The 60,948-nt window shown below is 44.5% G+C and overlaps 1 protein-coding gene across 3 annotated transcripts; it reads left to right on the top strand.

Moving 5' to 3' along the window:
• Nucleotides 1-10,192: 10,192 nt before the first annotated feature.
• SLC36A1 (solute carrier family 36 member 1) lies at nt 10,193-60,173 on the top strand. Of its 3 annotated transcripts, XM_070374654.1 has the most exons (12): nt 10,193-10,324; nt 19,132-19,211; nt 22,366-22,513; nt 29,457-29,547; nt 30,614-30,702; nt 31,399-31,494; nt 33,770-33,854; nt 34,544-34,762; nt 39,297-39,395; nt 42,924-43,090; nt 46,617-46,786; nt 55,731-60,173. In XM_070374654.1, exons 3-12 carry the CDS (start codon nt 22,371-22,373, stop codon nt 56,000-56,002), a joined length of 1,431 nt encoding a protein of 476 aa, XP_070230755.1. In that variant the 5' UTR covers nt 10,193-10,324; nt 19,132-19,211; nt 22,366-22,370; the 3' UTR covers nt 56,003-60,173. The 3 variants fall into 3 exon arrangements, with proteins under 3 accessions (XP_070230755.1, XP_005898277.1, XP_070230757.1); XM_005898215.2 differs by lacking the exon at nt 19,132-19,211; XM_070374656.1 differs by lacking the exons at nt 10,193-10,324; nt 19,132-19,211 and adding an exon at nt 19,224-19,345.
• Nucleotides 60,174-60,948: the final 775 nt, after the last annotated feature.

Consider the following 60,948-nt stretch of genomic DNA (forward strand, 5'->3'; position numbering starts at 1 on the left):
TTACCTGTTTTTAATTTCTCTTTTCTATAGCAATTTCCGATTTCCATTTCCAAACTAAGAATTTCTAAGTTAACTTTTCAGCACTGTGCCACTGAATGAATTCTCAAATTATACTGTTATGGCTTATAGAATATTTTAAATTACACTAACAATAGATGCTTACACTATGGCTAATAAATAACTCAATTCGCCCACAGAAGTTCCATGTGAACAAAGGCATTTTTCTTTGGCTTCTGACAAAATTGGGCAGAGAGCAGCACAGTTTACAGTTAACTCTTTTGAACATCAGTTGTGCTATTACGGGATACCCTGTGAAACTTTAAATTTGAGTGGGATTCTAAGTACCCTAAATTCTGCCTATGAAGTAGAACTTTAACATTTTATACCACATCATCTTAAATTCATGTAATCCAGATATGTATACAGAGACTGCATTGTGCACCCCGGGTGTTTTTCCTCCTTAACCAAATATGCTCATTCTATCTGTGCTATTTGGTAACCTCTGGGCTTGGAAGCAAGAGCCAAGAAACACATGATGTGTGTGACTCTGGGATTACTGCCCCTTATCTCTAGGCCTCCACTGAGAATGACAGGTTGGGCTCACTGACCCAATGGGGCTTTCCAGCTCTGATAATCTAGAATTAAAGGAAGCTCCCTGGAAGAATCCCTCATTCTCTTTATGTCTAGTGGTATAAAAAAGAAGAAAAAGAAAATAAAGCAGAAAGAAAAGAAACAACTACAAGAAAAAAACGAAGGAGCAGAAACATGTTGATAAAAGAAGAGGAAAAAAGCAAAAAGATCCCTCAATTCACAAAGTGTGAGTATGGACTTCATTTATTAACAAGTAGGTTTCAACCCATGATATTTTTTAAGAACACCAGCTGTGGAGTTATGCAGAGCTTGTCTCCTGGCTTCAATACTTAGATTCTTGTGAGACTTTGGGCATAGTTTTTCTGCCTTCTTGCCTCAGTTTGACCTATTAAGTGGAATTAAAAATAACGATCTCATATAAGATTTTAGGTGGGGAGTAAATCAGTTGTAAAGCACATGGCAAGTACCCAGTGCATCTGAGATCTTACTATCAATACCATCACTTTCCTGGGGTCACTCTGAGATACCGGGGACAGGAATTCTTCTTCTTTTAAGGTGTCTGTAAGTCGCTCTGCCCTTTCCCATCCTCATGAGGCTGAACAACTCCAATTCCTGACTGAAGAACCCAAAGAGGCAAAGAAGGCATATTATCCTCATGTTCACCAGGTCTGAGGAGGACACTGAGAAAAATCAGAATCACTTCTTGTGTCGGTGGGCCAAATGCTCTGACACCCATCAGACCCTTTTCTGGCTGATAGGTGAGGAGGCAGAGGCTCAGGGAGGTTAACCCCCAAGAGGTAATGTCACCTAGCCAGAGCTACAGAAGGTAGACAGGCTGTATCTCAACAGTTTTGACATAATAGCCTGCTCACTTTCTCCAAGGAGGCTGGGCTCCTGCATGTTCTCAGCCCTTCAAGGACATTCTCCACTCTCCTGCTTCATTAACTTTGGATGCTGCTGAGTGGTGGGTGTGGTGAGATGATTAAGTATGTGGTCGCTGGAATTCTGGCTTCAGCCCTGATTAGCCATGTGAACATGAGTGAGTGTTTTTAATCTTTCTAAAGTCTACTTTCGGACTTGTGGACACAGTGGGGGAAGGAAAGAGTTGAGTGAACAGAGTAAGTAGCATCGACATATATACAGTACCATGGGTGAAGCAGATAGCTGATGAGAAGCTGCTATATAACCTAGGGAGCCCAGCCTGGTGCTCTGTGATGACTTAGAGGGGTTGGATGCAGGGAGGGGACGGAGGCTCAAGAGAGAGGTGATATATGCATAATTGTGGCTGATTTGTATTGTCATACGGCAGAAACCAATACAACATTATAAAGCAATTTTCCTCCATTTAAAAAATAAAATAAATAAAGTCTACTTTTCCTCATCAGTAAAATGGGGATGATGCTTTATGCCTAGAATGAGAAGCTGAGATAGGGTTTCTTGAGCAAGTGATTTACTGAGGGAGTATTCTCAGGAGAGGAGAAGGCAATGGCAACCCACTCCAGTGTTCTTGCCTGGAGAATCCCAGGGACGGCGGAGCCTAGTGGGCTGCTGTCTATGGGGTTGCACAGAGTCGGACACGACTGAAGCGACTTAGCAGCAGGAGCAGCATTCTCAGGAGAAGGGATGAGAGGGAAGCAGAAGTGAAGAAAAAGGGAAAGGCTAAGTGAGGATGCAGTCTCAGCTGGAGACTCGCTTCAGCCGGATCCCATGGGGAAAGCTGGAGCACAACTTGCATCACTGAGCTGGTCCCACCTAAAGGTCAGGGGACTGACCTTTGGATCCCATCCCCTCTTAAGTAATTGGCTGTGAATGGCACTTTCCCCATCTGTCATAGAGTGTAAAGGAAATGGACTGGGGACTCAAGAAGTCCTGAAAGGAGAGATGGAAAGATAAAGGGGAAACTGAGCAGGACTCATAAGACACACACAATCTCACCATTCTCCTTATTTTTTTCTGTGGGGATATAACTGGAATTTGCTTCAAAATAATTTAGGGTACAGGGGCATTGGGTGTGGTGGTGTTTGGTTGGGATACAGATAAATAATACTGGCCAAGAACTCCCTCCAGAGTTGGGTTCACTCCCAGCACCCAATCAAATCTGTTCTTTTGAGCACCATCAATGGTTATTCTTTTGGGGGGAGGGGTCTGTTCTGGGTCTTTTTTGTTTTGCATTGGCTTTCTCTAGCTGCGGTGAGTGGGGATTACTTTTCATTGCGGGGCACAGGCTCTAGGTATTTGGGCTTCAGTAATTGCAGCTCACAGGCTTAGAGTGCTGGCTCAGTAGTTGTAGTGCACAGGCTTAGTTGCCCCGCAGCATGTGGGATCCTCCTGAACCAGGGATCGAACCCATGTCCCCTACATTGGCAGTGGGACTCTCAACCACTAGAGAAGTCCCCATCAGTGCTTATTCTTTACTAGATACAATGGTCTGTTTTCAGTCCTCTTTCTACATGACCAAGCAGTAGCATTTGACATAGGCAGTCCTTCCCCTTCTAGAATAACTTTCTTCAGTTGGCTTCCAGGACACCACCACTCCTGGTTTTCCTCCTAGCTCAATGACCATGCCTTCATGGTCACTTTTGCTCATTCATAATCATCTTTCTGTCCTCCCCCATACTTGATTTTTAGGTTTTCTCTCATCTTTATTTGCACTCACTTCCTTGATGATCTCATCTAGTCTCTCTGCTTAACTACCATTAATTTGCTGACAATGGTGACATTTTTATCTCTAGGCTGGATTTCTCTCCTCTCCACAATCATTCCAATGCCTACCTAACCTTTTCCCTTGGATGGCTAATAAGAGCTTCACACACAATAATCTCTAATTCCTCCCCACTCAAACCTATTCCTGCCATTGTCTTTCTGATCTAGTTAAAAGCAATTCTCTTTCCTGTTGCTCAGACCAAAATATTTGTCTCCTCTGTCTCATATTCCACTTACAGTCCATCAACATATCCAACCTATTATAAAAATGCTTTCAGAAACTGACCACATTCACCGCTGTCACTCTTGTCAAGTCATCACAATCTTATTCTGACTTACTGTAAACTGCCTCCCAACAGATCTTGCTGTTTGTGTCTTTGCCAATATCAACCCAACAGACAAAGCACCCTTTTAAAACCCAAGTCAGATCATGGCACTCCTCTGCTGAAACGCCTCAAATCTCTTCCCATCTCATTCACACACACACACACACCCCTTAAAGTGGCTCACAGAGCACTATACAATTTCCACCCTCGGTGTTGCTCTGACCTAATCTACTTCTCTTTCACTAACTCTCACTGCTCCAGCCACAGTGACCTCCTTGTCATTCTTCAAACAGGTGAGGCACACTCCCACCCCAGGCCCATATACTATTCCGTCTGCCCAGAATGCTCTCCCTAAAAGAAGTCCACATGGCCTGTTCCTTCACCTACTTCAGGTTTTTGTTTACATTTTGCCTTCTCAGTGAGACCTTTCTTGACTATTTTAAAAGGTTGTGGGGGTGTCCCTGGTGGTCTAGTAGTTAAGACTCCAAGCTTCCACTGCAGAAGGCACAGGTTCGATTGTTGGTAGAGAAACTCAGTAAGATCCCATGTGCTGCGAGGCACAGTCAAAAATAAATAAATAAAAATAAAGAGGTTGCAATCCCTTCCTTCTGCCTCTAAACTCCCTCTTCTACTCTCCACAGCAGATACGCCTGCTGACTTGATACGTATCTTACTTAGCTGTGTGTGTGCATGTGCTCAGTTGCTCAGTCATGTCCGAACCTTTTGTGGCCCCAGTGGACTTTAGTCCACCAGGCTCCTCCATCCATGGGATTTCCCTGGCAAGAATACTGGAGTGGCTTGCCATTTCTTTCTCCAGAGGATCTTCCCAACCCAGAGACCGAATCCTGAGACTGAATTGGAGGCATATTCTTTACTGCTTAGCCACCAGGAAAGTCCACTGTATAAATATTTACTGATAAGAAAATTAACATATTTTCTTATCCTTACTTTCTTACTATTCTATTTGATTCTTGATTTCTCTAATTAACTATATTTAAATTTCCAAGTTTTTACTTAATTAAAAATTTTAAAATATAAAATCTATAGTTTTTCTCAGAGTATTCTTTTTTTTTGATATTTATTTATTTGTTTTTGGTTGTCCTGGGTTTTAAGTGCTGTGTGCAGGCTTTCTCTGACTATGGCAAAAGGAGGCTACTCTCCAGTTTCAGTGTGCAGTCTTCTCATTGGGGTGGCTTCTCTTCTGTGGAGTACAGGCTCTAAGGCATGCAGGCATCAATAGTTGTGGTGCATGGGCTTAGCTGCCCCACGACATGTGGAATCTTCCTAGATCAGGAAGATTCTTGCCTCTGCACTGGCACATGGATTCTTAACCACTGGACCACCAAGGAAGTCCAGAATATTCTTTTTTAAAGCACATTGTTGTTTTTTAATTTTTACTTTTTTAAAATTTTATTATTTTAATTGGAGGCTAATTACTTTACAATAGTATGTCAGTTTTTGCCATACATTCATGAATGTGAATGTATGGCAAAAACCGCCACAATATTCTTTCTGTTGTCTTCATCTTCTTTGTCTTCCCCATCCGAATGAGGTTTAGGAGAGTTTTTATTGTTAGTTTTGCTAAACTGTCCATGCATGTTGTTTCAGACAAAAGGGATATAGCTGTGCAACTCTGAGTGAGCTTTTCACTTTCATGCAGTTTTTACTGATGCTTTCCTAAGATCTACCCCCATCCCCAACCCCTGTCAGTCCCTTCACTCCTGAGTTTCTTTTCCTTTCTCCTACACAGTTTCTGTCTAGTCTCAGATGCTTTACAGGCCCTTACATGTATTTTGGTATCTGTGGATTCTGTTTCTCTTCTGGTTTTGTTGAAAAAGAATTTGCAAAGTTTTTTTCCTTTTTGCTTTTAAAATAGTTTGTAAGAGTCAAAACAGTTATTTACACATCCATTTTGCATTGGAAATCTTTATTTTTTGAGTAAACAGTGGGAGCAGAGGTAGAGAGTTGTATAGATTGGGGAAAATTACCTGGCAAAGATAGGGGTTATCTGGCAAAGATATACAGATATGCTGTTGTGTGCTAGGTTTTCTCTTTCTTTCATTTTATTTTTGGTTGCACTCAGTCTTCTTTGTGGCACACGGGCTCTTCCTTGCTAACCACGGGCTTTATTTATTTGCACTGAGAGGGGGCTACTCTCTAGCTGTGGTGCATGGGTTTTTCATTGTAATGGCTTCTCTTGTTGCAAAGCAGGGGCTTTAGGAAGACCAGGCTCAGTAGTTGTGAGTCATGGGCTTAGCTGCCCGAAGCATGTGGGATCTTAGTCCCTGGTCCAGGGATCAAATCCATATCCCTTGCATTGGCAGGTGGATTCTTATCCACTGGACACCATGGAAGTCTCTAATTATGGCTTCATAATTATGGCTTCATAATAATAAGGTTCAGAGAAGGCAATGGCACTCCACTCCAGTACTCTTGCCTGAAAAATCCCATGGATGGAGGAGCCTGGTAGGCTGCAGTCCATGGGGTTGCTAAGAGTCGGACACGACTGAGCAACTTCACTTTCACTTTTTACTTGCACGCACTGGAGAAGGAAATGGAAACCCACTCCAGTGTTCTTGCCTGGAGAATCCCAGGGACGGGGGAGCCTGGTGGGCTGCCGTCTATGGGATCGCACAGAGTCAGACACGACTGAAGCAACTTAGCAGCAGCAATAATAAGGTTGGGCTTCCCAGGTGGCACTAGTGGTAAAGAACCCGGCTGCCAATGCAGGAGACATAAGTGACGTGGGTTCAATCCTTGGGTCTGGAAGACCCTCTGGAGAAGGAAATGGCACCCCATTCCAGTGTTCTTGCTAGAGAATTCCACTGACAGAGGAGCCTGGTGGGCTATATTCCACAGGCAGAAGACCCAGGTTCGATCCCTGATTCGGGAAGATCCCTTGGAGAAGGAAAGGGCAACACGCTCCAGTATTCTTGCCTAGGCAATCCCATGGACAGAGGAGACTGGCAGGCTATAGTCCATGGGGTCACAAAAGTTGGACAGACTCAGTGACCAAACCACCACCAATGAAAAGGCTGATAGAGTCCTAACAGTATCTGAAAATTGTGCAGCCTTTTTTTAAAAGTCTCTCTAAGAAAGTTATAATAGGGCTTCCCTGGTGGCTCAGAGGTTAAAGTGTCTGCCTGCAATGCGGGAGACCCAGGATCAATCCCTGGGTTGGGAAGATCCCCTGGAGAAGGAAATGGTAACCCACTCCAGGATTCTTGCCTGGAGAATCCCATGGATGGAGAATCCCATGGATGGAGAAGCCTGGTAGGCTACAGTCCACAGGGTCACAAAGAGTTGGACACGACTGAGCGACTTCACTTTCTTTTCACTCTCAGTCATCATGGGAGGAAGAATCCTATCTACAGCCAAGGCCTCCCCGGTGCAGACGGGGAAGGCAAATTCCCACTTGCATCAGTAATTCCAATAAGTTCTGTCTTTTGGGGTAGAATACTAGGAGGAGCCATAGAATAAGTGAAATTTGAGGCCTGGAGGTGACCTAAAAGAGGCACTCTGGACTTGGGCTCAGCAGCACTTCAAGCATAGTTCCTGGCACTGAGCAGTCAATGAACTGGGGAGTTCTACCAGGGATGGGATGAACTCATTCATCCTCTTATTTTGACTGGGCATGAATCTACATTCTTTTTTTTTCCCCCTGGTGAAATGAACCAACCAGAGTAGATTTTTTAAAACATATAAATAGGTTATAGAACACATAGAGATTTTGAACATATATATGTAAAGTAGTACACATTTATGAAATAATTTAAACAATGTAAACAGTGAAGAATAAAAATATTAAGCAAAACAGTAAGTACTAGTATTCATGATTCTAAATTTTAGCACCATGATCTGTACATGCCTATATATAGATATTTCTATAAATACATAGCATAGTGTTTAGAAAACAACAGTAACATGATGGTAACTGTAAATCTTTGGAGAAGATAGCAAATTTGGGAGAAGAGGAATTTTCACTGTTTACAGAGTCATATATTGTCAAACATTTTAAATAAGAACATGTTACTGTATTACTTGTTTTTGCTGACTGTGTAGAGCTTCTCCATCTTTGCAAAGAATATAATCAATCTGATTCCAGTATTGACCATCTGGTGATGTCCATGTGTAGAGTCCTCTCTTGTGTGGTTGGAAGAGGTGTTTGCTATGACCAGTGCATTCTCTAGGCAAAACTCTGTTAGCCTTTGCCCTGCTTCATTTTGTATTTGAAGGCCAAACTTGCCTGGTACTCGAGGTATCTCCTAATTTCCTACTTTTGCATTCCAGTCCTCTATAATGGGGCTTCCCTGGTAGCTCAGATGGTAAAGAATCTGCCTGCAATGCAGGAGACCCAGGTTCAATCCCTGGGTTGAGAAGATTCTGTGGAGAAGGAAACAGCAACCCACTCTAGTATTCTTGCCTGGAAAAATCCCTTGGACAGGAGAGCCTGGTGGGCTACAGTCCATAGAGTCGCAAAGAGTTGGACACGGCTAAGCGACTAACACTTTCTCTTTATGATGAAAAGGACATCTTTTTTGGTGTTAGTTCTAGAAGGTCCTGTAGGTCTTCAAAGAATCATTCAACTTCAGTTTCTTCTACATCAGTGGTTGGATTACTGTGATGCTAAATGGTTTGCCTTGGAAAGGAGCCAAGATCATTCTGTCCTTTTTGAGACTGCACCCAACTACTGCACTTTGGACTCTTTTGTTGACTATGAGAGTTAATCCATTTCTTTTAGGGAATTTTTGCGCACAGTAGTAGATATAATGGTCATCTGAATTAAATTTGTCCATTCCCATCCATTTTAGTTCACTGATTCCTAAAATGTCAATGTTCACTCTTGCCATCTCCTGACCACTTCTAATTTACCTTGATTCATGGACTTAATATTCCAGGTTCCTATGCAATATTGTTCTTTATAGCATCAGACTTTACTTCCATCACCAGTCACATCCACAACTGGGTGTTTTTTTTCACTTTGGCTGTCTCTCTTTATTGTTTCTGGAGTTTCTCCATTGTTCCTCCACTCTTCTCCAGCAGCATATTGGGCACCTACTGACCTGGGGAGTTCATCTCCCGGGGTCCTAACTTTTTGCCTTTTCCTTGTGTTCATGGGGCTCTTGAGGCAAGAATACCTAAGTGGTTTGCCATTCCCTCTTCCAGTGGCCCAGACTAGCACGGACATGCCCTCAGCTACTCCACACAACTGGACAACATGCCCAGCACCTTGGTTGTCCCACTGCTCGTCGTTGTTGAGCCTGTAAACCTTCACTGGCCACCAGGTGTTGGTCAACGTGCTGCCAGGGTCAGGGCAAAGGCCTTGCTGGAATCCACGGGAAAGGGGTCTGGGGAAGCCTGGAGTCGAGGTTGGAGGCAGCCAGGAGCGGAGGGCTGCTGGCCGCAGTGGGGCCCTTTGGCTGTCTGTATGGCCGGCTGCCGGCCAGGCTCTGGTCCCCGCCTTTCCTCTCCTCTGGCTCCTTGTCTTTATTGTCCAGGCCCAGGAAGTGCAGCCACTGAGAGAGGGGCGCGCAGTACTTCCCAGCCTTTCACGGCGCTGCCACAGGAATTTGGGGGCTCCTGCCTCCGCCATGGTGTCTGTGAAGCTGCTTCCCTGCCATAAGTCCCCTCCTCAGGCCCTGCCACTCTACTTATAATTTTTACTGAATATTTTAACAGCTTTATTGTGGTATAATTTACATACAATAAACTGCACACATTTAAAGTGTATAACTTCACCAGTGACACTATTACCACAGTCGAGATAATGGATGTATATGTCACCTGGAAAGTTTCCTTATGTCCCTTATAATCACTTTCTTCTCTCCTGACCTCAACAACCATTCCCAGGCAACCACTGATGTGTTTTCTGTCAGTGTAGATTAAAGTTTCTAGATTACATAAACACAATGTTTTTTTTTTTTTTCTGACTTCTTTCAGTATAATTAAGATTTATCCATTTTGTAGCTGTATCAATAATTTGTGGGTTTGTTTCTCTGAGTAGCTAATCTTTTTAAAGTTAAATCTTTAACTTTTTAAGTTTAAAAATTTAAAAATCTTTAAATTTTTAAAGATATTTTTAAAAGTAAAAGAGAACCGTAGATAAGACATAAACCTCAAACATACTGAAAAGTTGTCATTCAGAAATGTTAAATTTTTTAACCATATTAAAAAGATAGAATTGGCCTTACAGAGTCCCACTTCCGGTCGCCACCACATATGTTTGGTAAAAGTTTAAAAATATGACTAAAGTTTTGAAAAGATGTATTGTTTTTCATTCATAAAAGCAACATATGATCACCGAAACGTCTTAAAGAAAGTTCAGCGCGTGGAAAACTGAGCCACCTTCCACAAGCCCACACCTCAGGTGACCGTGCTCTGAGACGCTGGGCTCTCGGCTGGTGCCCAGATGTTCGACGCCCGGCTCAGTCCCAACTCCGAGAACCGTCGTTCCCGCAGTTTCAGCTCCCCGTCGCCAGGTGGTGCTGCGAAGCCGAGCCCATTAGAGGGGAGGCGTAGCCGCGCGCGGGAGCACGTGACCCGGGCCTAGGGTTTGAGCGCCTGGGTCACGTGACGGGCCCGGAAGCGGCTGCTTGGGCAGCGAAGGGTGGGGATGGCTAGGGCTTCGAGCTGAGGCAGGAACTGGTGGACTGGTGGGCTGCTGCACCGAAGTGGGAGCCAGAGCTGGAGTCGGAACTCGAGCGGTAAGTCCGCGCGCTGATGGGCTGGGGCTGGCTGCCGGTGGTCGCCTTTTGCTGAATCCAAGTCGCCTTCCTCCGGGTTCAGCAGATGCTCCGGGTCTGGCACCGACCGGCCTGGGCTGCGAGTCCTGGTCTCCTCGGCTCCCCGGTGGCAGCTGCGGTGAGTTGTGGGCACCCCTCCCGGATGAGAGGTGTTCTTCGCGCTGTCTCTTTTGACCTCCCCATCCTTTTTGACAGGTGTGGGAACAGGTCCCGAGATGGGAAGGATCACCGAAACGACAAGCTAGGGCTTCTGCTGCGCTTCCTACAGTGGTCCAGACGTCGCGGGGAGGTGACCCGGCAGTTGCGGGAGCCCTGCTGGGAAATTGCTGATAGCCAGTCTTTGGGTCATAGAATGCCGAACTACCAGGACTCTGGGAAATTATCTTTTGCAGTCACTTTCTAGAGCTGTTGAGGAAATCGAGGTCCTAGAAAAAGTAGGGGTTGCCTAAGGTCATCCAGTGAGTTAGTCGCAGCCCTGCGACTAGAATCCAAGTCTCGCTGAACTCCAGCGGCTTTTTGCTTTTCACCAGACTGCCTCCTGCGCAAAATTTGACAGGTGGAAAAAAAAAAAAAAAAAACACCCTTTTCCTTCGTTCGTTTTTCCCTTTTCAGCTTCGCATTCTCAATTGCCGCTAGATCGGCTTGGCTCTGGGTGTGGTTCCCTCATTCACTGTTCCTCGATTTTTCTGCAAACTCATCATGTTTTTAAGCATCCTGCAATTTTGTGTAAGTCATCCCAAAATATGAAATAAGAAGCAGAGTATGATGCTCTTGGGAGGGTAGGCGGCTCCCAGCTGAGGTTGTGGAGAACGCTAGCGTTAACTTGCAGAATGTCAAGACCTTTGCTTTGTTTTTAATGTAGCTTGTCAGATTTGAGGAATGCTGGTTATTCCGATGAATGTTTTGCAGTTATTTGAGGCTTGCTGAAAGAAGATAGCTTGGTGTAATGGAAAGAACCGAGATTAGGGAATTAGGAGATTTTGTTCTAGTTCTGACACTTGATTTGCAACCCGGGATGACTCCCATCCTTGCTTGGGTTTGGATTTCCAGTCTGTACAGTGATGGGGTGGAATCCCTAAGATCTCCTTCTGCCCTGACATTCTCTATCTCACTCTGTTTTCTAACCAGAGAGATCCTACCTCCTCCCTCCATTTGTTTCTTAATACAGTTGTCCAGGAAGCAGTTTCCCTACTTGTTTATAGGTTGCCATGAAATTCACCTCCTTTTTTCTTACTGTTTATATTATATCTAAGCTAAACGCTGACAGCTGAAAATGATTTTGACTTTTATTAAGTATGATCAAGGGCCTCTTTGATTCTTGTTGAGAGCCTATTTTACAGTAATTAACATGATTGTATGTTTAGAATGTGGTTTTTTAAAAGGTGTTCCTGAAGTCAAGAGGACACCAAAGGCTGGATCATTTGCTCTGAGTTTGAGACTGGGGTGGAGGCCTTATGCAACAGAGCCTGCTCTGATGATGATATTAAGTCCCTCTCTCTTTGTTTTCTGATTGTGCCATTTATAATTGTCTGCTCTTGAGTCCTTGTTTTCCCTTTGAAGCATGTATCTGTTCATTTGGCCTCATCCCTGTTGCAGCTTGAAGTGCTCAGAACTTTGTCTATTTTAAAGGCAGTATAAGGAGGTGGATTCCATTCTTTTGTAGTGTTCCAGAGATGACAACTGGGACCAGGGGATGGAAATACCATAATGGAAGTGGTTTTTGGGTGAGAATGCTGCTGCTACTGCTGCTAAGTTGCTTCAGTCGTGTCTGACCCTGTGCAACCCCATAGACGGCAGCCCACTGGGCTTCTCTGTCCCTGGGATTCTCCAGGCGAGAACACTGGAGTGGGTTGCCATTTCCTTCTCCAATACATGCATGCATGCTAAGTCGCTTCAGTCATGTCGTGGACCGCAGCCCACCAGGCTCCTCTGTCACGGGATTCTCCAGGCAAGAATACTGGAGTGGGTTACCGTTTCCTTCCCCGTTGGGTGAGAATAAGAACTTTGAAAGAAGTGGTGCTCTAGCATGTTGCAACACAGCGTGTGGCAGTCCCTGTCACTAGAGGTCATTGTTATTGGGAAATTACTTTTGGGAATGTGGTAGGTAGAGGATCAGACTAGATAAAAATTTAAGTTTTCTTCTAACTCTGAGGTTATGTGAAATTCTAGGACTGGACTTGTTAGCAGGTGGGATGTGAGTTAGAGATAGTGGAGCAGCGGGTCCACTTTTGTGCATGCTTTATTTTTCTCTTTGCTTAGATAACAGTTCTCATGTTAAATGCTTCTACTTTTTCTTTTTTTTCCCTCTCTTGCTTCCCTTCCCCACCGAGTGTCTCAGTTCTTTAAGTTCTTGATACCTCTTCCAGGATCAGATGCTGAGGAGATTACTGTTAATGATATATTCCTTCTTTCCACCCTGACTGGGAGTGAGATCCTAGAACTGGGCTGAGTGAGTGGACTTTGGTTTCTACTTTTGCTGACTAGTCCTCCTAATTTCTTCCAGAAGTATGTGACTACCCCCTAAGTCCTAGGCTAGCATTTCTCTTTTTCCCAAAGAGGAAGTTCACATTGAGTCTTAACTCAGATCTTGGAGGAATCCTTTACCTCCTTCCTTTGGCCAGGCCTAACTGGGTCTGAGCACACAAAGCTAGCTTCTATTTAATGAGTGTGTGGGGTCCGTTGGCTAGGACATTCTGCATATACTAAAAAGAGTAAGCTCCTGATGCTATATTTGGTGCTATCTCTGCTCTTTTCTCCCAGACATTCTCTTGGAATCCTTGACACCCAGGGCCAGTTCTCAATGATTCTATCCAGTAGGAAGGATTCCTCTGTGCTTCCCTTTTCCGTGAAGTTCAGCATTCTGTCTCCGTGGGTTACTGGGATGCTCTCAGCAGATAGATCATTGTTTCTGAGATGGGGACCTGGCTCAGCTCTCCAGAGTGATAGGATGGAGGAAGTTCTGTGGCACTTTATTTGTGTAGTGACTCCCTGCCTTGAACTTCCTTCTCTCTAGTAATAACATAGTTGCTACCATTAATAAGGGTCCATTATGCACCAAGCAGCATATTTAACATCTTTTACTTCTACATTCATAACAATATTGTGATGTAAATGTTATTAATAACATTTTTCAGATAAGGAAAGTAAGACAAAGGGAGATTAGGGTCACATAACTAGGCTCTGAACTCATGCACATTTTGTTATGTGGGATTTCCCCTGTAGACTTAATCCTGCCTGAGTTCTGTTCCCAGGGAGATTTTAGGAAGAGTAGGTGGTGTGTTAGAAAGAACACTGGGCTAGGAATCTGGTATGCTGGGTTCTGATCCCAAACTGTTAACCAGCTGAGGCTTTGGTGTTCTCATCTATAACTGGGAAGCTGGAGCTTGGTCAACTGTCAGTCATGCCTGGTGCTAATGTTTAGAGATTTTTATGATGGTGAGTAAAAAGTCAGTTTGCTCATTCAGCTGCTCCTGTGCAGAGCCTGCTGAGGTCAGCAGCTGTTTCATGGCTGCCCATGCACCTCACTGTCTCAGGCAGGAGTCTCAAGTCAGGGAAGTCATTCTGTGGTAGATCAGATGGAGTACTATCCCATGTCTCCGAAAACAAATCATGTGGATGTCAGACATTTTTACTTCCCTCCTTGTAGACAGCATATAGGAACACAGTCTATGACTTTGTTCGTGTTTCTGGAATTCCAGCAACGGAGAAGAGAGCGTATATCTAGAGAATTCACTGCTTCTCTGGGTTCTAGAAAATGTGATTGTTTTATAATAATAGTAGTACTTATAATATGCATATATCACCAATCCATAAACTTTGGTAGGAGATGAGGCCTGGGGTGTACCTATCATAATAAGAAGCCTGTTAAATGCTGAGGCTGAATCAGATTGGGCCCAGAGATCGGTTTGTTTGTTTTAGCAGTTTTATTGAGATTAAATTCACATAGCATACTATTCAACCATTTAAAGCATACAGTTCAACAGCTTTTCTATTGAATTCACAAAGTTGTGCAACACAGTCATTTTCAGAACATTTCATCACCCCCAAAGAAACTCAACCCTTTAGCTATCACCCCTTAATCCCCCCAGCTCCCAAATGTTCCTCTGTGACTGACTTCTTCCCCTTAGAATAATGTCTTCAAGGTTCATCCATGTTGTAACATCTATCAGTATTTCATATTTTTCTTTTTTTGTTTTTTGCTAAGTAATATTCCATTGTATGGATATATCACATTTCATTTATCCACTCATCAAGTTTTTTTCCCCTCATTTTTTGGCTAATAGGAATAATGCTGCTATGAATATTTGTGTGTACATTTTTCTGTGGACATACATTTTCATTTTGGTGTGTACCTAGGAGTGGAATTGCTGGGTCCTATCCACCACTCATAGGTACACACCAAAATGAAAATGTATGCCTGTAGGTACATACCAAAATGAGAATGTATGCCTGTAGAAAAATATACCCAAAGATGTTCATAGCAGCATTATCCCTAATAGCCAAAATTACTGGGTCATATGGTAACTATGGGCTTCCCTGGTGGCTCGGACAGTAAAGATTCTGCCTGCAATGCAAGAGACCCGGGTTCAGTCCCTGATTCAGGAAGATCCCCTGGAGAAGAAAATGGCAACCCACTCCAGTATTCTTGCCTGGAGAATCCCATGGACGGAGGAGCCTGGCAGGCTACAGTACAGTCCGTGGGGTCACACAGAATCTGACAGGACTGCGTGACTCACACTATCACTGCTCTTCATGGTAACTATGTTTAGCCTTTAGAGGAACTGCCAGACTGTTTTCCAAAGTGACTGCACCATTTCACTTTCTCATCAGCAATGTAAGACACGATTCTCTACAATTTCTCTGCATCTTTGCCAGTACTTGCTGTTACTTGTCAATGGCACCCCACTCCAGTACTCTTGCCTGGAAACTCCCATGGACGGAGGATCTTGGTAGGCTGCAGTCCATGGGGTCGCGAAGAGTCGGACACGACTGAGCGACTTCACTTTCACTTTTCACTTTCATGCATTGGAGAAGGAAATGGCAACCCACTCCAGTGTTCTTGCCTGGAGAATCCCGGGGATGGCAAAGCCTGGTGGGCTGCCGTCTGTGGGGTCGCACAGAGTTGGACACGACTGAAGCTACTTAGCAGCAGCAGCAGCTGTTACTTGTCTTTGATTCTAGCCATCCTGGTGTATGTGAAGTGATACCTCACATGTGATATTTGTTTCTCATTTACCTGATGGCTAAAGATATTGAGTATCTTTTCATATGTTTATTGGCTTTTTTCACATCTTCTATGAAACAGCTCTTTAGGTCCTTTGCCCATTTTTAAATTGGGTTTCATTTTATTATTGAATTACAATAGTTCTTTGTATGTTCTGGGCACAAGTACCTCATCAGAAATATAATTAATAGAAAATTTTTCGTATTCTGTGGGTTGTTTTTCACCTTCTTGGTGGTATCCTTTGAGGCATAAACATTTTAAAGTTTGATTAGGTCTAATTTATCTATTTTTTCTTGTGTTTCTTGCTGTCATATGTGAGAAACTGCTTAATTCATGGTTACAATGGTTTATGCTTATATTTTCTTCTAAGAGTTTTTATAGTTTTAACCTTTACATGTAGGTTTTTGATCTATTTTGAATTTTTTTTTTTTTGGCCATGCTGAGTGGCATATGAAATCTTAGTTCTCTGACCAGGGATTGAACCAGTGACCCCTGCGTTGGAAGCACAGAGTCTTAACCAGTGGACTGCCAGGGAAGTCCTATTTGGAGTTAAGTTTTGTATATGGTGGGAGGTGGAGTTCCGCTTCTTTTTGTGCACGTGTATTTCTAGTTGTCCAGCGTTAATTGTTGAAAAAACTATTTTTTCCTCCATTGAATTGTTTTGGCACCCTTGTCAAAAATCACTTGACCTAGGTATAGAGTTCATTTCTGGACTCTCACTTCTATTCAGTTGATCTGTACGTCTGTCCTTACGCCAATACTGTACTGTCTTGAGGTTACTTACTGTAGCTTTGTATTAAGTTATGCAGTTGGGAAGTCCTCCATCTTTTTTCTTTTTTCCAGATTTGTTTTGGCTGTTTTGGACCTTATGAATTTCCATATGGATTTTAGAATTGGCTTGTCAATTTTTGCAAAAAGGGAGCTGGGATTTTGATAGGGATTCAACTGAATCTGTACCTCAGTTTAGGGAATATTGCCATCTTAATAGTGTTAAATCTTCTAGTTCATGAATATTAGGATGTTTTCTCATTTCCTTAGGTCTTCTTTAATTTCTCTATGGTGTTTTATAGTTTTCGTGTACAAGTTTACACCTACTTGACTAAATTTCTTCCTAAATATTCAATTCTTTTTGTTGCTGTGTAAATGGACCTGTTTTCTCAAGTTTGTTTTCACCTTGTTCACTGAAAGTGTAAAGGAATACAACTGATTTTGGTATGTGCATCTTATATCCTGCAACTCTGCTGCATTTATTAGTTTTAATCGTTTCTAGTGGATAATATTTTTTGTGTTTACAAGTCACCCTTAGGAGCATTGCTTAGCTTTTGGTAATGAAGCGAACTGACGCTTGCAGTGCCTTTCCTGCCCTCTTCTCTTTTCCCCTCCTTGACTTTCCTGTGTGCCCCAAAAGAGACCTACAAATTCATATAAATGGATTCTCCTTGCTGGAAGTCATCATGTTTATTATACTGAAATTTGGAATAGAATTTAATCAGTAAATTAAATTTGGCCAGTCTGCTGTGCAGCATGTGGAATCTTAGCTCCCTGACTAGGGATTGAACTGGCACTGCCTACATTGGAAATTCAAGGAGTCCTAACCACTGGACCACCAGTAAAGTCCCATCACTAAACTCTTAGATAGCTATCTTAAGAACATTTTAGATTTTCAAAAGTGAGTTCAAAAATGAGCTAAGTATTTTCAAAACTATGAGTCTGATAGGTGGAGGAAAGATGCTCTTAAAGTCTTGATTATCAGTTGTCTTTTTTTGGAAGTTAAAGAAATGTAAAATAAAATAAATACAAGGAGCCACTCATTCATCAGAAATACCAGAAATAAAAATGATACTATCCATATATTCCCTGGTTGTCCAGTGGTTAAGACTCAGCACTTTCACTGTGAGGGCCCAGGTTCAGTCCCTGGTTGGGGAGCTAAGATCCCACAAGCCATGTAGCATGGCCAAAAAAAAAAAAAAATAAAATCCAACATTGGGTTGGATTATAAGAGATATAAGGGTTATAAGAGATAGGCATGTCCGTATATTGCTAGTGACACTTTAGGTTAGTTCAGTCATTTCTGTAGTAAAACCATTTAAAAAACCTATGCACCTAACTCTACTCCAAGGATATGACTTGAAAATTAAAAATTACATGTGGGAATTTTTTAGCTATAAGATAGTCATTAAAAGAAGCAGAAGCTCAAAATTTAACTGGGAGCTAGTGAAGCAAATTATTTTATTAATATAATGATAGACCATTATGTTACAACTAAACATCATTTGTGTGTATACTGCATTGATTTAAGGAAGAGTAGATATGAAATAAGTGAGAAAAGACCTTGAAATAGCAATTATTGATTAGTTAAAAATAATTTTTATATAAGGAAAAAGAAGAGCATTTATCAAGGTTATTTAAAGAGTTGACGTTTCAATTTTGGTTCAGATGTACACTTGAATATATATGTTTGTCACCCCACATGCAGACTTTTCTTACTTAGTACTCTCTTGAATCTGAGTATTTTATGGAGATTTTTTACTTTGTGTTGATGGACCACACATGTTATATAAACTCAGTTCATTGTCCTTAAGAACCTGAAGAACAAGCTTGTTTTGAACTCTTAAATATCACATCCCTCATTTGGACAGTTAACAAGGTCTATTAAAACTCCCACAGGGCAGGAATTAGCAATTATAGCAGTAGATGGTGGAAACCAGATTTCATCACAGAGAGCTCAGGGCAGGGTGGCCAAGGAGACTAGCACTAAGTGGGGATAGCTAGAGAAAAGACGTGGAGGCCTTGGTTGCCAGAAGAGCCCTAGAAGGAAGTAACCTCCAGAGAGTGATCACACCCACCCTCTACAGGCTTCATTTCCTGCCTAGCAGTTCTGAGAAGGGCTTCTGCTTGGAACTTTCCAGGAATAAGATACGCTATCTCCTAGAATAAGTGATCCATTTGGACAACTCCTGTTTTGTTTTGTTTTTTTCCTTTTTGGCCGTCGTGCAGCTTGCAGGATCTTAGTTCCCTGACCAGGGATTGAAGCCGGTACCCCTGCAGTGGAAGCATGGAATCTTAACCCCCGAACCAAGGACTCAGGGAAGTTCCTGGATACTGCCTTTAATACACACACACACACACACACACACACACACATATATTTTTAAATATCTTTATTCATTTATATATTTGGCTGCTCCAGGTCTTAGTTGCGGCACACGGGATCTTTAGTTGTGGCATCTGGGACCTAGTTACCAACCAGGGATCAAACCCGGGCCCCAGAATCGGAAGGTCGAGTCTTAGTCACTGGACCACCAGGGAAGTCCTGTGGATAACTTCTTTGAGAGTTGGCTTCCTTATGCCAAAGACCTGCCTCCCTTTACTTTCCACCTAATGATCCCATTTCTGAGTAATCTTTGAGGCTCCAAAGGATGAATCTGATCCCTAGAACAGCTTTGAAAGACAATTTTTGTACCTCCTGAGTTTCCAGTTCTCCAGGTTGAACCTTCTCAGGACTTCCAGCCGTTCTTCATTTACCTGCTTTCTTTCCCCCTAGTGACCTTGGTGCTGACCCCTGGCTATACAGCAGTTGATCATCATCCCCTTTATAGTGTGCTACCTGGAACAGAGTACAAGGTATGGCAAGAAAAAGAACAGTCTGTCATCTCCCTGGGGTTCTTTCTTGTAGTGAAACCAAGAATTGCATTAGCAGAATTGGCATCTACTGTGTTATCATTGATTTCTGTTGAGCTTATCATCAACTAAAACCAGTAAGTAGCATTATTTTCCTTTTTCAACATGCACAGTTGCCAAGCCACATCTTCCACATTCTGCAGTTGTTCACTGGACTTTTGATCTATAGATTTCAGCTTCTTTCTGAGCACTTTTCTTAGTGATAATCTGCTGTGGGTCACTTCAGTTTTTACAGTGACATGAGGAGGCTTCTTAACAGTGTTTGAAGTAAATTGAGTGTCTGTACCAAGAGTGGTTTCTTGGTTGATGGGGAGGGATTGGGGAACTTGTCAGTGCCTGTTTTCTGTTCCTCTCCCTTGGTAATATGCAGGGTTCACCTGGAAGGCTTCTGTTCCTCAGAGCTTTGGGTATGTGGGAAGAGACTCAAAAGTAGCCATTGTGTTTGCATAAAGAATTACATTGATTCCTGGAAGAGGTGCTGAGAGATAGGTTAGTATACCATACCCCCTACACCCAAATTTTTAGCATTTGGAACTAAGACCTGAGGCAAATAAGAATTGCTTCAGGCCTCTGAGCAAACTAGTGATAAGAGGCAGCTTTAGCACCCAGGTCTTCTGACTGCTTTCCTAGTGGCTCAGATGGTAAAGAATCTGCCTGAAATGCAGGAGACCCAGGTTTAATCCCTGGATCGGGAAAATCCCCTGGAGAAGGGAATGGCTACCCACTCCAGTATTCTTGCCTGGGAATCCCTTGGACAGAGGAGCCTGAACAGGCTGCAGTCTATAGGATCGCAAGAGTCAGACACAACTGAGCAACTAACACTTTCACTTTTCACACTTCTGACATGCATAGATACTAACCTTTTTTTAAAAAAATATTATTTACGTATTTGGCATGCTGGATCTTAGTTGTAGCACTCAGGATCTTTAGTTGAGGCATGTGGGATCTGGTTCCTTGATCAGGGATTGAACCTGGGCTCCTTGCAACAAGAGCATGGGGTCTTAGCCACTGGACCATCAGGGATGTCCTGCATAGAAACTCACTTAATCAATTTTACCTGAGTAGCAGCTTTCAACTGTTCACATTAAGATACTTTATAGATTTCCCCTACCCCAGCCTTCTTATAAGTTTAGTTGCCCCAAGAGCTTAGATGACTCCTTGAATTCTTCCACCATGTGAGTAAATGATGCCCTCTTAGATGCTTAGCAAGGTCAGCTCTGGTGGTGAAGTGAGGCAGAATCCTCTTGGACTTCCAAGGCCTTTGCTGGCTTTCTGCCAAGCTCCTTCTTCATGAGGTTATGTGGTTGGTGGGAGAAAATGAGATCACCCTTCATCACTCAGGTGCCAGGTGGGGTCTGAAGAATCCCCAGGGGCTGGACTTCTGGGAGCACTTGACACAGAGCTGTCTAGTCTCTGGCTGCTAACGTTATGTGTCAGGTGGGACAGCACGTTGTGTGATGGCCCTCGGAGGTCCTGTCTCCCCCCGGGCATCTGAGGCAGCATATGAGATTCAGGATAGGGAAAAGCACTTTGTAGGCAGGTGGTCGTACCAGTCTGCCAAGTGTCAGAGGATTTTTATTTGCAATTTTTAATGTTCATGAACCGTTTTTTTTACTCACTTGCAGATTCTTGGAGGAAGTTGACTCGCCTTCATTATGATATTCCATCACTGCAACTGGCAGTGTATTCAGTGATGTTTCCAGATTCAGGCAGTGTCAGGATGTATGTTTACTGCTTGGCTGCTACCTGGCTGTAGCAGAGCAGGTCCCTTCAGCTTTTGGCGGGGGGGCGGTTGTTGATTCTTTATCTGTAAAATGAGCAGTTTGGAGTGACCTCCAACAGCTCTTTTAGCAACAGACCCTCATATTTTGGGAGCTTACACAACTCTTGGAATGTATACTTGTAGTGTATCTTAGCGAAGTCCTTGTTGTTCTCTTTTCTGCTGCTTAATTACTAAAGCAAAGTCCACCCAGGGGATACCATCTTCTCTGTCCTTCCTCTGCATGTAAGAGGAAGGTTTTCTTCTTCCACTGTCTTTAAAAAATTGGCAGATCTGTTAAAAAGGAAGATGGGTGGAAGGGAGATGTTGCAACAAGGGCCAGTGGCATGTACCTGTCATGCTCCTAGCCTTCCTCTGAGCTGCTTTTAGCTCCGTTTCTCAATATTCATGCTGGTTGCAAGAAGAGAGTCCTAGGATGAGGGAGTGAGTATATACCAAAGAGTATAGAACATACCTGGAGAAGGCAATGGCACCCCACTCCAGTACTCTTGCCTGGAGAGTCCCATGGATGGAGGAGCCTGGTGGGCTGCAGTCCATGGGGTCGCTAGGAGTCGGACACGACTGAGCGACTTCACTTTCACTTTTCACTTTCATGCATTGGAGAAGGAAATGGCAACCCACTTCAGTGTTCTTGCCTGGAGAATCTCAGGGATGGGGGAGCCTGGTGGCTGCCGTCTATGGGGTCACACAGAGTCGGACACGACTGAAGTGACTTAGCATAGCATAGCATAGCATAGAACATACCAGAGGTCCTGGCAGAGAGAAAGGGAACATCTTTTGTAGCTTTGGGACCTGCTGGAGAGTTTGAGTAGAATCAGATGATCTGGACAGGATTTCTGGGCTGCAGAAGGTTCTTACTGTACTGAATGCATAGGAAAAATAGAATGCAGCTTAGGAATATTTAGGTTCCTGTCCTTTAAGAGCTTGCTTTTGGGGAAGATGGATGTAGATAAAATGTCATTATTGGGTCCGGGGTCCAAGAAATTAGCTCAGTGGAAGGGGTTGTCAATCCCAAACTAAGGCATAGGAAAGACTAGAGCCTCGCCTTTGTTCTGTCCTGGTGTGCTGGCAAATTTAGAAACTTGTGAATGTGGCACCGTCGGTTGGGAGGCAGAAGTCAAGTGAGCTCAGCCCGCCCATGTGTACTTTGTACCTTTTCCATTTCTGTCAGTATCAGGCATTCTCACTGTACTTAATCCATAGTGCAGCTGTCACTGAACTCTGTGACAATGGCTGCTTCTGCCCTAGAGCCGACCCCAGGCTCGGAGCTAAAGGCACGAGCCACTGGAGGTCTGAGTGCCGCCCCTGTCCCCCCAGTTACCATGTCCACGCAGAGACTTCGGGATGAGGACTACCGTGACTACAGCTCCACCGATGCGAGCCCCGAGGAGAGCCCATCCGAAGGCCTGAACAACTTCTCTTCCTCAGGGTCCTACATGCGGTTTGGGGAAAGCAATAGCACAACGTAAGTAGCTGTTCTGTCTGCCTTAGGGGTGGGAATCATATTCCAACGTTCTGTGTTAGTAATGTAATCTCCCTGTGAGTTATTTTTGCCCCCGGATTTTATCAGTTCCCTGCTTTACAGATGAGAGTAACACTTAAAGAGATGAAGTGAGTGATGCTGCTGAGATCTGAGCTCTTTGTCAGTTACTCTCTACTCTGTTTCTTATTCTTTGTTCATTTCACCTGCGTTGGTCGCAGAAGGCTGGTGCTAAGTAACAGCCTGAACATAAGAAAAACTTGTAGAGAGAACATTCTCTTAATTTAGAACCTTGGGTCATCTGTGCTAGAAGCTTCAATAACTCCAAGTCCAATACAGACAGTCCTTTGCAAAGTCTCTCCCAGACTTCTGTCCCCATCACCAAACAGCCAGGGCATTTGACAGAATAAATAGGAAGAGGGAAGAATAACTTCTCTTGCAGTATGCCCTCCTCCAGGAGATCCTCCCAACCCAGGAACTGAACCCAGGTCTCTCGCATTGCAGGCGATTCTTTACTGTCTGAGCCACCAGGGAAGCCCAAGAATACTGGAGTGGGAAGTCTGGGATCTTCCCGACCTAGGATTTGAAGTGGGGTCTCCTGCATTGCAGGCGGATTCTTTACCAGCTGAGCTACCAGGGAGGTCCTAAAAGTTGCAAGGCGTTGGTAAAGAAGAGGGAACTTCCCTGGTACTCCAGCGGTTAGGACTTTGCTTTCCAATGCAGGAGATGTGCGTTCGATCCCTGGTCAGGGAACTAAGGTCCCTTGTGCCTCGCTGCCAAAAAACCAAAACATGAAACAGAATCAGTATTGTAAAAAATTCAATAAAGACTTAAAAAAAATGACCCACATCAAAATAAATAAATAAATAAATAAAATCTTTAAAAATAAAAAGAAGAGGTGATTTGCTTTGTATGCTCTTAGGAGGGCTTATGCCTTATCTCTGAAAACTGAATCCCAAGTCTCATCTGGGTTAGTTTGGCCCTCTGTGGGCCTCAGTTTTTCCAAATATAAGATTGAGAACCCCCGTGTGAAGCTGTGCTGATTCACTCTTCAAATGAGAAGATTCAGAAGAGGGTTTTCTACTCCACTGAGTTGTCTGGTTCAGTTTTGGAATCAGCAGAGCCCTAACATTTTCTCTGGACCACAGCACCCCATCTTCTGTGGCCCTTCTGTATATTCCTCAAGCTTTACCATCATCCTCTGTGTGTTCCCTTGGGGGTTGGGTGTGACTCATCGAGGGATCCATTATGTCCTTGACTCACACTCTCCCCTGTGACTGCCCAAGGAGACCATGGGAGCTTCTCTTGGAACTCATTACTGGTAAAGCCCCCATGGCTGCAGTCTTTCCTGGTGCATGGCATTTTCTCTAGTGAACTCCAACTAGAGGAGACGGTCTGCCCACATTATAAGCCCCTCTCCACCTCTAGCTGGTTTTCTGCTCATAAAGGTTCCATCTCCATAGCTTCTTTCTCCTGTGGCATGCTACTGTAGATTTCCCCATATGCTTGCAGTGTTAGTTGATGGAAAAGATTGCTTAGGCCCCAACCAGCAGCAGTGAGAACTATCTTTCTTCTCTCTTCCCTAACCTTACCTACCTACGTGACTTCCCCCAGGTGGAAGGAGTGTCAAATGCAGCCAATGCCATGTGATGGCTTCTCTTCAAAAGTCACTCTGGTTACTGGAAAATGCTTCTTCCAAGCTTCTCTCTCTAGTTTTCTTTCCAGTTTTTGCTCCTTGTTCTTAGACATCAGCTTGTCTATGCAGTGCTTGCCATATGGGGTCTAGATTTTCATTTCTAGAGGGACTCCTCTAAAGTTCACAGCCAGTCATCTAGCAACATCAGGATTGGTAGCTTATAGGTTTTGTCATACTGAAGACAATGCATGGTTGTTGGCTATTCTGAATCTCTCTTTTTTTTTCCACATTGGGTTATAGCTAATAGTCAACGCCAAATTATCTCCCATTGTTTGCTGGAAATTGACCGGTTGGAATGTTTGATCAATGTTCTCTTGGCCTTGCTTGGGGATGTACTTTTTCTGAGGGCCCATCCTGCCCTGGTATTGTGAAACAAGGTAGGTGACCCAGGAAAACCCTTCTGTAAGTGATGGCAGGTGTCACAAGCCCATCACAAGTGGTGCAGGGAAAAGTACTCCTTTGGGACTTGGAGGATTGGTTGAGTACTTGCCTGGGGCCTGGATCGCCAGACGCGTCATATGTAGAAATGTGCCAGGTATGATTAAGTATAAGCTGATTTGGGACCTAGTTAGCTCTACAGGTGAGAAGTGTTAGGGACAAGTTTTTGAGCTGGGTTCCTGTTTCCTGGGGACTTACTCCACCGTGTTATCTAATTTGCTAAGGAACAAAGTATGTGGAAAAAATACATGGAACAAAGTACAAGAAGCAAAGTATATGCATGCACACCAGGCTCTTCTAGGGGATTAGGACTGAGTAAGAATCCCCAGTCAGGGATGCAGATAGGAGCCCCAGGTGCTTCCATGATAATGTGTTTGGTGAGGTTAATTTCCTAACCCTTAAAGTTATCAAGCTGTTGACTGCTTTGATGACGGCATCAGATTTTACTCTTTCGGGCAAAGTTTTCTTGTTGCCCTATTGAGCTACATTATACTGCTCTCAACCAATATACTTTTTCCCCCAGGCTGGCAGGCTGAGAAACCAGTTGACTGAAACCAGTCTTCAGTAGGTTATCTGGAGTTGCCATTTGCAAAGTATGGTCTTCAGACCCTTTGCGGGTCCCAGGACCATTTTAAGAAACCCACGAGGTCAAAACTGTTTTCATAATAATACTAGATGTGATTTGTTTTTTCACTGTGTTGACATTTGCACTGATGGTTCAGAAGCAACGATGGGTAAAGTTGCTGGTGCCTTAGCGTGCATCAACGGAGAAGGCAATAGCACCCCACTCCAGTACTCTTGCCTGGAAAATCCCATGGACGGAGGAGCCTGGTAGGCTGCAGTCCATGGGGTCGCTAAGAGTCGGTCACGACTGAGCAACTTCACTTTCACTTTTCACTCTCATGCATTGGAGAAGGAAATGGCAACCCACTCCAGTGTTCTCGCCTGGAGAATCCCAGGGATGGGGGAGCCTGGTGGGCTGCCGTCTATGGGGTCGCACAGAGTCGGACACGACTGAAGTGACTTAGCAGCAGCAGCAGCGTGCATCAAGGAGGTAACACCAAATTATGCTCATCATTGTATTTTTCACTTAAGCATGTCCTTGATGAAGCAGTCATATCACTAATTTTATTAAATCTTGACCCTTCAGTCCAGAATATTTTGTTAATATTCTGTGTGACAAAATGGAAAGTGCACATGAAAGCTTCTCTTGGAGCTCATTACTGGTAAAGGCCCCCTGGCTGCAGTCTTTCCTGGTGCGTGGCATTTTCTCTAGTGAACTCCAAACTAGAGGAGACCGTCTGCCCGCATTATAAGCCCCTCTCCACCTCTAGCTGGTTCTACTGAGTTATCTGAACAACTTAGTTGTTGTTCTGCTGAACAACTAGGAAACCGTAGGTCGTTCAGATCTGAGTACTTGGCAGATATTTTCTTGAAAATGAAAGTAATGAGACCGTCACCTCAGGAAAAACTATTAAGGGACTTCCCTGGTGGTCCAGTGGTTTAAAAGTTGCCTTTGAGTGCAGGGGACAGAGTTCAATCCCTGGCTGGGGAACTAGGATCTCACATGCCGCAGGTGCAACCAAACCAGCATGCTGCAACTAGAGAAAGCTCTCGAGCCACAGTGAAGATTCAGCACAGCCAAAAAAACCAAAAAAACAAAAAACCAGTACTATATGTTGCCAACAATGAAATTTGAGCTTTTGAGCAAAATCAGAAAAAATAAACTTGTATCCTGCACTGTGACCTTGACAGCTTCCCTTTATCTAAAGACTTGTCTAATGAGATTAGGGGTGATACTAATGAATGTGATTTTTTAAAATGTCATATAATGAAATGTGCCAGCATTTGAAAGATCTGTGTAGCTCAGGGAACCAGTATCTCCCATATGGCCAAAGTGTGATGTTGGGAAATTGTGTGTGGGTAAAAGATCTATTCAAGGAGCAAGATTGCCAGTGTATTTTCACATAGTAGAGTATGAAAAGGTCAGATTCCACATTACAACTAACTCCTAAGAAACTATGTGTGTAGAGTTTTGATGTAGTATCAAATAAAAAATATCACAGTTGCCTAAACAGGCTATTCAGATACATTCTAACTACACATCTGTGTGAGGGCAGATTTTCTTCAGGGACTTCCATCAAAGCAATGTATCACAAGAGGTTGAATGCAGAAGATAATCCAGCTACCAAACAAGACATTAAAGAGATTTGCAAAAAAAGTAAGATAGTGCACTTCTTCTCACATTTTTTTTTTGGAAAATAGAGTTACTTTCTGTTAAAAATTGGTTATTTTTATTAACATAGTAAGTTTATTGTTATTTTAAATTAATATGTATTTTAAAGTTTCTTGGTTTAATTTATAAAATATATATATATATAAAATATATATATATAAAATAAATATATATATAATATATATTATATGTATATAAAATATATACATATATATATATATCAGCAGATATAATCCATGTAAGCAAAAACTATGTGGGATCCTCAGTAATTTATAAGTACATACAAGGGTCCTAAGGCCAAAAAAGTATAAGAACTATGATTTGCTAGGCTTATTTTTCCCTCTTACCCCCATAGTTAAGATTCTCTAGTCCATGGAATTGATACTGTGATAACTCATATGGTTTTGGGTAATCCCAGCTCGTGGCCACTGGTGAAAAGCTTAATTTTGGAAGTCCTTTAGGTACAGTGGATAGGAATCCGCCTGACAGTGCACGATATATGGGTTTCATTCCCTGGTCCGGGAAGATTCCACATGCCTCGGGACATCTAAGCCCATGTGCCACAACTACTGAAGCCCGCGTGCATAGAGCCTGTGCTCCACAATGAGAGAAGCCACCGCAATGAAAAGCCTGTGCACCACAGTGAAGCGTAGCCCCCACTCTCTGCAATTAGAGAAAGCCCGAGCGCATCAACGAAGACCCAGCACCACCAAAAATAAATACATTGATGATTTTAACAAAGAATAATTTTGGTCAATTGCTTAGAGCCCTACTGTTTCAGAGTTGAAGTTTGCTGTTCTGGTCTAGTCCTCTCATATGAGATGATAGGCCCAGAGGAGGGAAGGGAATTTCGTAATGAATTAATGGCGGAATCAGGGCTGGAGGGATCTGATCTCCTATGAAACCCAGCCCAGGGTGTTTTGGGGAGGCCTGCGGTAGGCAGGTAGTTTTGGTGAGGTGCTTACCTTTGCCTTTAAGTGGATTAAACATTTGCCAAGGTAGAAATTTGACTGGTCCATCATTCTGCCCATAATCTCCTAGTCACTGGCCCTTGATAATGGAGGAGTCACCCCTGCACCCTTGCCGTCTCTTAGTTTCATCCAGGAGAGCACTTGCCTCTTCTTGTTCAGACTTGAAGCAGTTTTCTTGATCTTGCATGAGAAACTTGGGGACAGTAGGAAGGTCAAGAGATTTTCTTCCTGGAGGTAGAGGGAGAAAGGTTACCGAGAGTAAAATTCCTTTCTAGAGAGTGTAGACAGATCTTATTTATAATGGTTCTTACAAGTTAATGGGCTTCCCTGGTGGCTCAATGGAAAAGAATTCTCCTGTAATGCAGGAGACCCTGGTTTGATCCCTGGGTTGGGAAGATCCCTTGGAGAAGGAAATAGCAACCCACTCCAGTATTCTTGCCTAGGAAATCCAATGGCCAGAGCTCCCTGGTGGGCTACAGTCCATGGGGTCGCACGGGTCAGACAAGACTGAGTGACTAAACCACCACCACAAGATAACACATGATTTGCTTTCAGTTTCTACTAAATTGCAGTTTGGAAGACATGTGTGGAAACATCGTTTAGGAGGTGTTTAGGTTATATGTGGAGAAGAATTTCCAGACAGTGCCAGGGACCAAATCTTGAGGAAGTCTGGGGCAAAGTGGTATCATGTTTGATCTTTTTCATGTGTCTGCCTTATTTTCCTGCAGACTCTATTAGTTTCCAGAGACTAAAGTTCACATCTGATCCATGCAGTTTCCACCATTGCATTAACACAATGTTTTACACATTATAGATGGTGTTTGTTGAGTGAAAAAATAATTACACATGAGTGGCTTTCCAATTGCAGCTTGAGAGGGACAGTCTATAACAGACAAGGGAAAACACTATTCTCAAGGCAGAAAGATAAATTAGGCGACTGTCTGAAGAGGGCTTCTCTTAGGACTATGGCATTTGACTTTTTTTTTTTTTTTTAATACACAATACACCAGGGACTGTGGGACCACATGACTTTTACTCTGTTCACGTTACATAAAACTTTTTGATAGGGATTTGGGGTTTCTATTTTGTTATTTCCCCTGTTCTTTACTCACAGCAGTGTGTCTGTCTTTCACAGTTATGCTTGGAATCCTCTGTTGCAATTATGGATCTGAGTCTTTATAATGGAAAGTTCCAGGGTGAAAACCAATACACCAGGAGCGACACCATACTGTCCCTCTGGTCTAATCTCTAAGCAAGGTGAACTCAGAGATGCCTTGGGGGATGGACATTATAGCCCAGTGACTAGGAGAATGGGCTCGGGGGCTAGACATCCTGGGTTTGAATCCAGGTTCACACTCAGGTGTGTGATCTTGAACAAGTTGCTTCATCCTGTGTAAAATGAAGTTAATACGTATCTCATCATGTTATTCTGGGCTTCCCTGGTGGCTCAGTGGTAAAGAATATGCCTGCCATGCTGGAAATTGAATGAGATGGTTCATGAAGGCACTTAGCTCAACGGTAAGTACTTGATAAATGTTACCTCTTATTATTGTTAACCTGCCCTTGTCTGCCTTATTCCCACTTCAGATGGTTCCAGACCCTGATCCACCTGCTAAAAAGCAACATTGGCACAGGACTCCTGGGGCTGCCTCTGGCGGTGAAAAATGCCGGCATCTTGGTAAGGGTCTGCATCGGTGCAAGGAAGTATTGTGACAAATTTTAGGAGATGGTACGCGTGTGTGTGTGTTTAATTTACTTCATATAAAACATTTTGAAATGGGCAGTTTTTCTTTTTCAAATGCAGTTGAGAAAAAGCAGGGTTCAGGTTTATTCTTCTAAAGGTATGTTTTGAGGATCTGCTGTGTGCCGGGCACTGTTCTAGATTCTTGAGACTATTATTAGTGAGTGAAACAAACAAAGATTCCTGCCCTCATGGAGGCTACTTGAGGTAAGGAGGAGGTCCTGGCCATTTCCATCAATAATAGTAACTAAAGAATAACAGAATTCTGTCCATTTTCCATAGTCTTTCCACGCCCTGCCCTTAGATGGACAACTCTGAAAATCTAATTTTTTTCCTTTCTTGATTCTCCCCCTGATGGACTGCCTGTCCAGAGCCATTCTGCTTTCTTTTAAAGTTGGAGATAGGGGATTTCCTGGCAGTCCACTGGTTAAGACTCTGTGCTTCCACTACAACATTGCGAGGGGCACTGGTTCAAACCCCGACTGGGAGCTAAGATCCCACATGGCTTGAGGCCAGGAAAAAAAAAAATTCTTAACCGAGTAAAAATGAAAATAACAACATATCAACTTAAAAAAGTTATATGGGAAAAGTAGAAATAAATAAATAAAGTTAGAGGTAGCCCAGAGGCTGGACTTGTCCTCCGCTGAAAACTGGCCTGTGCCATTACTCTAGACAGAACTCGCCCCCTCCCACCAGCCCTTAGCCTGTCTTTTCTTCCCAGACAGTCCCAGGAGCCTTCTGTTCTGCTGAGTAGGCAGCAGTCTCGAAACAGCCTAATCTGTGTCGTTCTCCTCAGGGAGATTAATTGTCTAGAAGGCCTGCCGAGGTTCAGAGGGTGCCCTTCCTGCTCAACTAGTCTCTGTGAACATGTTTGTTTCTCGAATGCCCTGCCAGAAGTTCTGTCATTGGAAGGTACCCTAGTCACATTTTGATCATGTGCGAATTCCAGTTCTAACTCTGCTTGCCTGTCTCTCCCTCCCTGGCCCGCACCGCCTATGCACAGATGGGTCCCCTCAGCCTGTTGGTGATTGGCCTCGTGGCTGTGCACTGCATGCGTATCCTGGTGAAGTGCGCTCACCACTTCTGCTACAGGTGAGGGTGTTCCATGCACCTCTTGAGTGACAGGCTGTCCTTCCAGGTTCCGTTACCAGCGCCGGAAGTGAGCGCTCAACACACATCACTCTCGATTCTCTGCTAGCTGAAGGTGGCCACTCGTTAATGGCCTTTCTCTGGCAGTTTCTGTGCCCTTTTGTAGCTTGTTGTCATCTGTCACATGGGCTTCCCGGATGGCTCAGTGGTAGAGAATCTGCCTGCCACTAGAGTAGGCACAGAAGACGTGGGTTCGATCCCTGGGTCAGGAAGATCCCCTGAAGGAGGGCATGGCAACTCACTCCAGTGTTCTTGCCTGGAAAATACCATGGGCAGAGGAGCCTGGCGGGCTCCAGTCCATGGGGTCCCAAAGGGCCGGACATGACTGAGTGAGCACACACATGCGTCATCTGTCACACTGACTTAGAACCAGTGTGCAGAGACCATGTTCTAGTTTTATGTGCTTTGTAATATGCACCCCATTGAAAGGATTTTACCAGATGATTGCTTAATTATAAAGAAAGTAACTGTCCCATCGACTTCAGACTTAGGCTCCTTGAAAGCATCAGACTGAGGACTTGGTGCTGTGTCTGGGGTGGCAGATGGGGAACCCACCCAGGTCTCCATGAGCCCTGTTGGTCCTGTCATTGTCATTGTCTGACCCCACACTGTTCCCTTCTCCTCTCTGCTTTCTTCCAGACTGAACAAGCCTTTTGTGGACTATGGGGATACAGTGATGTACAGCCTGGAAGCCAGCCCCATCTCCTGGCTCCGGAACCACGCACACTGGGGAAGGTAATGGGTTTCCTTCTTCTTTGCGGCTGTGGCTGCCCAGTGTGGGGGTCTTCAGATAGGATGATGATGGGTGGAAGACCATGTAGCTAGTGGGAAGAACATTGCTTGGGCTCAGCTTTGCCAGTGGTCATTTGTGTGACCTTGAGCTGTGTGACCACTCCTCTCCGTGGGCCTCAGTTTCCTCATTAGTAAGACAGGAAGGCACTGGCCTGAAAGGTAGCTAAGGGCTCCTCCAGCTTTGACAGCCTGTGACCAGCGATGGTATTTTATCCCCTCTTTTGGTCAACAGACATTTGAACACATTCTTGTAAGTGGTACAAAGCAATTCCAGGTATAGGGAGGATGGTTTCCCCATATTACATGGTCCTGGCTCTCCAGGAGAAGGAGAAAGATGTGTGGGAGATCTGTTGAGAACAAGAGGTCAGGAATAGGGTATACCAGTAGAGAGAGTATCAGGAACTAGCAATGCACCGCAGGGGCCCCGAGGGGGAGGAGCCCTAAAGATGCTCTTGTCTACTGTGCCAGTGAGAAGCGTACTTGATAGGTGCTTTCAGGGCCGGGCACTGGGCAGGAGAAGCAGGGCTTCAAGGGGGAGGTGAGGGGAATTAGAGAAAAAGGGTTTTTCAGGGAAAGAGATGTTTTAGGAGCTGACGTGAGAGGTATTTGGAAATTTCTCCTTCTGGTAATTTTTCAGACACCTGGAGAGAAGTATTCTACTATTCGTTTACCATTTGAGGCAATGGTACATTTTGACATAGAAAACTCCTTTTTTTTTTTTTTTTTTTAATGTTTATTTATTTGGCTGCATTGGGTCTTAGTTGCAACAACAGGATCTTCATTGCAGTGCATGGGTTTAGTTGCCCTCGGACATGTGGGATCTTAGTTCTCTGACCAGTAATTGAACCAGAGTCCCCTGCATTGCACAGCAGATTCTTAGCCGCTGGACCACCAAGGAAGTTCCCCCCGACCTTTTTTTAAATTGAATCATACTAATGTTCTCCAGAAAAACTCCTTTTTGTGATCATAGGGAGACTTTTACCTTCACACATAGTAAGCTTCCTCTTGTGATGCAGGTTTCTGTAATTCTTTCAGGAAAATCATTTTCTGTGCCTGGAGAAGCCAAGTTGCCAAGAGACCTCTGTTGGTTGGTTGGTTGTTGGCTGAGTCTTTCTTCTCCTTTCTCCTCTTCTTTTTCTGCATCTGTTTTTTCCCTCTCCTCCTTCTCTCTTTCTCTCTCTCCCAATTCCTCCCCCTCTTTTTCTTTCCGCCCTTCCTCCCTACTTCCCTCCCTCCTTTCCTTCCTTCCTTTAATAAAATTAATGTGTGCTCATGGTGAAAAAAAAAACCCAGCAGCAACAACAACTTTTTTTAACAAGATAGAAAAACATAAAATGAAGAGTAAAAGTATAGTTGCAGTTGCATGAATATTCTCCTGGAATTTTCTGAGTATGTAAAAACATGTACAGATTCCTCACATTTTTTACAGTAAATACCATACTATGCATTCTGACTGGAAACTTGGTGGGATTTTTTTTTTCCCTTAATGGACTTTAGACATTTCTGTTTTGGCACACGTAGATTTAACATATTCTTTTTACCTGCTATGTACTGTTTCATCTAAAATGGCATATAATTTAAGCATTTTCCCTTTGATGACCCATTAGGTTGTCACTAGCTGTTGTTATTGTAACTGTGCTTCAGCCACAGTCTGTTTTGATACATTTCTTTCCATGTCCTTACATGAGAGTTGGTTGGTTTTTTGATCCAAGTTATAGAAGGAGACGGTGAAGGGGTCCGCTTCTGGGGCTCTTATGCTAAGGGCTCCCTGTAGCTTTAGGATAAACATGATGAAATGGGACAGACGGGCCATAGGGAAGGGGTAGCCAAGGGATGGGTGGTAGTCCTTATGTGTGTGCTGCACTCCTGCCAGTCCAGTCTCAGGACTGTCTCGGGCCTGCCTGACTGTGTGTAGTGTTTCTGGCATGCAGCCAGCAAGGTGTTCTTGGGAACCACACAGATAGCGCCTCCCTTACCTTCTTCCAGGGCTCTAGACCAGGGACACAGTTTCTCCTCTTATCAGGGCACCCTCATCCTTGTTTCCAGGGCTCTAGACCAGTGACACACTTTCTCCTCTTATCAGGGCACCCTCATCCTTGTAACCTGATGGGAAGGGTCTGTGATGACTTGGGAAGAAGCACTGTTCAAACTCCCATCTCTCTGGCTGTCTTGCTTTCTATTGTTTGATCTTTTATGTTCCTTCCTTCCCCACCCACAGGCGCATGGTGGACTTCTTCCTAATCGTCACGCAGCTGGGATTCTGCTGTATCTATTTTGTCTTTCTGGCTGACAACTTTAAACAGGTAGGCCCTAGGGAAAAGAATGGCAGGAGATGAGTGGGCTTTCTGTTTAGGATCCCTCCCAAGCCAGTTTTTTTCAGCACGAGAATTGAGATCTTAACACTTTACATAGAACAGGGTCAGCGTCGTTTGATTTTATTAAAGACCTAGGACATCGAGAAACCTCAAGACGTCTTGCTGTCCTCTTGTCTGTATTTTATATTATTTATTTATTTATTTATGGCTGTGCTGGGTCTTTGTTGCTGTGCACAGGCTTTCTCTAGTTGCAGCGAGTAGGGGCTGTTCTTCACTTGTGGCATTCGGGCTTCTCATTGTGCTGGCTTCTCTTGTTGTGGTTCGTGGGCTGTAGAGCACAGCCTGAGTAGTTGCAGCGCATGGGTCTAGTTGCCCCGTGGCATGTGGGATCTTCTTGGACCAGGTATCAAACCCATGTCCGCTGTGTTGGCAGGTGAATTATTAACCAGTGGACCACCAGGAAAGTCCTTTCTTGTCTTTAGGTACGATGTGATCAATCCCAGCTCTGACAGTTGGGTTGCTAATGATAATTAGGCAGATCTCTGCAGATGGTTCCATGACCACTGACTTCCTATACGACTTTGTTCACACACCGAGCGTTTAGCCTAGAACCCCTTCCGGTGGGAGGGTCACTTTGTCATTTGAGAGGCTGTCTCTGTTTCTCCCGTTCACTCTAGGTGATAGAAATGGCCAATGGGACCACCAACAACTGCCACAACAACGAGACAGTGATCCTGACGCCTACTATGGACTCGAGGCTCTACATGCTCACGTTCCTGCCGTTCATGGTGCTGCTGGTGTTCGTCAGGAACCTGCGAGCCCTGTCCATCTTCTCCCTGTTGGCCAATATCACCATGGCAGTCAGCCTGGTCATGATCTACCAGTTCACTGTTCAGGTAGGAGCTCAGCCTTCTCACTGTGTCTTATAAATAATCGGAGATACAAAGTGAGGAAGTGAGCATAAATAGGGGTGTTACTTACAAGCAGTGTGCTAAGATTAGGGCTTCTTAGCGTGGGCACTGTTGACACTTGGGCCGGATAACTCTTTGTTGTGGGGGCTGTCCTGTGCATCACGGGTGTTTGGCAGCAACCTGGTCTCTATCCACTAGGTGCCGGTAGCAACTGCTCCCCAAGTTGTGACAGCCAAAAATGTCTCTAGATATTGCCCAGTGTCTCCAAGGAGGGCAAAATCACTCCCATTGAGATTGCTAGTTTAGACTTTTCCCAGTTAGATAATAATACATGATCATTGTATAAGATTGGAAAATAGAGAAAATATTAAGATGATTCTTAAATATTAAATTATACAATTTATGTTTTTATACTAAGTAATAGAAGAATCATCGTATGATATAATATAATGAGGAATATTATATTATTATTTTACCACTCCAGTTTTGTGTTTATTTGTCAGAATTCTAAATCTGGTGATCATTCCCCCTCATGTAGCCCATGTGGTCAGGTCTGTGGGGTGGTGCAGGAGAGGACATCTGTATATGGATGGGTAGAAGATCAGGCTGAGGATCTCATTTTTATTTCCATGTTTCCCTTCTACTTTATTTTTTTACCTTTGTATTTTATGTTGGAGTGTGGTTGATTAGCAATGTTGTGTTAGTTTCAGGTGTACAGCAAAGTGATTCAGTTATGTATATACATGTGTATTCTTTTTCAAATTCTTCTCCCATTTAGCTTGTTACATACTATTGAGCAGAGTTCCCGGTGCTATACAGTAGGTTCTTACTGGTTATCCACTTTAAATACGGCATTGTGTACCTATCAGTCCCAAACTCCATAACTGTCCCTCCCCCACCACCCTTTAAAAGGATAACTTTAAAGAAAGATTTTTGTTTGTTTGTTTAGTCGCCAGATTGTGTCCCAACTCATTGCGACCCCATGGACTGCAGCACCCCAGGCTTCCTTGTCCTTCATCATCTCCTGATATTGAATGTAATTCCCCAAACAACTTATCAATACATGCTCATTAAAATACAGACAACACAAGTACCTGTGAGCAGCATGTCCCCACCCTGAATCTCCTCCACTCTGGGACCTGCTACATGTGTTTCTAGGTCCTTTGAATGGATTTACATATTGTATTTCTATGTAGAGAAATATATAAAATGAAAATTGGTTTTGTGTTTTTTAACATAATTTAAAAAATTATTATATGTAGTGTTTATCTACCTTAGTTTTTTTTCTTTAACAGTGCCTCAGAAAGCTTTCCATGTTGATATATCTGTTTTTACCTCTTTTTTAAAAATTATTAAATAGTATCTCAGAGAATAAATGTGCCATAGTTTTGTAGTTTATTTAACCAGTCCCCAGTCAGTGGCCTGTCAATTCATGTATCACCTTAGTGTTATTTCAGTATTATGATAGTATCCTTATGCTTATCATTTTGTGGACATGTATAAGTACTTCTCCATGTATTTATATAATATATGCATACAGAGGAGCTGGAGGTACACTTGCTGGAGAGTATACAGTTTAGAATTTTTTATACTGCCAAGTTGCTTATTCCAAAAGCCGTTTACTAATTTTACAGACTCCTTTCCACAGTCAGTAAGCATCCCATGCTAGCCACACTGGACGTATCAATGTTTTTAATTTGGGCCAGTCTGACAGGTGAACGTTACCTCATTTTCACAGTCTGCATAACAGTGACCCAGTTACCCACTGATGAGGTTCCCAGGAAAACAGTGGGGTATAAAATGCAACGACTTTTATACTGAGGAAGTGACATAATGAATTTAAATCAACACTGTCGTCAGTGAGCATTCTCTGTTTTTTCCTTCAGGTGGGTGGCAGATATGGACTCTTCTCCTGTAGAACTATTTTCTAAAGCATAAAATAGACAGCTGTCTGTGTTCTGTTTTTTTTAATGGACTGGAAGGAGGACCTGTGACCACGTGAATGACCATTTCTAGAGAGTTTCTTCCCCTATCTCTGGCCCATTAAGTTAACACAAGGAAGCACAAATAAACGTATGATTTAATTTTACAATTAGAGATCTCAGTTGGTGCTTAGGACCTGCTGCAGTGAACATTTTCAAAGACACAGGAAGTGAGGCCAGTTCACGTAGACACCACATTTAATTTCGTACCATTGCAGATAGCTGGGCTGTGGTCGTTGTGATTGGAGGACAGGGATGGAAGTACAGGGTCCATAGCATCTCAGTCCCAGCTGAGAGAAGTGTCTGTCCAGAGGTCTGTCTGTGCCTAGTACAACCTGCGCTTTTGGACGAGGCAGCCCTGCTGAGGCCCGAGAGTGATTCTGAGCCTGCCTCTGGGCTCAGTGGGGAGGAGTGTTGTGACCCGGGAGTGCTCTCTCCCGGGGCTGGAGAGGGGAGAATGTGGTCTGGCTGGGTGGCCAGCAGCTTCTTGTTGACGTGGCACATGGCTAAAGCTGTCCCTCTGGTTGTCTTTGTCGCTGCTCTTACTGCTGTCCCCTGTTGGTATCTTTCCCTCTTTGTCTTGATAAATCCCCCAATGTCCAAAGTTCCTGAATTTTCTCCTAGCCTTGAGCATGTGCGTGGCTGGTGCCCTTGCTCCTCAGACTCACACCATTGGAGGGAGTCGCTTGGCTCCTTCCACCTGAGCAGGTCTCTTCATCACGTGTGTGACAAATGGCGCACTTCTGAGCAGAGTCCCAGTAACTGTTTTGGCTCCCAGTGCACGTCCTTAATTCATCACTGCATGTCCTTAATTCTTTCTTTCTTTCTTTCTTTCTTTTTTATGGCAGTACCTGGAGGCCAGGGATCAGACCCATTCCCTCAGCAGTGAGAGTGTGGAGTCCTAACCACTGGACCACCACAGATATCCTTAATTCTGAGACATATTTTTTCGCAGTTAATAATGTTCCTAAAATTGGAGTACATCCAGCAATTCTTATGTACATTTAACAACATTTTCTCAAAAAGCTATTATAGTTACATGATAATGTGGTGCAAATGAGATAATATGTTGAAAATGACCTGATTTTAATTTGTACATTTTTTGCAAATTAAAAGTTTTTCCATTTAGTTGGTTGGGGTATAAGGCAGTAGCCATCATTAAGTATGTAAATATCTTCTGCTGGTCTCATTCACACCAGTATCCCCAGACGTGTATTTTGAAATTCCCTCTGTGATGTCTCAGCCCAATGTATGACCCTGGGCAGTTTTCAGAAACTCTAGTTATACTATGACTCAGGGAATTAAAGGACAGTCTTACCATCATGTTTCATCACAAAAAAAAAAAATATTTACTAGTCTCAGCTTCATTCAAGGAACTGCAGTGCTTCTCATAAAGAGATCTAACTGGTTTCTTAGCAGGGGCTTGGAAAAGAAAGCATTTTAAAAATGCTTCATATTTTAAGGAGACTATAGTATCAATATAATTGGTTTGAAATCTTTCAAAGAGAAACCTACCATAGAGATTAGTAGTAGGTCTCTTTTTTGTCCTCTGACGTTATTCTGTCACACTGTTAGAACAGGCTCCATATTTATCTAGATACCTCTATAGTTAAATCAGGTTTAAAACATTGTAAAAGGCAGTTTTAAAGACATTTTTAAATCTAAAAGTCAAATTCTGAAAGAATGGCAGCTTTTGTCTCTTGAGTCCTGCTCCTTCGATACTGGCCATCACTGGGGAATCTTGCCATTGGTCAGCTAGCTAGGTACATTGTACCTGCCGTTATCAGTTGCCTTGGTTTTTATTTGCCTTCTTTTTAAAATGCTGTTTTTGCTATTTCCCCCGCTTTGTACCAATAGTGCTGTCATGTGCCTGTCAATAATATTTTCCAAGTACTGATTCACAGAATTTTTGAAAAAAGAAAGAGAGGGAAGTAGAGATAAAAGAGAAAAGTACTCATCTAAAAACCTACCACCTTTTCTTCCAGCTGTTATCTGTGTGGAATGTTTATGTAATTGTATCATAGTAAATACATAAAATTTTAAAATATTTTTCTCACTATTATTTCATTAGCAGTTTTTCATGTACTACTTATCCCGCTTTGTACTTTTTAGACAGTGCATAATAGTGCAATAGTGTGGTTTAGTTGATGTGCAGTACACTAACAGACAGATGTTCAGGAACATTTAGGCTTGCTGCTGCTTACCATTCAAAGGCTTTGCTCAATTTTCTTCATATTTTAATCATCTTTTCCTTGTCAGATTATATTTCTGGGGATGGGATCACCTAGTGAAAGAATGTGATTCTTTTTATATAGTCTCTAACATTTGAGTTTCCCCAAAGCAAGTAGACTTTTCTTGGCTTGAAGGAAAAATAGAAGGGCTACACACAACCCCAAATTATCTCTGAGATGTCATAGTGTCATACTTTTTCCCTTAAGAGAATATTAGATTTAGGAAAGGTTTGACCGGTCTGATGCTGGGGTTGAAATCATGAATCTCTGTATAGCCTTTGCTCTATTTTGTTTTCTCTCTTTCAGAATATCCCAGACCCCAGCCACCTCCCCTTGGTGGCTTCCTGGAAGACCTACCCTCTGTTCTTTGGCACGGCCATTTTTGCATTTGAAGGCATCGGGATGGTAAGAGATGCATCGTGATTCTCTGGTGCCCTCGGTGTTCTTAAGGTCCATTTTAAGGAATGCTGAGGAAATGCTCCTAGAAATTGTCTTTAAGGTTTATTGGCCATTTAATGAACAGCATTTCAGAGACTCCACTGAAGTTTCCTAGCTCCAGTTTTTGTTTCCCTTCAAGCCTGTCTATTGCACACGCATCTCTTGTGCGTGCAGTAAGCAGCGGTGGGTGACAGATTGGAATGCAGGGTCTAGAGCTGGACCAATTTGGGGTTAGGCTCAACTCTGCCAAAGAGTACCTATGTGACTTTGTGCAAGGTCTTGCCTTCTCGGATTCTTCATTGTATGCTTCTGAAAAGGGAGCCTAGTGTTAATAGTTTTTAGGATTAAATGAGACATGTCTAAAATACTTCAAATAATCCCTGACATGTGGTGAGCATTCAATAATTTTTATTTTCATTAATAATAGTATTGATATTATCATTAAATCAATAAACATATGAGTGAGTTCTCTGCCCTGAAACTTTGTTGAGCTGTATTTTCCATGCATAAACCAATAGCCTTCACTCTTAGCTCAGCTCCTCCATCATTGCTGCGATTTCACCAATTTCCCCTAAAGAGAGGACTCTGTCCCTCGGGTGTACCTAATTAGATTTTTACTTGTGTTTTTCATAATGAAGGTCCAGATTTCTTTTCTGAAGAAAGCTGTTAGCCTAGGGCTTAGGAAATGGGAAGACAGTTCTCCTTTCATGGAGTATCTTTTTGTCCCTATTTGATTGCTCTGTCACCTTACACACTTTTTAAAAATTAATTTTCATTGGAGCTTTACAGTGTTGTGTTAATTTCTGCCAAACAGCAAAATGAATCAGCTGTACATATACATATACCCTCCCATTTGGACTTCCTTCTCATTTAGGTGCACTGTCTAGGTTTTCTTTATATAAGGTGAGCATCCTTATACACTTTTAAGAAAACCTCAGAGGTGGACATTTTTTGTCACGATTTGAGAATTGCCCTGATGATGTCAATAGAATGTGTTAATATGACTCGTAACATCATGGGAGAGACTTTTTGAGTGAGCAGGTGTATGTGACTGTTCTGAGGTTTTAAACCTTCCCTGGTGCTTGCCCTTGGGGCTTCTCATTGCCCAAGAAGAACATCTCACCTTGATTCACAAACATATATGGTTTCCCTGCTGCTCAGGCAGAGGCCTCAAGGGACCCATATTACAGTAGGATAAAGAGCTTTGAAGCACTCAGATCTGGAAAGAAGAGGCTGAGTGAATGTGGAAAGATGCTCAGGGACCCTGGGTTCTTAAGGAACATTGTGCTGAATTTATCAGCTCTCCCTAGCAGCACAGGGCAGAAGTTGTTCTTTGCTTCATTTCATCAGCAGGGGCTCAGATAAAGTCATTCTGTTACCGTCTTTATCTGTTAATTCAAGATTTGTTGGTGTTTTCTCTTTTTAAAATAGAGATATGGCTGTTTTGACTCTTAGGCCGGATCTGAGGGTTGTTGGGCGTGACCAGGAAAAGCTCTGGGCTCACTGAGCTTTCCCGTGCTCTCTGTGTTTCTGCACCCCTGGTCCAGACTGGCTGGCCTGAAGGAGATGGGCTCCCTGTCCTCTGGCTCCCAAGACTCCCCATAGAAAGAAACCAAAGGAAAGTTTAGAAACTGTTTCTTGTTGGATTGTGGATCAACTGAAGCTTGAGCCCCTTGATCTGGTGTGGGGGATGCTGAAGGTCAGTTGGAGATGCAGAGCTGTGATGTACCCGGTAGCTGTGGGCCAACAGCAGGCTCATGGTGTCTGCCGTCTGCCGGTGGGTCTGGCTGAGACGTGCTCTGTCTGGTGGCCAGAGGCACTTGTGGAAAATGGGCACAATGACAAGATCAAAGACAGAGGAAGGGGCCAGATAGATGTTTCCCTAAGTTGCTTTTCCTGCAACAGCCCAGCCAGATGTGGTTGATAGCAGATCATGGAGGTAGTCATAGGCACATTTGGTCTTTTCCCTGTTCCCTGTATGAACCATTCTTCATAAAATGCCTTTCATAATAGTATGGAGGTTCCTCAGAAAACTAAAAATAGAGTTGCCATATGATCTAATAGTCCCAGTCGTGGGTTATACATGTCATATATACCCAGACAAAATTTGAAAAAAATACATGCACCCCTATGTTCATAACAGCACTATTCACAATAGATATGTAAGCAACCTGAATGTCCATCAACTGATAAATGGATAATGAATACACACACACATAAACACACACAGGGATATTATTTAGCCATTAAAAAGAATGAAATAATGCATTTGTAGCAACATGGATGCAACTAGAAATTACGATACTAGGTGAAGTAAGTCATAAAGATACTTACATATGGAATCTAAAATGAACATATCTACGAAACAAAAACAGACTCACAAATATAACAGACTTGTGGTTACCGGGGGCGGAGTAGGTGGGGGTTGGGGAAAAGGGAGTTTGGAATTAGCAGATGCAGATTATTATGTGTAGGATGGATAAACAACAAGGCCCTACTGTATAGCACAGGGAAGTACATGCTGTGATAAACCATAATGGAAAAGGATGCGAAAAGGAATATGTATATGTATAACTGAGTCACATCACTGTTCAGCAGAAGTTAAACACAACTTTGTAAATCAACCATACTTCAATAGAATTTTTAGAAACTTTTTCATAATAAAATTTTAAGTATTAAAAAACTGCAAATAAAAGGCCTTTCCTTGGCTTTAGCAAATGTTAAAGAAAATCCTCTGCTGTGAGGGAGGAGGCTGCAGGGTCAGTGGTTTGAAATAGGAGTCTGAAAACTGGGTTTTGTTATGCATCCCCACAAACTTCAGCCTCCAGGATCCTCTGTTAGGTCATGCCGCCCCTAGCACCTCAGTTTCTCTAAGTTGGAGGTTTCACTTGTCACTGCTAGTGCCCACCCCTTTGAGGTAAGGAAACAGTTTCTGGGAACTGGAGTGGCAGTTTTCCTTGACCTGCATTTTGCATTCTTGGGACAGCTTAGCAGAGCCATGATCTCAGTCGAGGTACAGTTGGCCTGGGCCACCGCTGGGTCTCTTGCTCATCATGCTGAGTGGGCATGATGGGAGAGGGCTTGTTGGGTGCTGTGCACGTGCATTCAGGGTGCAAAAGCACTCCCAACCCACAGGAGGCAGAGAGCCAACCTGCAACAGGAGTCCTGGCTTCCGGGCCTGCCCACCATACCTCTTGGGACTTCCTGCTTAGACAGCAGGCTCCAAAGCTCCTCCAGCTTGGCAAGTGTTGTTCAGTTGCTAAGTTGTGTCTAACTCTTTGCAACCCCATGGACTGCAGCATCCCTGTCCTTCACCATCTCCCAGAGTCTGCAAGCATAATGTCTGATGAACAGCTTACATTTGTCTGTCTAGTAAACAACAGGTGGGCTTTGGGGAAATTCTGGGGAAAAAGAGGTTACATTTTTCTGAGAATATTACTGGATTATTGTTGTTGGCCATTAATGGTGCTTTCTCATCTCTCACTATTCTCTTAGGTTCTGCCCCTTGAAAACAAAATGAAGGATCCTAAGAAATTTTCGCTCATCCTCTATGTGGGAATGGCTATCGTCACTGCCCTCTATGTCAGCCTGGGGATTCTGGGTTACCTGCATTTTGGAGCTAACATCCAAGGCAGCATAACTCTTAACCTGCCCAACTGTTGGTATGTAGGGAAGGAGGGAATCCTAGGAGCACTGGTTTTTTTAAAAAATCAATAAGGGTCATAATGTGTATTTTTCCTCCTCCTTATCTCTTAAATCAGCCCACTTCACTTTAGCCCCTTCGTGCCCCCATTCCCCAGATCAGCACCATCCTCCTTGGCTGCCCATCAAGCCTTTTGGCTGGTCTCCCTGCCTGAGTCTGACTCTCATATCTGTTCTTCTCCTGTTGCCTGTGGGAGCCATCTAACCCTCAGTCCCGTCATGCATTCCCCTGTTGAGAGGGCACAGAACCTTCCCTTAGTTCTTAACGATGAAGAGGAAACCCTGAGATGCAGTGAGGGCCGCTCAGGCTCTAGCTCCACCCCCATCTAGCTCCTTCTCAGTGAAGAGGCCTCATGCTGGGAGTCACTCTGTTTGAGAAATTCTCTAATGTCTCACCGACTGAAACGTCAAGTCTAGGTCAGTGGCCCTCCTCTCTGCTGCCGCGGGGTCCCATGAGGATCCTGTCTCAGTCTTTATTCCATTGTGTTGTGGTTGTCTGTTTACCTGTGCCGTGCTCTCCCTACATTATAAGCTTCATTCATGTTACCCCAGCCCCCTGGCACAATGCCTGGCATACAGTCAAAACCAAGTGAAGATTTTTTGAACAAAAAGGGAGGACTAACTGCTGAGTCGGTGAGGCCTTTATAAATGAGGAGAGCTCACCAGAAAGCCACTGGAGCACAGAGGATAGAGGTGATCTGCTTTGTCCCAGCTCTCTATAGCCTTGGACAGGTCACAGCTTCCCACTGCCTCAGTTCCCCTTTCTGGGGACTAAGACTAGTCATTTCTGTCAGAATTGTCATGCAGATCAAATAACATGCGTGAGCTTGGTACTGCTGTACTGGCACTATGGAGAATAGGATGGTGCTGAGCTTTGTACTTTGTTTGGATGAGTCGTTCTGATGGAGACAGATGCCTCGTGGATTGATTGATCCACTGACTGATGGTGCCACTTCTCCCAGGAGATCTGAGCCCAGAAGGGTCAAGCATCCAGTCCACTGACCTCGAACCTTTCCAGATACATAAGGAAAGCGGAGGGCAGCCTTGCCTGGTCCGCAGCTTCTGCTGTGCCTGTCCCAGGACTGTCACTTGCTCCGTGCGCAGGTGCAGGCGAGCCTCTCACCATGGGCTGGGAACCCTTCTGTATCTCACTTTCCCTAAGTCATGATTGCTGTACTGCAGAGAACGACCAAGACATACTGAAATCCTTCCCGAAAAGGTAAATGTCAGAGGGTGTGTCCTAAGCAGCAATTCTTTTTGGAAGATTAAAATTTCATTGCAGACAGCAGCCGTGAGCAGATGCTGTAAAGCTTGTCGAATGCCCTAGGGATCAGAATAACCTTTCAGGTTGGCCTGGTTTTAGAGGTATAATGGGTGAGTCATTGTACAAGGACTGACTGAGGAAATTGAGAAAAGTATTTTTTCAGTAGGATCAGTGTTTAATACTGGTCACCCTGATCAGCAGACAAGTGGTAACCCTGAAGTGGGCTGTTTTCTCCCAAAAGTCTTTCTCTTTCCCTCTAATGCCTGCTTTTCAATTTCCAAATATTCATGCCTTTTCAAAAGAGAAGAGTCAAGTAATAGCTCAGCATAACTGAAGATAAATGGATCAGGAGCAGCAGAAGCAGCCGACATAATCTGAAGCCATAGGCGAGCATCTGTCTTCTTTCCTCTGATGTTTCCACCCCAGGTCCCCTAATCTTTCTGCCTCCCTTTGGGTATGATTTATTTGGCTGTCCCAGCAGGTGGCTATCCTGAATCTAGATTTCCCAGCACTCCAGAAGGCTTTGGGGCTGCACTGAGTTTAATTATAGAGCTGCTAGCTGGTTTTTTCCCAAAGGGTTTTTAATTATGTATTCTTGGAGCAAAAGACCTTTTGTCAATCTCAGTCTCTCCCAGGGTGTTCTCCTGCTTATAGCATTAGAACATCTTCTAGGTATTAAGTTCAACCACAGAGAAAGTCAGTGCACACCGTGAACAGTATAATCACTTTTTAAAAAAAGTCTTTATTGAATTTTTACAATATTGCTTCTGTTTTATGTTTTGGTTTTTTGGCCCTGAGGCATGTGGGATCTTAGCTCCCCGACCAGGGATTGAACCCACGTCCTCTGCACTGGAAGGCGAAGTCTTAACCTCTGGATCACCAGGAAGTCCCTATAATCACCACTTTTAAATAGATTTCCAGCAAGGGAGGGAGGCCACAGTTTCTTGCTGGTAATGCATGAGGGTCTTCTTTGAAGTGGAACTTTGCTTAGGGGCAGGATGGCCTTCTCTTTAATGGGCATGTCAAATCTGAATACTTACTGATCAGACAGATCTTTTTTCTACTCTTCACTGTCCTAGGTCTGGGATAAGATAGACGTGTCCCATGGTAGGTTAGCAGTCTCTCTGAGCAGCCTCCCATGAAGCAGTGGTAGGATCGTAGCCAGCCCTAGTGGGATGGAAAGATGGCTTTTGTTCCTGCCTATTCATTCTGTGTGGTCACCATCTGATTCTTGGGAGCACCGCGTTGGATGGGAAAGATATGAAAAGGCTTGTTGCATTTGAATTGTATTTTTTTCCTGCTGTTTACTCCTTTTTTTCTTGCCTTTTAAAAATGTTTTGTTTATTAATTTTTACCATGTCATGTTGGTCTCTGTTTTTATTTGTTAAAGGCCATATGCCCGTGGAAAAGATTCCAAATGTTCAAAGGGCATACAGAAAATATTAGGTTTCCACTTGGCTCTTCAGGACCCCTGTTTTACAATTTTCCATTTCAGAGGTTTCTTGTGTTTCCTCCTCAAGATACTTGGCGTATATAGGAATGTCACATGTACGTGTGTCTGAAAGGGGGTGATTTTCCTTCTTTTTCCTTTTTTAGACAGTGGGTACCATACTGTCTACACTGTTCTGCTTCATGCTTTTTTTCACTTCAATTTATGTCATGGGGGTAGTTTCGTATCAGCACCGGAGTTCTTTCTCCTACTTTTGAACACTTCTGTGGGAATGCCAGTTTTCCCAGGTGGCGCTAGTGGTAAAGAATCTACCTGCCAATCCAGGAGATGCAAGTGACATGGTTTGGATCCCTGAGTCGGGAAGATACCCTGGAGTAGAAAATGGCAACCCACTCCAGTTTCTTGCCTGGAAAATTCCATGGGTAGAGGAACCTGGCAGGCTACAATCTATGGGGTCACAAAGAGTCAGACACGCCTGAGCACATCGGGGTGCCATGATTTATTTAACCAATTCCCTACCGATTAACATTGGAACTCTTTAATCTTTCAGACTTAGAGCTGCAGTGACATATTTTTCCTGTAAGTTTATGTGTGCATGTACAAGTATAGCTATAGGATAAATCCCTAGACCTGAAATTGCTCATCCAAAGGAGACATGCGTTTGTAACTTGGAGAGATACGGCCAAATCACCACAGAGCCATTTTGCACTCTCACTGCTGGGTGTGTGAGTGTGCACAGCTGGCTCTGAGTGTGTCTCGACTCTCTCTGCAGGCTGTACCAGTCAGTTAAGCTGCTCTACTCCGTCGGCATCTTCTTCACCTACGCCCTCCAGTTCTACGTCCCTGCCGAGATCATCATCCCCTTCTTTGTGGCCCGTGGGCCTGAGCACTGTGAACTGGTGATAGATCTCTCCGTGCGCACTGTGCTGGTCTGTCTGACGTGTGAGTAGAAGACAAGATCATTACCTTGTCTGTTTTCTCCCCAGAGGGCGCCCAGTCCCCAGGGCTTTTGTGAGAGAGGGCCTGTGTCGTAGCCAGTGTTGTGTGAGCAGGGAACTCTGGGCACTGTCTCAGCATCAGAGTTGAGGCATGTCTGCGGAGGGACTGAATTGATTATAGACATGCTCTAAAGGATACAGGAACAGGAGTGGTAGTTTCTTTATAGAGACAGCCTAAAATGTAATGGCAATGGTCATGATGCTTCGTAAACGGGTGCAATTATTCTGTATGAAATATGGCAAAAGTTTAAAAGAGATCCATTTAACACACATGCATAATGAGTACTGTAAGTTCTTTGATAGCAGGTGTATCTTTGTTTATTTCAAATAATCGTGTTTTCAGTGTGACAGTCTATTCCTTGGATTGCATTTTGAGACTGCCTGATATTATTCTAGATACTTTTGGATGGTGTTCTCCCTAAAATCTGTTTCTTAGAAAATTTCTGTTGACTACCCTAGGTGTTTGCTTTATTACTTTGTATTTAATTCCTCTCTTCTGACCACATACCAGGAGTGTGAGCTGAGAGACAAGATAGCGCCTTATTTGTTCTTGGTTAAAACTGGTATAATTCAAAAATAAATTATTTTTTTGAAGCTCCTGTGAAGTTGATAAAATAATTCTTGAATAAATTGGTCTGTAATATCTAATTTAAATTTTAAGAGATTTACAGTTTCTTTCTAAATTGAAATACTTGAATCACAGATGTATGTCTCTTTTTGGCCATGGTTAGTTGTTTTTTTTTTTTTTTAAAACATTTTACTCTCTTGGGAAAAGAGACATCTTTGCTTATCATATTGGAACTTTCCTTAAAGTATGCAGTCCAAGCCTCTGTCTTTGAAGTAAAGCTGGTCTATATTTCTTTTAATTAGTTTTTTTTTAAGTTATTTTTTAATTGGAGGAAAGTTGTTTTACAACGTAGTGTTGGTTTCTGGTTGCAACAATACAAATCCACCATAGTTATATATGTATCCCTTCCCTCTTGAGCCTCCCTCCCCCGCCCCCCACCCCTCTAGGTCATCACAGAGCACCAGTCTGGGCTCCCTGTGTTGTATAGCAACTCCTCACCAGCTATTTTACACATGATGGTGTACATATGTCTACGCTGCTGTCTCCATTCGTCCCACTCTATCCCTGCCCAGCTGTGTCCACAGGTTTGTTCTTACTTCCGCATCCCCATTCCTTTCCTGCAGACAGGTTCCTCAGTACCATCTTTCTAGATTCCACATGTATGTGTTAATATACGATATTTGTTCATTGGACCAGAATGGAGTGTTTTAGGGATGAATGATTTGATAGTTGTCTAACGTGCGCTCATAGTCTGGAAAGTTTGAAATGACTTCATTGGTTGACTGTTAGCAAGAGCAGGGCAAGCAAGAGGCTGTCATCCTTTCCTCCCACCCACGTAGATGTGGGGAGCAGACTGGCGCCCATCCCAGGATGGCCCTCCCCCAGCCACCTACAGGTACCTTCCTGATGTTACTTCTAGGGCAGTGGGTGAAAGCTCAGTGTCCCAGGTCTGCATGGAAGGAACTCACTGGAGCTGAGACCTGAAGACCTTCCTATTTAATCTTGCGCAGCTCTCCTGCTGAGGTGTTCTTGTAGGCTGGACCTGGGTAGCAGAGTGCACACCTTGGTTTCACCAGCCCCAGAGAGCTGATGGCAACCAGGAATCTGACTTCTCATATTTTTAACTGGACAGCCCTTTGGGCTATCTCCTTAGACCAGCCTGGAAAACAGCCCACTGCCTGGAGGCCACTGCTGCCCCAAAGTGATTGAAAGGAAGGAATGTGCAGGGTACAGCTTTGACTTTCCAGTAAAGCACCTGAATGTGTGATAAGATCAGAGGCTTGTACTCTCCTAGATTTTACTGTTGTCTCTTGCCGGCAACCCTGAAGGCTTTGATCAAGCATGTGTATTTCCTCTACAGAGGAATTAGATCTGAGTGTTGAGGAGACAGCACCCATGTGCACGGTGTTCATAATGTCAACTCTAAGGCCCCGATTCTTGAGTCCAACAGATACTAGAAGAAAGGATAGGGATAGCTCAAATAATGGGCTTTGTTTCGGAGTGGTTACTGTAGAGAAAGTAGGGCTATCTGTGTACATGTGTTGTCCCTGCTGGAAGAGCTGGGGCACTGAGCTGGCCCTGGCTCCTCTCACCGCCCCATTTTCTTCTCAAGTTTGGCTCAGCCTCCGGTAGCATATGTCTCGCTTCCTGCCAGGTTCCTCTCCGCTGCACCCCGCGGGATCCAGCAATCCTGACTCACAGACCTCATGCTATCCTTAAATGCCTCTTGATTTTCACTTCGCTTTCCCTGGCTCTGTCTGTGGGTCTCACCTCCCTTCTGCGGTGTGACGCTCAGAGGATACGAGCTGCTTTTGATCTTCAAGCGCAATGGGTTGTTTTCCCTTTCTCCTGTGATCTCTTGTGACTTGACCTTGCATCGTCATCCTATTAAAGGGTGCAACCCCTTCATCTCTGAGTGCTCAGCCTCTCTTGCCTTCCCTGGAGACTTTGAAGTTATTGTGGGATTCGGGAGCAGTATTTTACTGTAGCACCAACTTAATTGCATTTATCTAAGTTCATTTTGTTTTTGTATCTTTGTAACTTCAGATCCTTTGGCCAAAGGTTAATTGGTATATGATTTTAGATCTTTGATGTAACTGTTTTCATTTACACCCATAAATTTTAATGGCAGCTTGTATTATTGCTGTTTGGGCTATTTTCTTGTTTTCTCCCCAACTTTCTCTCCACCTCCTCACCCTCCATCCCCAAGGGAAGCAGGAAAATCTGGTTCAGCCTCATTTTTTTTTCCACTTAGAATTCAACCACTCTTCCCCATCTGCCAAAGATGACCATGTCTACTTTTTTGATGCTTTATTTCACACTTTTGGAGAGGAAAGGAAAGAAAAATATGCATGTCAGAGATTGGTGCTCATTTTGTTACAATTTTATATGGGACAGTAGTTTCTTCCAGCCCATATGTTTGGCCATGCAGACCTAGCAGATCACCTTATGTCCAGACCTTGTGTAGGAGAGGCTGGGAGAGGCTGCTCCACCTGAAAGAGGCCAGAGATGTGCAAAGAGTAGTTTCTTTGGATTCCTTGAGGCGCTAACCTGTCCTCCAGTGGTTTGAACTGATCTGCTGTGGCATTTGCCACATGACACATTTTATTTCAGTTAGGTATGAGAATGTCATAAACCTGTTATTGAAGACAGAATAGCAGTACAACCATCTCAGTTAGGAGATGTATCAGCCTAGAATATAAAGCAGTCCAAGCAGCCAGACTCTTTAGAGGATGAAGCTTCCAGGTCCAAACAAAGCGGCTTTCTCCACCCCTTTTGGCCTCCTACACATCTCGGTCTTGCAGCTACAAAGAAAGAGAGCAGCAGCACTAACTGTGCTCTGAGCCCCAATCTCCACCACGGGCTCGGTCATGAGGCCTCAGTTTCTTCATTTGTAAGATGTGAAAGGGATCCCCTCACTTCATGTCTAAAACTCTGTCATTCTGCACTAGTACTTTGAGCTTGATTTTAAATTCCTACCAAAATATTACTCCAAAAAAAGTTAATGTAATAAAAGCGTTTGAAGATTGTCTAGATCTAGAGTAAGTGAAAAAGAAATTCCCAATATCCCAGTGACTTAAAATAACTTTTTTGCATTTTATCTTCTGTGTTAATCCCCATGGGCGCTTTTTATAAATAATTGCAGTCCTCATATACATGTGATTTTGTCTTTGGCATTTGGTTTAAAATTGTCTCATGACTGTGCATATCTTTGGAAATACTTTTTATGACTGCATGATATTCCATTGTATCGGTAGGTCATGTTTACGAAACTACTCCTTTAACAGTGGACATGTAGGTGGTTTCCCTTGTTTTTGTATTGTTTTTAAAATTTATGCTCCCACTAAAGGAAATTATACATTCTGTCCAAGACTGTTATTAATTTTAAAGACAGATTTCTAGCCGTTTGAGAGTCACACAGATGAGCTTCATCCACACTGGTGGTGATAACAGCAGTAAGCACTTCTGGACACAGGAGCGGTAAGTGTCCAAGGGCCTTCTGTCAGCGTGTTTGTCTCTTAAGTGCTTTCTCTGCTCTGTGCGTAAGTCAGCTCTTTCTGTTGTGGTCTAAAACCACAGGCTCAGAATTCCAGTCAGTTCCTTCTCTGAACATGGCCGTTGGCCTCCTGCTGCTTCAGCAGTTAAAAGATCACGTTTTCAGTGTCTCTTAACCCAAAAGGAAGATGTTTTGCAATACCATTGGAGCCCTCTTGACTAATCATGTGATCTGCTCGTCCTCAGGGCAACAGCGAAGCTGTTCATGTCACAGCTAGGCTGCTGCAGGGGGCTGGGGAACTGCCAGTGGGGAGAGTGCTGTCTTTGACCTTCTTTGTGTGAGATGCTCTTTCTGTGGGGGAGTAGGGAGAGGGTTCCTGGAGGAGGGCATGGCAACCCACTCCAGTAATCTTGCCGGGAGAATTCCCATTGGCAGAGAAGTCTGGCGGGCTATAGTCCATGAGGTTGCAGAGTCAGACACAGCTGAGCAACTAAGCACAGCACAGCACAGGGAGAGGGGGTTCCCAGTTGGCTGCTTCCTCAGGTATCTGCCTTCTTGGATTTCTCTTTCTTAAGGGCTTTAACTCATGGAGTAAAGACATTCAGTGTTAGAAGAGGTTTTAGTTGCTCCCATATCTTTCCTGAGTACCTGATTCCCATCTCTGGAATTAGTGAAATCTAGTTTGCCTGGACAGGGAAGCCTGGTGTGCTGCAGTCCATGGGGTCGCAAGGAGTTGGACATGACTGAGCGACTGAATTGAACTGAGTTTGCCTGGTGTTTGGTAAACAGAGGCCTTGGTTATTAGGTCCTCCGTTTGGGTCCCTCTCCCTTCCTCCTCCCCCAGCATATTAACTAATGGGAAGTTCATTCTTCCTGCCTTCTCCCCTCATTATGTTTCTCCAGTGTCGGGCTGCATTTAGGGTTCAACTGTGTATCTGGTCAAGCTAGGACAGGAAGAGGGTCCTCCCTTTGCAGCCCTGTGGTCCTGGCTTTTTAAAGTTTTGCCCTTTAAAAAATACCTCTATTAAGGACATTTGTGTTAAACATACTTATCTTGTATATCAGTAGTCAAGTCAAGAACAAGTTTTCAGGTTGCTATTTTAAAGTCATGATGAAATGGAACATTTCCATCCAGTCTGAGAAAAGATTCTGATCTCGCAAGCTTCTGTTTCTTTCTGTTTTCACTTAATTCTTATCAGAGTGGAGCACATGACTCCATTTAGCTCATATCATGAAGTACCCATCTGTCCTCCAGGCTAGTACGCAAGAGGAAAGGAGAGGACAGACCCTCAGCACTGGGAGGGGCCAGGCAGGTCCTCTGACTTGTCTCCTCCAGGGACTTATTGTCTCAGCATAAACGCCTGCTTTCTCTTCAGTGGTTGGAGCATCCCGGGGACCAGGAGGAATAACTCACACTTCCTTTTATAGTACAAAACCAGAGCGACTCGGTGGTTTAATAGCCGAGTCGTGTCTGACTCTTTGTGACACCATGGACTGTAGCCCGCCAGGCTTCTCTGTCCATTGAATTCTCCAGGCAAGAATACTGGAGTAGGTTGCCCTTTCCTTCTCCAGGGGATCTTCCCAACCCAGGGATTGAACCTGGGTCTCCTGCATTGCAGATGGATTTGTTACCAACTGAGCCACCAGGGAAGCCCTAGTCGGGGGCAGGGGGGCTAGAAGTTACATTTTTGGCCCGACCATGTCTTCTAAGATGGAATCCTGTGAGTCAGCTGTATCACTCTGGAGCAGCACATGGTACTTCCCAGACAGTGAATTGAGGGACATATTCCAGAACACATTCCCAAGTGACTAAATCTGCATTGTGCAGTTGCTTAAAATTTCAGAGTCAAGTGCAATGCAAGTTATCCAGTGTTAATGAAGTCACCTTACTCCATGGGTAAATGAAGTTAGGCTCAGAATGGGAGCTGATTCCACACCCCAGGTCACATGCAGCCTGCTCCTGAGCAGGAATGGATAATGCTGTTAGCTAACATTTATGAGGCCTTTGTTATGTGTGTAGAACTCCAAGTTCTTTACCTGAATGATCTCATTTGACCATCCCTATTTAGCAGTAGGGAAGATGTCTTAACTAGGTTAAGTAACTGACTGGTCAGTGGTGGGTTGGAGCCTAGATTTTTAGTCCCGACCCTTAACCACACCCTTATACCAGCCTTTCCAAGGCCCAGATCTGATGACTGCCTCAGCTGTTTCCATCCCATTGCTCACCTGAACTGAAACATCTGGAGCCACCGCTGTGTGGTTAAACATTAGGCAGAGAGATCCAGACCCCAGAGAGGGCAAGTGTCTTACTCCAGGTCACACAGCAGATCAGCTCTTGTTGTCTTAGGTTTTCTGTGATGAGAGCATCATTTTGTCATCAACCTACAAACACTTCCAACTTTCCTCCAAACTCAACCCTGACGGTTTGAGGGCCATCATCAACTCTAGTTAGAAATAGCTGAAGGCTGAAACAGACTATTTTAAACTTGCAGAACAAGTTAAAAGCTTATACCTTTGGTAGACTCTGAAGGCTTCAGAACAGTGAGGGTATTCAGAGATAATTGCCATGAAGGTTGAATGTAGAAGAAAGAAAGAGGAAGGGATTGCCCTGAGGTTGTAAAACCCTGGGCAGCATAGGCAGATCTGAAACTCATTTTCCTTGTACCTCCTTTTGTTACCAGGCTTCAAAATCCTTGTCTGGAGTCCTCTGAAAAGCAGAGAGGGGTCATGGCTGACCTGTACTGGATTTTCTACCTCATGATTGTGGTGTGTCTCTGGGAAAGCTAATCTGGTATCTGAACCCCTCAGTTCTTCACAGACAGGATCTTTCTGCTGATCAGCCAGATCCCCTGTTCTCCCTCCTCCTGCTCATACCATTCTGTATTTTCTTGATCTTTGGGTCTATAATGTTACTGAATCAGGTACTTGAGGCCCTAGTTCCAGTTCTGTCACTTTCTATCATGTAAATTCTTCAGGGCTGTCTTTCCGCGGAGACCATAATAATGTTGTGGAGGTCTGTACCTATGGAGCAGAGGCGAATTCAGCTCAGCGAGTGCTTGTTTCCCAGTGCTGTCTGCTAGACAGTAGACGTTCTGCATGATGGGAGTGCTCCAGGTCTGTGCTGTCCAGGATAGTAGCCAGGAGGCACAGGTGGCAGTTGAGTCCTTGCAGTGTGGCCGGTGTGACTGAGGGACCGAGTTCATTCAGATTTGGATAGCTAGTGACAGTGGCGTTATTGTACGGCGCGACTGCAGAGTGAGTGAATGTGAGACGGGTGACGTGGCTCTGCTTATCCCAGTTCCCAGCCTGCCTCTTGCCTTCCCGCATGGAGTGGTGTTCCAGGCAAAAAAGTGAGTATTTCTCTTAAAACCTGGCCTCTAAATGTAGCCCCTGCTTTCATCTGGTGCTCACCCAAAGCAGCAGCAATTGATTCCAATAGTCCATCTGGAGGGTACAGTTGGCTGCACAGGATTAAGAAGTTCTGGCGTCTCACCACTGTGATGCCTTCCTCAGAGCAGTTGGACTTCGCTTCTGCTTTATGAAATGAATGTAGAATTGAAACCCTCAGCAGCAGTTAGCAGTGTGAGTCTACTGTGTCCAGTGTGAGTCTCTTATAGAGATCAGGGAGGAGATAGATGTGCTCTGGATTACTGTCTCAATGCTCAGAACTGCTGGCCGGAGCCCAGCAATGGGGAAGACGATTCATCAAAATAATTTGATTATTAGCGAGTTAACGGTGCACTTGCCATGAGCAACGAAATATACACTACTGCTGATAATATTAACTGTATTGTGTGCCTGGTGTACACCAGGCCTTTTGTTAAGTGCCTCTGTAACCTCCTTTGATCATCACGGGAGCTTTTATATCTTCATCTCATCAACAAGAAAACTGGGGAGTAGAAAAGAGCCATGTGTCACTCAAGACACAGCCAGAGTCCAAACACTAGTGCCCAATTCCAGAGCCCATAATCCTCAATAAACCTATGAAACATTGGCTTTCACCACTACCCGCCCCCCGAGTGGAGAGCTGAGTTAGGGGAAGTCATAGGGTCAGTGGGCAATGGAGTAAGTCCTCTGCTTGGATTTAAACAGCACTGTCTGACTAGCTGGCTGGTGGTACAGGTGTTGGTGTGCTATGGAAAGCTGTGGCGTTTCCTCACGCAGTCCTCATTTCATCTTTATCATCTCTGCACCTTCTTCACATACACCCGGGCTAAGTGTCAGGTCTGGAAGCCACCGGCTTGTCCTGACACAGGAATGCAGTCATTGTGGGGGGCTTCGCTCTTGAGGTCAGCCTGCACACAGATCTGCTTCTTTTCGCTGTGTGAAAGTGCTCTATGCCATGGGGCTTACATGGGATTGTTCAGAAGGAGGGTCCCCCCATTCCCACCATTTCATTTCTTGTCTTTCAAGTAGAGAGGTTTGTGTCAGAGGTACCTCAGGGGTAAGAAGATGAGCAGTCGCTCAGAAAAGGTCTACCTCTTTTTCTGCTCTCCACTCACTGTCCTTTAGTAGGACCAGATTGCCCTGGGATGTAATTTGGCTCCTTTTCCTCAGAAAGATGGAAGTCACAGACTGTGACAGGAGAAGCTGGGAGATCTGGGTTCCCATCCCAGTTCTGCCTACCTTGCAGTGAGTCCTGGGTTATGCCACCTCTCCAGGCATCAGTTTTCTCATCTGTGCAATGAGAAATTGAGCTGGATGATGTTTTGGCTTCCTTGGAGCTCCCCCTTCTGTGAGACGGACTTGCTAGATTTGCTGAATGGTAAGGCGGTCTCTCCCAGCTCTGGGTGGTCCTCAACAGGCGTGTCCTCTCTCCCACAGGCATCTTGGCCATCCTCATCCCCCGCCTGGACCTGGTCATCTCCCTGGTGGGTTCCGTGAGCAGCAGTGCCCTGGCCCTCATCATCCCGCCCCTCCTGGAGATCACCACCTACTACTCGGAGGGCATGAGCCCCATCACCATTGTCAAGGACGCCCTGATCAGCATCCTGGGTTTCGTGGGCTTTGTGGTAGGGACGTGTCTGACCCTGTATGAGCTGATCCAGCCAAGCAGCGCTCCCATCTTCATCAACTCCACCAGTGCCTTTGTATAGCAGGCTGGGTGCGTCCCTGCACCAGCCCACTCCACCCTGTGTGTTCCCCCAGCACCTGGCTCCAGAGCCTCAGGCAGGGTCCAGGCTCTGGGGGAAGGTAAGGTCGCTGTCTGGGAACCCCTACCTGGCTCCTAGGTACCCTGGGTCAGGTAGGGATGAAGACAGGGTAGGGCGTGGGCAGCAGATTCGCTGCTGCATGGGAGGTACCTCTAGCGGCAGCGCCATCTCTGTTTATTTGTACTTATTTTAACCCGGAACTTTTCACCTCTTTTCCCTGATCCCACCTCCTCCCTTCACTGCCTGCCTTTCTCCTTCTGACCCACCTCTCCAAATTATCCCTGTTGCACAATTCACTTTATCTAAAAATTTCAGTGTCTGTCACCTCATGTTTTCTCCTTGCCCGGGCCAAGCCTAGATGAAATAATGTGGGCATGCCCCTCTTTATCAAGCCAAGCCCACCTCTTAGCTCTCTTCCAAATATTTTACCTCAGTATTCTCCTGCCTATTCAAGTCTCCGCCCAGTAGTGGAGCCTACCTAGTAGTTGAAAACCAGCCCCCAAAGCTAGAGGTTTTGGCCTTTCTCTGGCTTGCCGTGACCCTTGGCAACACCACCTCCTCTCCGGTTTCCTCGCATGGGTCACGATACTGTTATCTTAGTTGCTCGAACTGCTGAAAGATATCAAGTGCTGCCAAAATTGAAAATATTTATATTTTATTTAAAACCAGCTTTTGTTTTTAGATTCTGTCTCTAGATCTGGGCCTATTTGCAACTTTTTCCTTCCTCAGTAAACTCTCACTCAACTCCTCCCTCTGAGAGGAAACTGAGTCCAGGAGGTGTCTACGGAGGCCCTCAGCACCCTTGGCCGAGGACCCCAGAGCTTTTAGTCAGGACCATCGAAGTGCGGACCTCTGTGGGGAGTCACGGACCTTGCCTCCCATCAACCAACCTGATTTCCTCCTGAGAAGGCAGGAAGGACTCAGGAGATGTTGCACGAAGCGGAGGGGAAGAATGGCGATGTGGGGTGGGTTTCTCTCCATAGGAGGCTTAGAAAACAGCCGCTTTGTGCATTCAGACCTGTTCCCCACCTCAGCTCCTGACGGACAGATGGCACGGCAGCGTCCAGGAGGACACCCCGACTCTTGCTGTGAACGAGAAGATGAGGCCAGTGTGAAGGGCAGTTCCCAGAGTTTGCAGCAGCTGGTCCGACACTGCATGTGGTGCTCGGTTGTTTACAAGCCCTGGAGGACAGGGCGGGTGGGCAAAGTACCCAGCCCCAAGCTGCCTCCAGGATCTGGACTTCTAATGGAACCACTTGGTTGGGACTTCGGTCTCCTGTGTTCTGAACACTAATCGTGCCCTTGTCCCTCTACCCCCAACCCCGCATGCCTCCCTGGGTATCAGAAAAGAGGCAGCCTCAGGGCTGACTCACCTCAAGGTCAACCATCAGGTGTGGGGACAAACTGCAGAGAAGGCTTGGAAATGTCCATTGCGCTGTCGGCTGCCTCTTCCCTCTTGGTGTGACAGGTATCACAGAAGGCTGTTCACTGAATCTCCGTCTCTTGAGTTGTGTATGTGTGTGTGTGCACGCACATGCTCCTGTGTAGGTAACAGGGTCGTGCTGTCCTCCACCCCTGCCCGCCTCTTACCTGAAAGTGGGGAGAGCAGCACTCCTTTATCAGGGGTTTACTTTTTGTGTTTCACCAAAGCTCTTGGGGGCTGGGACCCACCCTCACAGCCCCAGCTTTTTTCTTTCTCTTCTGTTCCAAAGCCAGACTCTCTCATTCAGTGACACCTGACCTACTTAATCATTTGTTCACTTAGGAAGATGCAGTCAGTGGTGATCTGGTCTCCCTTAGGAAAGTGAACACTTTCCCCCATTCTTTCGGCTCTTTGGTGGTCACTCACAGGTGCTCATGTGACCAGGGTTCTAACTGGAGGTAGCAGTGGCCCTGCCCTCTGGAGCCTCAAGCTTTCTGAGTAACTTCTGGTTACCAAAGTGTAACTTCAAGAACCTTTAACTCCCATTTGCAAGCCCAGGCTCCAGCAGTCTTTCCAGAGCGGTCCTGAGTATTTGTTTCCATCGAGAAGGTGTGGGCCACTATTAAGGGCTCAGACATGTGTCCCACCCACAGCTTCCACGGTGGAGGCTTCTGTGTGCTCAGGGCACAGCTAGAGGCAGTCCTGTCCAGGCGGCTCTTGAGACCCAGTCTGGGATGCTGGGACCTGACAACTGGACAGCACGATCCTGAGGTCTTTTGGCCCCATGTCTATTGCTTCAGGGCCCCTGCCCAGGGAACCTGGTATGTAGGAGAGACTGCTGCAGCCTTGGAGCTTCAGGAAACTAGCTTGGCCTGGCCTTGCCCTGTTCGATAGCTTCCTGTGCTTTTTCTTCTCGGGCAGCCTGATCACATGGCTGCTTCAGGAGACCCAGGCAAGGTGGATGCCATGGGGACCTTCCTGCTTGTGCAGTTGCACAGCAGTCAGTTGTCGAGTAAAGGGTTGGCCAGATGGTTTAGTGGAAGAAGCCCTTCCTTTTACAGAAGCAGCTGGCGAGCCCAGCTCAGGGAAGCTTAGTCTGCTGCCCACAGGGCTTCTCAGTCAGGGCTCCCTCCCTGCTTCCTTCGCAGCCTCTCCCTGGGCCCTGCTTTAGTCTCTGGTGAAGAAGCCCCAGCATAAGTAGGAGACCAATCAGGGAACAAAAGAGCAAAGGCTTGCAGGGATGTGGGGCCACATCTTTCTGACCAAAGGTAAACGATAGGGCTTTCTGGCCCAGTGCTGTTCACTCTGTGTCCTTCTCCAGCCTCCCCAGGGCGGCCCCAGGTTCCATCAGCCCAGAGGTAGCTTCTCAGAGCCCCTTGTTCCTTCCTGCAGACGCCACTATCAGGAGCAGGTTTCCAACTCCCTGCAGGCAGTATACCTCTCCTTAAATGCAGGTTCTTGCTGGGAACAGCGTGACCTGGCATCCTCTAGTCACTTTTTCTAGAAGTTGTACCATTCACAAGTGGCATTATTTATATTTATGTTGTGCTGCTAAGAGCCCTTCATGTGCACAGACCCTGGCCAGATGGATGTGACTGTGTGGTGTGTCTTAGCCTAGAACCTGCAGCTTAACTCCTCTGTCAGTCACCTTTCCAGTCAGATTTACTGGCTGATAATGCTCACCGTTTACCCTCTACCCCCACGAAAGGCAAACTTTGCAGTTTGCAAAGTTGTCTTAAAGTGATGATCTCCAAACAGGTATGTTAGGAAAATCTTTTCCCCCTCCTTGTTCTCCTGCCTGGCTTTTTTTTCCCTCAAATCTCTCCCTTCCTAAATTGTAGAACAGCATCTCTGTTTAACACTACATGTTTGCCTCATGTGTTTTTGGAAGTGCAGAATCTCAATTTATGTCTGTTTACAGCTCTCTTTATTCACTACTCACTGCAAGGGAGTCTGTATCAGTTTGTTTTATTTCATGGCTGATTGGATGTTCAGGTGAGCCCTGGCATCTACCTAGCTCAGAACACAAAGCTGCTTCTTGGTGGAAATAAAATTAAAAAGGCTTGACTTGATGTACAGGAGTCGGCTCCAAGTCTGCCTTAGAATTTAATTTTCCAAGGTACATTACGCATCTCCAAGACCATTAAGAGGAAAGGAAAGAGTACGGTTTATATTGAAATCATGGTTAATACTTTTAGACAGTCCTGCTAGTTGCAAAGCTGTTTGCACTCACGGCATCAGCCTGTGACATTTCTTCCCTGTCCTTTAATCCCCGGGTCTTTCCCTGGCCAGGGGACATAAATGGTGCTGAGCTGAGGTTACCAGAGTCGCGGTGGGGAGTAATGGTGAAGTTGCCTGCTGTCAGCCATGTTCTTTTGTTTCAATCAAGGTGATGCTGTGGAAGTGGTTTTGTTTTACTGAAATTTACTGAACAATAAAATTATGTGACTCTGTTGTAAACCATGTTAGTGGATATGTGACCAAGAGGAAAATGAAAAACTGCCATCCAGCGGGTCTTGATAACTAGACAGTCCCGTGTATGTCATGTGCCTGTGTGCATGTGTACGTTCTGAATGGTACGTGTAGAAATGCGGGTCATGCAGGGACTCATGAAGATTTTGTTTTGGGTTCTGCACACGGATCATGTGTTAAACTTTTCCTTAATAAATGAGCTTTATTTTTTATTTTTGAGAGCTTGGAGTCTGTGTCTTTGTTTTCTCTCTGTCTCTTTTTTTTTCCCCCGATCACTCAGATCCCTTTACTGGATCTTAGGTCAAAATGTTTCTAGGTTTATGTCACAGAACTCATCTAGGGGAGTAGTGTGAACAGCAGACCCACCTATGGATGGAGAGTCCCTGAGAAAGGGCAGGTAGTTACTTTTCTGTTAGACAATCCTGCTCTTCCTAAGTCTACTCCTGCTTCTCTTGAAAGCTTGCGTAGGAATTCTTAGCCCCCTCTGTGCATGTCAGAGGACCACCCAGGACAGGCGTGATGGTTTTCAGTGTCAAGGTGGTTGGGCGATTATATTGAATAACCCAGTTATTCAGTTAAACACTAACCTAGGTGTTGCCGTGAAGGCATTTTGTAGTTGTGGTTAATGTCCACAGTCAGTTGCTTTTAAATAAAAAGATAATCCCCAAAATGTGTGTGGGCTTCATCCAATCAGCTGAAGAGCCTCAAGAGCGTAATGGAGGTTGTTTCACTGAGAAAGAAAAAATTTTGCCTCAAGACTACAGCATTGACTCCTGCCCAAGAGTTTCTAATCACCAGCTGGCCATGTACATTCTGAACTTGCCAGCCTGCACAATCACACACGTTCTTGAAATGCCCGTCTGTGTGTGTGTGTCTTGTCTCCTCCTCTCTCCGCCCCCCACCACCTCCCATATGTTTTCATGTGTGTACATCTCCATCTTACTTGTCCTGCTTCTCTGAAGAACCCTGACTGATACAAGAGGTAATACTTGTA

This window comes from Bos mutus, chromosome 7 (genome assembly GCF_027580195.1).
Source record: "Bos mutus isolate GX-2022 chromosome 7, NWIPB_WYAK_1.1, whole genome shotgun sequence".
Classification (NCBI taxonomy): domain Eukaryota; kingdom Metazoa; phylum Chordata; class Mammalia; order Artiodactyla; family Bovidae; genus Bos; species Bos mutus.

Bases quoted from the DNA above. Each gene is read 5' to 3' on its own strand.
- SLC36A1 (XM_070374654.1), top strand. From the start codon at position 22,371: ATGTCCACGCAGAGACTTCGGGATGAGGACTACCGTGACTACAGCTCC. The intron at 33,855-34,543 runs GTAGGCCCTAGG...CGTTCACTCTAG, and splicing joins TGGCTGACAACTTTAAACAG to GTGATAGAAATGGCCAATGG. The intron at 39,396-42,923 runs GTAAGAGATGCA...CTATTCTCTTAG, and splicing joins CATTTGAAGGCATCGGGATG to GTTCTGCCCCTTGAAAACAA.